Below are 72089 nucleotides of genomic sequence, written 5' to 3' on the forward strand. Positions count from 1 at the left end.
GCGGCTACCCCGCTCGGCCCGGCAATAAAAACAACCGACGCTCAAATAATATGCAGAAGCCGAGCCGAGCCGCTACCCCTCTCGGCCAAACAACAGAGTCTAATGTGCAGAATTCAACTTCGGCCGAGTGGCTACCCCGCTCGGCTCGTTATCAGCTTCGGCAATAACAAAGTAGACCTTCGCCCGAGCAGACATACACAGAGGGCAAGCGAGGTCCTGGATGACCGGACGGGGCACCAAAGTGGCGAGATCTAGGACGAGCGGCCAATCTGCTTGGCCAAGCAGTACAGTACGTTGATATCCATTGACATCCTTTTGGGAGTTGGTGTCGCCGACACCAGGCATGAGCAGCTAGAAGATTGTACGGCGGAAGCTTCCACTGTCACTTAAGAGATATGTTCGGTCCGTTAAAGTACTGTGTTAAAGACACTTTACTGATACGTCTTTTCAGGGGAAGTTTTGAGAAGCGTGCTTGCATCGAGGAAGCGTGCACATGCGTTACCGAAGCTCTATATAAAGGGAGATCCAAGCATCAACAGAGGTAGGCGATACATGCGATATTCACTATATTCACTGTTTGTGCTACAATAGTCTTCTTGTTACTCCGTTTTATTCTCCATCGCGGGTGACTGACTTGAGTGTCGGAGGATCAACGCGGGGACCCCTTCCCTGGCTTGGCACTGACGTAGTCTGTGTTGTAGGCCCACGTGGAATTCATAAGAGGTCAGCGTGAGCGCCATATTTCCAACTTTCCGTCTCTTCAACTTTCGGACCGGATAAAAATTATTTTAAAATAAAAATTATATCAACCTACTGTTCTATTAATATTTTTTTAAAAAATGTCTTGAAGGCTTGAAGCGCCGAATATATAAAACTAAGATGTACAAAAACTTTGCTGTTTTAAAATTTTAGCAGGTAAAGTGAAAATTTGACATTCTCAAGGTGCAAAATGAAATGTTACTACGCCAAATATTTAAAAAAGGTCCCTCAAAGAAAACTAATTTGCCCTACTTGCTCTTGACATAAAAAGAGGAAAAATAAAAAGGGCGGAAAAGGCGGTCTCCCCTCTCTCTCTCTCTCTCTGAGCTCGCCTTCCCCGTTTCCTCCCTCTCTAAACCCTTCTGCTCGCCCTCCATCCTCCTCCTCCTCCTCCTCCTCCTCCTCCTCTTCTTCCTCCCTTCGATCCGAACGAAGATGAGTGGCGGAGGCGCTAGGGTTTCGATCCCCGCCGGCGTGCGGCGCACGATCCAGAACATCAAGGAGATCGCCGGCAACCACAGCGACGAGGAGATTTACGCAATGCTCAAGGAGTGCTCCATGGATCCAAACGAGACCACCCAGAAGCTCCTCCTCCAAGGTCTCGCTCTCCTCCTTGCCCTTTCCCCTCCTCCGCTCTCTTCCATCTCTGACTCCCCTTTTTCTGCCCGGATGGGAGTTCTGGAAATGGTGTCATCGTACGAGTTGAGTATTAGCATTCGAGAGATCGATCTCCTTTCCCCTCTGGTGCTCTCGATGCTGCTGATTGGTTCTATCGTGTGGAGATTTGGGTTTTTGACTGTGATTTTTTTTCCCTCTGGACTTGGCCCAGACATTGATCTGTACGGGTTTGGAAGAAATATATGTTTTGGGGTATTGACGGTACTGTTCAGTCATCAAGGAGGCTTTGATTGACATCTTTGATTATGCTATGCTTTTTTGGCCGTCTTAATTAGACAATGATCCAATTGACGTGAATCATTGCTTAAGTCGATTACTTTACCTTTCTACTTTATTGAAAATGCTTCCTCTGTTGAGATGTATGCATTCCAGTAGACTTGTTATGCATAATACCGGAATCACCAATTTTCTGTTGGTCAAAGTTCTTTTGTGCTGTTCTTCGTTGCCTAAAAGGGTCATGATCACACATTTTTACATACTTTGCTGCTATATTTTACTGTAACATTTGTGCATGTCTCTCGCTTTATGGAAGCTACCGTGCTATAGTCGTACTATGAAAGCTATACAGTGAGTATGTTTCGCTTAAAATGCCTAGTGTTGATACGTGGCTGGTATTTTCCCTCTTTGCAGGCAATTATAATACTATTCATATGGCATTCCATTATGTCGCATATCATCTGTTATTGTCCAATATCATAACCTAAGCTAGGGTGTATTGCTGTGAAAGAAAGGGCGGTTATATAACTTTTATTATCGTCTTTTTAGTGCTATTTTTTTTTTTGTCTTTTTACAAATACTGGCATGATTGCGACAGTTGAGTATTTTGTACTGATTCTATTGTCAATGCATGGTTATGCACCTAATTTCATGTGGTTTCTATTCAAGTGTCCTCGCGTCTTCCTTTCTATTAGGTCATAACAACTTTTTTTTGGCGTTTCAGACACTTTCCATGAGGTGAAAAGGAAGCGTGACAAGAGAAAGGAGGTAAATATTGGTTGTTTTGTTTGCCATTCTTGGCTTAATTTCATCATTTCCTTCCTCGATATTTTCAAATCCTTTGACATTTAGTTAACATAACGATTTCATATAAACATGTCATCTTATTGTCGTCTATATCACAAGGGAAAATATGGATCCCTGAATTACATGAACTAGGCAGATGTATTAGGTTTTTTTACTTGTTCTTATTGTCTTTAATTATAAATTCTAACGATAACAGTACAACCAATTACAATAAAAGGGAAGCCCGGTGCACAAAACTCCTGCCAATGTGGGTCCAGGGATGGATTTATTGTATGCAGTCTTACTATGCTTGGCGAGGAATTGATTCCGAGATTTGAACCCGTGATCTCCAGTTCACATGGCAGCAACTTTGCCGTTATACCAAGGCTCCCGTTCAACAACCAATTACAATATGAAAGTTAAATTTTACTCAGGCCCATATGAAGCCAAATTTCATGAATCTTAACAGCAACTGACTCTGGTTGATTTCTTGATGTTCTTCAGAACAAACTATATTATGACCATGGTTTGGGTCATTCTTTGATATTCTTCAAAGTACACTTATGTAGTTGCTTTATGACCCTTATAAATTTCCTTATAGGATTTGTTGAATGCATAATCCGTATACTCTTCTTGTCTGAATTCATGATTGGTATGTTTTGCTATTCTCACCAGAATGTCAGAGAACCTGCTGAGCCTAGGTGGAGGCCCGGTATGCAGGGACGAGGAGGTAGGGGAGGTCGGGGAAACTACTCCTCCCGCTCACTGCCTAACGGTATGTACTTCTTTGTAATGCTGTACTGCTTGTGTGATGCAACCATATTGCTGTCAGTGTTAGTTTTCTCAATACACCTTTCATTTTCACATGAAGACCCTTGCTACATGTAGTTTACAAACTATCATTTCCCTTCCCATCTGCAAATTCCACTTCCCTTTTCCCATCTTGTGCATATAAACTCCGTACTGTTATTTGCTGCCTTTTGCTGATGACTTTCACTCCATTACAGAACACATTTTGTTGTGATCTCTAAGGTGTACTTCAAAACGACATATTGGTTACTTTTGAATCTTCTGTTTCTAGTTACTGGATATTAACTAGAAAATTGTCATTCTCTTTCAGATACTACTGCTGGAAGAAATGCAACATCAGGAAAGGAGAGTGGGCTAAATCAAGGGATAGATAAAGCTCAGACGTCTATATCCACAACTCCTGACACAGAGAATAAGCCTGCATTATCGAGGTATGTAGTTTTGTGCAAAGGTTGTCTCTCAATTACTTGCTGAGTCTCAAGGTAGGATAATGTATTACTTTGATGATTCTTTGATGGCTGGGATGTCTAATTGAATGAGATCAGTCATTAAATGTCAATCCAATTATTTGTGTAAATATCAGGTTTTCTTTTTCATTTCTTCATCATTTAAAGTTTTTTATGTTGTGCGATAGGAGCTTAATGTGATTTATCATTTGATTTATTTGTAATTTTTAAAAGATATATTTGAGATCGTCTTTCCATTTTGAGATTGTCCCTAGGAACAATGAGGAACATGAGATTTCATTATTGGATCATGAGATTCTAATCCAATTTAGACCCCAACTGATGTCTGGATTGTTTATGCCTATTCAGTATTCTAAGGTCTGGACTCTGGATTGCAACCTTGACAACCACACTTGAAATCATTATGACTGGCCGGCTCTTATCGACAGTTCTACATGTTCAGTGTGTCATGCAGGATGCTATTTGGGCATAAATTTTGTTTGATTGGTCATCTTTCAGGCTTATAATATTTCTTCTTTGATGAGTTGGAGTTGTTCGACTTATTGTGCTGTCATTTTTCATGCTGAATCAGCATGTTAACTGGAGATACCAGTGTCACACTACCTACTTCCACTTGTGTTCTGTAATCCAGTTTTCTCTTTCTTTCATTAGTCAGAAATTGGGTTGGATATGTTGCAAAAAAATATTATTTTTTTCTGGAGGAAATTCTGGTACCTGATAGACAATATAAGGTAGTCTTGCTTGTATTATGTATTTAATTCTTATAGTGCAAAATATAAGTTAGACCAGATTCAGTGGGCGAGTTTGCTCCTTACTATCATCCTAAAATATATGCCCTGAATATTGAGTGTTTTGCTGATTATAAATCCTCATAGCCTACTGGAATAAGGCAAGTTGCATGTACAATCTTTTCATCTGTGGTGACTTTGTGCACTGGTTGCTCCTCTTGTGCCACTTCATTAGTACCTCAAGAATAATTTAGATGCAATATAAGAGTTATAGGGAAAAATGTTTAAAATTAACCTTTTGGTAATTGGAAAGTCAGTTAAATTTTTTTATTGCTAGTACATTCTAAACAAGTGAAAAGAATGATGTATCAGAACTTGTGTATCATCAATTGCTCTCTACTCTTTTGCAAGATGTAAATATATCTCTAAAAAAATGATGTATCAGAACTAGCTAGCAATATATATATATATATATATATATATATATAATGTATGTATGTATGTATCTTTTCTTTTTAATACTTGAATCTTGACTATACTTCCTAATAATTCTTACTCTTCAGCTCTGTATCTGGTATTGTCAATGGTCCCAGCAACATAGAACATCCTGTGTCTTCTCAGGGGTCTAATGTATCTGGTGTTGACGGCGCACCATCGGAAGCAAATTCTGATGCAGTAACTACTAAGACTACGAATCCCAGATTACCTTCTAAAGATGCAAAAGGTGGTTCTGCACCTGGTCAATTGCAACGAGATATGGATCAATTCTCTTCAAACAAGCTGGTGATGGTTCCATCTACTGATACACACACCCCTTCTGAGCTGGGGACCACGAAACAGGTAAATGGATCCAGTGGTCTGAATTTGCAGCAACCACTAGTTAGGTTGCACTTGACATCAGATGTCAGGGAAAAAGGATGTTCTGACATGAACTTTGCCACAGATAAAACCACATGGATCAGTAACAGATGAACCTGTAGAAAAATCCCAAGTTGCATCATCTTCTTCTGGTCCTCTGGGCAGTAGGCCATCTTCAACCTACAACAATCGCTTTCAGCATCCAAGTGGTATGCAGAAAGGTAGAACTTACCTTATTTTCTTTAACCTCTTATATGTGTAGTCTTTTTGGTGTTCCAACTTCCAATAAAATAGAAACTTTTGTGGAATTTATTTATGTTATGATCCTTTATTTGATACCAAAAATAGAATTTTACTCAATTAACTAAAACACAGTGCTTCAGTTCATAGGAGAAAGCGTACCTGCATCTTGTTTCTCTTCATTTGAAGCCTTTGTTGGAAGCAGGCTCATGAGGGTTCAAAAGCAAGTTTGTCAAAAACTTGTAGACTAAATTTCCTGATAGCAAATTAGCTTATTGAATATGATTGCCAACTTCCTTGGTCAGTGTACTTTATATGTTGGATGTTGCAATTCGTAATTGATAGATTCCATGTGCAAATGGGAGTTGATCGGATGGTAACAATCCCCCTTCTATTTATAGGATTTCTTTTCTCTGCTTAAATGTGCAAGTAGTATAGTTTTACAAAATAAGTCCTTTCTTGAATATATTATCTTTAGGGTATTTTCTTGTATATATTATTGATTTCCAGCAACTGAAGATTTATATTGGATCTTGTTATTTAGCCATATTTTGCTTTCATAATGGAATTGAAAAGCTAATACGTCATCTTAATATGAATTGGTAATATTGCAGATGCTTACTTCTGCACTTCAATTTGCTGGAAGAATTTTTGAAACCATTATTTCTCATTTTAATGCTAATTCCTATATAAGCAACTGTTATATACTACAGCATGGACTTCTTTTAGCAACTTTGTTTTCTTCTCTGTGATTTTAAGTAAATTACATAATAAGAGATAAGATAAAAAAATTCTAATTAGCTATTTGCCATATATTTGAAACAATATGGAGGCATAATATGATGGATTCATATTTCTTTTCCTGGGGAAATGCCAAATTAGACAAATTGCAAGGTTTTTTTTTTCAGAGATCTATTATTTGCATTCCTGTTGAAGTTTTTTTGCAAGGGAAATTACCAATACAGAATTATTTTTCAGATTCTGGAACTTGCTCCTTTTTGCTTATCCTTCAAATGCAATGCACACTCCAAGTCCTTGCCTCCATTGTCTGAGCTAACGGCTCCAATATTTTAATTCTTTGGAATTTTTATTGTAATTCACATTTGTACTTCTGATAAGGCTTATACTTTTGTTACATATATGGTGGTGCAATGCTTGATTCATTTAACTTGGTATCATACCATGAAATTTTTTGCGACGATTGTTAAATCTTTGCTCTAAGCTTCTAATCTGATTTCTAATTATCTAGTTTCTAACGTTGAAGTAGACTGAGTGCTCTTCTTTCTGTTCAGCACCTCTTGCTAATAAAGAGTGGAAACCAAAATCAGTACTTGCAAACCCTGCTCAGGCATCCGAGACAAATGACACATCTGAAGTACCGGTGGTTATTGAAGCTGTTTCCCAACCATTGCTAACCTTATCTTTGACCACTCCAAAAGGAGTTTCTGTTAATCTAGCAAAGAAGGTAGAGGAACTGAAGCTATCAGACCGACAGCATGTGATTATTCCAAACCATCTCCAGGTCCCAGAGTCTGAACGACATGGACTAAGTTTTGGAAGCTTTGATGCTAATTTTGAGTTTAATACGGTTCTTACCAAAGACACTATGAGAGACAATATTGAGACCCCACCTTATGAGTCATCTCAAGAGACTGACGAAACTATTGAGAAGCACTCTTTAAGGTTTCTATACATTAATTGCATTTTTTGCTAGTTTCATCTGCATATGCGCTGACATCTTTTTTTTCTTCTTCTTGTGGTAAATCATGGGATTCTGCAAAGTTGAGATTTTTTTGGACGTGACAATCCAAAACATTAGAGAATTTATTCATCTTTCATTTTATACACCATAAGTTTACACCCATAATAGCATGTTAATGCCAAAGATCTTAATACAACAACCAACAACAACCATTGGTTAATGTCAAAGATTTTAATATGAAAAAAATAATAAATTTGCAAGATTTCATATATATACACTATATAATGTAGAATCTTGTGGCATCAGAAGCCATTTTGGGCTGAATCAATAAAGGAAACTGCACCTCAACAATTCGTCTATTGTAATTTAATTTTTGGCAATGCATTTGCATAATAGTTTTGCTACTATGTTTTTCCTCTTCTAACAATATTGTTTTATTTGCTTCCTTCTGTAATTTCAGCAACAATGCAACATCCTCAGCTGCTGAAGAAGACGACTTTTCTGAACATCCTCAATTATCTGAACAGGTCACAGAAAGTTATTCAGTGAAGGAAATTGTTGCTTCCAATATCACGTCGCCTGAAAAAGAATATAACGAGGCCAACCAAGAAGATAATTTAGCACCAGAAAGTTCTCAGAATGTGGTTCTTCAGTCTATGCCATCCTATCCACCAGTTGGATTGGTGCCGCAGCTTGGTAGCCATATTGCTTCTTTTGAAGGCTCAGATTCTCATGCTCGTGATATGTCTCGTCTTCCAAGTTTTTTGGTAAAATTCATGCCCTATCTTAATATGCATTGCTTATGATGTATGTGTTGGGGTTGCAAGGTTGCAAACATAGTCCCACATTAAAAACACATGAGAAAGATCATGAGTTTATAAGAGAAAGATATCTCCATTGGTATGAGGCCTTTTGGGTAGAGCCCAAGAGCAAAACCATGAGGGTTTAGGTCCAAAGTGGACAATATCATGCCATTGTGGAGATATCTAAATTCTTTTCGATCCTACAATTGGTATCAGAGCCCGGATTGGCAGAATGTGGAGATATTTAAATTCTTTTTGATCTTACAGTATGTTTCAGTACAAGTTGGTATTTTATGGGCAACCTTATTCTTCTTCGACAATCTTATGATTATGATCTCTATGGATGACATTGGAGATAGTCTTGTAGTGGCTAATAGCTGCCATGGTTTTTTACCAACTGAATCTTTGTTAAACTATGTCATTTTTATAACATAGTGCTTTTGTGATTTATTATCATCCCAATTACACTATCAATTCAATAAGTTATTTTATGGAGCTGTTAAAAAATAAATAAATCAATAAAGGCAGCCCGTTGCACGAAGCTCCTGCCATGCGGGGTCTTGGGGAAGAATCCATTGTACGCAGCCTTACTCTGTTTTTTGCAAGAGGTTGTTTTTAGGATTCGAACCCGTGACCTTTTGGTCATATGACAACAACTTTACCGTTGCGCCAAGGCTCTTCTTCTATTTTATGGAGCTGTTGTAATAAGAAAAATCTAGTGCTTTCTATGTCTAATTTTCTAAACCTGATACTCTATTTTGTCACTTTTGTGAGCCACCCAGACATTTTTGCAGTGGTATCATGGTTCAGAATTTTGTGCACTTCCCAAGAAATGGGCAAGATGAACCATTCAGTGCACTTGTTGAGGTGGAACTGCAACAGAAACTGCATCTTGAGACTGTGGCATATACGGCTCAAATCTCAGCTAACTGCAAGTTCCTCTTTTAGCAATGGGAGGAATAATAAACTCAATATATCATAAGAGTATAATCGATAGAATTTGAGAGAAACCGCTTTATTCAGTTCCAACAGTCTAGTTAGGTTTTAGATAGAGGACTAATGCAAATAAGAGATATTTGATCCTCTATGTGGATTTCGGCAATTGCTATTTTCAATATAAAGATGATGACTTAATAAAACTATTCTCTTGACTCTTGAGGAAGCTTCTACTTCCTCTCATTCTCTCACTAAGCTTGCTTCTGTTTATGATTCGAATTGGTTGATATTTGATTTCTGAGGAAGAAAACTTCATGTGCTATCTTATTGACTGATTCTGATCCGACAATTATTTCAAATATTATCATCAATTTTGGGTTAAAACGGGAAGGAGACTGATTTGAAATGGGCATCCTGATTTCTGATGCATGAAGCTGGAAATTGACAATTTGCTTTAGTTTTTCTTATTTTATATACCTGTGCTTAATTGGTTAGGTGTTGATTTTTTAATGCAGGTCCAGCAACCATATGATCCATCCACTAGTTATTTCAATCCATTCTATCGTCCATCTCCTGATGCTGATGGTCGGATATCTCCTTTTTTTGCATCGGGTGCCTCCACTAGATACAATGGGAACATTGCCCTTCTACCTGCTCAGGCTGGTCAGGCTTCCCAAGAGGTTTGTATTTAACCTTTCCGATATCTTCTTCTATTTCCTTGCTAGAAAAAGTTAATTCCTGATTATACATATCTCCATGCTTAACACTTCCATCTCACCATGATGGGCAAGCCAACCTTCTATTAGTTGTAGCCAAACCTCTTGCTGGACTTTGTCTTGTTTTTTGATTATGGCCGTGTATCAAAATTTTTCTTGTTCACATTCTCAATGATTTACATCCTGCTAAGTAACTTGATACTCTCTTTTTTCCCCCTCTAATCCAGAATACGAACCCCATAGTACTACCTACAGTTGGCTCAACTCCTTTGGGAACTCAAGCTTCTGGCACAATGCAGGGTTCTCTTGCTATTCCCCAGCAGTCAGTCCCTGTCTTCCGTCAACCTGCTGGGTTACATATATCTCACTACTCTCCCAACTACATTCCCTACAGTCAATATTTCTCACCATTCTATCCCCCTCCTCCTGCGGTGCATCATTTCTTGAGCAGTGCTGCATTCCCTCAGCAACCTCTTACAGGTGGCATGTACCCATCCCCTGGAGCTGCAACTCCTGCTGCTGCTGCTGCTGTCAAGTATTCTCTTCCCCAGTACAAACCTGGTTCTAACACTGGCAATTCAACTATTGTTGGATTACCAAATGTTTATGGTTCATATAACTCCACCCAGGCTGGCTATACCTCTGTTCCTGCTGTAAGCACTGGAAACTCAACCACCAATGAAGAACTGGGGTCGTCACAGTTCAAGGAGAATAATGTTTATATCTCTGGACAACAGGTATTTTCTCTGCTTTTCTACAATTGTGATATTTGGTTTAAGCTTAGCTACAATGTTTGAATAATGCTCCATAATTCTCCTAATACTGCACATTCACAAAATTACAATTCAGGGTTAATGAAAGCTGCTCAAAATTTTCTGTACTACATGCTTCTTTTATAACCTCACATAGCGAATCTTTCCCTTTTGCCACTGTTGTGCTCTTAAACTCAGTGATCAGTCTTTGCTGCTTCACTTTATGACTCAAAGATCTGTTTTAGCAGTTATAGAGATTATGACAATGTAAACAATCTGGTAATGTGGAATCTGATATTAGTTTAAGCTTGGAATGATACATCCATATAAGCTAGTGCTCAGAAGATACTAAAGTTGCAAGTGCTGAGATAAGCATATTTAGAAAATGGAAACTGTTTTACTTGATTTCTAGGTGGCTCTTCTTAACTGTTAGCTGTGCAAATAGATGTCTTTTATTTCCTAATCTTTGTCCATTAGGCAATATCTAACTTTTCAAGCCTTTGCATCTTAACTTATTGAAGTATACAATTATAGGTTCTTGATCATGGAAAAGTTAAATAAGAATTAGTTCTATATATGTTGTGTGAAGCATCATCAGAACAGGGAGACAGACAATGCACTCCATAACAGATTCTGCAACTGGTATTGCATACTTCTTCTTGTGAAATGCATTGATGAAGTTAAAGATTTGACTTTATGTTAGTTAATTAGAACCCCTTAAAGATATTGAAGTTTTGTAAAGGAAAAGATGAATGTCTAACAACATATCTAATTAAGTTCCTGTAATAAGAAGCATAATTGGAATAAAGAGAAAATTAATAATCAGAGCAGCAATAGTTCTGAAAAAAAACGAATGCTAGTCTGTAAAATTTAATAAAAGATGGTACAACTCTTCCTCATATTAATTCAAATTCCAACCTTCAAATTTTGTATGCCAAACTTTTATTGACTACCTGGTCAAGAATTTAGCAATAGAAGTTTCTGCTATAAGTATGATTGCCTCAGATTTTTAACAATACCCTTTACCAGTAACCAATGCCAGTGAAAGCTGTGAAGGTTAAATATTATCTCTCTGTATGCTTTGCTTTTGATTTCATCCTGTCTGGTATTTCTTTGGTTATTCTTGAATCCATATCCACAGACGTTATGGTGATTTATTCCAACCTTTTATTGTTTTCTTTTTTATTCTAAATCTCCTAAGCATTGCATAGGAAAATCTTTTATGCTGAACTACCTATTTTTAATTTCTCAAACAATTTAGTTGTTGGTATGGATGTGCCCTGAAGCTGCTATTTCCTTTTTGGGATTGCATCACTGTACCTGTACTGATTTTAGCTTGTTAAAATATTTTAACTGGTGTTTTCTCATCGCAAAGTGAATTAGTCTTGAGAGCTATGGTTGATATGTTTACATCCAGTTTTCCTGTTTGGCTGCAAGAATATCTGATAATGTTCATTAATTTGATCTGAATATCTGATCATGAACCAGGGACACCTTTTGGTTCCTTCAGATCTAGTTTTAACTGGACCACATCTTCCATCAAATACAATGATGGAATTTAGCTTCTGACCCCCAAACTTCCTGAGTAACTGAACTTTTGTTTCTCTTATAAAAACATTTAGGTTTTTCTGTGGATCTGCCACGATTGTGAAAGGATTACTATTAATTGATTCATCAACACAACATGGAATCTGGCTCAATTACTGAGTATATCAAGCCTCCATGTTTCTATTTTAATTGAATCATTCATGTGCTGGCTGATTTGCATATCAATATCATTTATCTCCTATATTCTTGAATAAGATCTCTACAACTCTTTTGTAGCTTAATGTTTTCTAATAATTCTAAGGAAAGATTTTCATTCTCTTTTTACGAATTCTGAAAGTATTACACTGTTTCCCCCTTTTCTGTTTGTGTATTATTGATGTGTATTTCTACAATTGTTGCCTGTGTAGAGCGAAGGCCCACCAGTCTGGATTCCTGCCCCTGGACGTGACATGTCCTCACTTCAAGCTAGCTCTTTCTACAACATTCCTCAGGGTCAGCACATGACTTTTACACCAACACAAGCTGGACATGGCGCCTTCAGTGGCATCTATCCCCCGACACCTGCTGTCCCCAATTCTGTTCACCCTTTGCTGCAGCAGTCACAAACTGTAGCTGGGGCCGTCGAAATGCTGGCCCCTCCTACTGGTGTTTATCAACAGACACAACGCGCACAGATAAATTGGACCAATAATTATTGAAGCCACTCAAACCTAAGTTATATTAGCCACAGCTCGGACATCGATCTTCACTCGGTCAGTTTAGAGGACATTTGGAACGCGGCATAGGAGCAAGCCTGATTGGGAAAACAAAAAGAATGGATATATATTTATATCTAAAGCATGGCCTTCCTGCATGGGAAGGCCTTCAGGGTTTGGAGTTGCTAGACATTCATAGTTTGGGCTATACTTGTGAACTGATACTGACCTCTCTCTTTTATGTTTACTTGTGCGGTTCCCTCGGGTTCTTCTGTTATTTTGCTGCCCATTCTTTGTCATCTGCTTTTTCTTTATTTTACTCTTTTGAGCCATTAAAATACTCGCTAATTATATTTTCTATCATCACTTTCAGATGAAGCCATAAAAGCAGCATTAGATATGCTATGAATCTAGAGCTACTGGATCGATTTTTCTTCTTCCCATTACATTTGCTGTAAATTTATGTCCAAGGAAAAAAAAAAAGTAGACTTGATGTTTGTTGAGTTTTGCTTAATCACATGAATCATTATTAACATAACCCCATCTTGCATACTGCTGAATGCATGTGTTTTTTGATCTACTGCATCGGTTGAGCTTAAGCCGGTATCCATATTTAAAATTATGTTATGATTATCTTGAATACTTGTTTTTTTTTCTGACTTAATATATCTGGACTATGTTTAAGCTAGTCAATCAATATGTACGTGTTAAAATGGTCCCATTCTGATCCAGTGTTGTATTCAGATGCTCTCTCATTGTTTTATCTTTCGATGCCAATCGAGCACTTATGTATGGTTCTGCACACCTGATGGAAGGAGCGAATGAAAAGGATTGATCAGCAACCACAGATCGCCGGCATGGATTGGCTGTGGGATCGCCTGACGTGAGGAAGAAGACGAAGATCATCGCTGAGGACAGTTGGCCATGCCGGCCCAAGAAACTGAGGTTGTTAGTGAGAAACGAACCAATTAATCAGATAGTAAGTAGTATCTCACAGGGCAGCATGATTTTCAATTTGATTTCACAGCCATTAGATTGGGCTAATGGGTTGCAGATCCGGTTAGCCGGACTACAATCTGTTAAGGCCGTCCCTGAATAGTTCGCAAACCGCTTGAGTTTGGTTCGAAAATGACTCTTAACTTTTAAACTAGTTTGAACATGATTCAAAAGTATATTGTTTAAAAGTTAAATGAGCTACTTAATAAATATGTCACGAGCCTCTTAACGAATATATTCGTGAACGTATGAATCAAATATTGTTACATTCAAGCTCGGCTCATTAATATTTTTGAATTTGAAATTAAGTTTGAGCTTGACTCGTTAACTTAATCGAACGTACTTGTACTTGAATATGTATTTTTTATTACACCCTTATCCCTTTGTAGAGCTATAGTATGGGAGACATCCCCTTATGGATGCAGATGTATGGGTTGCGAGTTGGTTGCTTGATTGCTAGACAATATCATTCCTGAGTAAATCGGTATCTATCCAGGTTAGGTAACCCACTCTACACAGTCGAGTCACACAACAGAAGGAACGAATCAGCTATGCTCATGTATTGTGTTCTAGTAGAGGTGGTGGTTATATACCACCAAAGTATCGCCAACAACTGTTCCAGTCACACTTCCAAACCCGGTTGCAGGCACATTCAGCAACTTGGCAGTGTGAGCAGCAACATGAAGCAGACAATGGCAGCACAAGATATCGCTAGGGTCAGAACTGATCAAGTCAAGCAAGCTGAAACTGCGAATGGCCTTAGCAATCAAAGGAACCGGTCAGATAATTCATGGAGGAATATATAAAAGTGAAACAAGTAAAGGAAATCGAGTCACCTGTTCGATCCAAACCTCAAGCGCTGTGTTAGCAGCAGTATCAGTCGAAGTCCTGCATCACTTCGAACTCGGCAGCGATCCGATCCACACGAGCGTGAATCTGGTCTGGAGTTGTGTGCTGCAGCAGTAGCTGAGAGCATCTGCTCCGCGCTTGGTCGGCTGTGATTTTCCCGAGCTTGATGATCGGGAAGGAGATGAACGTCGGCTCCATAGCATGCACTTACTGCCCTGTTTTGCCGTCTTTCAATGGCTGTGAAGCAGCTGCATGCTACGTTTTCTTATAATCAAGAGCTGCTGCATCGAAGGGAAGGAAAGGAAAGGAATTGGAGAATGATCAACTAAAGGACTTCTTCCTCTCCGAGCCAATGTCCAGTAAAGCAGCTACAAAGAGAGTGGCCGCAAGCTCACAGCTCGCCCTCGCGGCCTCATCGTCACTTCTAATTTAAAATCTCACAAATTTAAAGCAATACCTCCTCCTCAGCTCAATGTTTTCTTCCGCACTCTCTCTCACTCTCACTCTCTTACAAGCCGGGCATGACACTTGTATCCCCCAACACCTGCCGTCCCCAATTATGCAAGTTCACCCTTTGGCCTTTGCTGCAGCAGTCGCAAATCGAAATGCTGCTGGCCCCTCCTACCGGTGTTTTTCTAGCTTTTCATACACAAGGTAGATGGATTATGCTACTCCTCATCTACATTCTTAATTTCACGCTTCACTAACTTGGACCATAATGACTACACATGTATCCCTGAGGATGGATCACCAGAGTTGAGGCTAGATATTAGCACTTGGTCAGACAGCAATTTGCTTCGTCGAAATTACTCTGTTCGCGTCCTGTTCCTAATGTTCAAACAGAGGAGTTCACCTGAAGGAGACTAAGCAAAGCTGGTCACTGCACAAGAGCTCTTATATAATTTGATTCTACTTGAAATATGAGTCAGACGAATGTCGGATGAGTTATTACTGGTATTAACGAAAAGGTAACTAAGATACCCTTATCGTATGTGCCTAAGAGAACGGATCCCCATGTGGCGCTGACAAACAGCGGTAACTAACTCGGCGGTACTTAAGTTCTGCGCACACTCAGAAAATCACATGGAACGTTAGAGGCTAAAAATTAGGGAAAAAGTCTCCGGAACAGGTCCTCCGACGCTCAAATCAGGTACATTTTACCTAGAAGAAAGGTGTATGAAGGAAAAAGAACTGTAGAGGACAAGTGCAAATATGCGCGTACCTGCTCAAGGGAGAGGACCTCCCTTTTTATATGACCATGCGTACCTCTGGAACCTGACAATGTCAAAGACTGTCGGGTGATGGAGGATGCGTGCCACTCTCCCATGGACTGGAAGAAGGTTCCATTTGTAGATGACCGTAGACCATTGGAATATTTCATGACATACAACAATTATTCTCTAACAGACGGTTATGATTCCCCGACCTTGTTCTCACTTAGTGTCTTCTGTTCTGCCCGGGTTTGGCTAGGGGCAGCTCGAGATGATCTTTCGGGTATAACACCTAGCTCGAGTCTTGATGAGAAGGACGAGCTGTGACGAGAGCCCCATCTTCCCGTTTGGATTGCTAAAGAGCCGACTGGGAGTTGACCTATTGAGAGCACCAGGCCTAGATATGTAGACCGAACTGAGAAAACCCGACCAGTCAGAGCAGGTCAGGCATTACCTCGGTTGCACATCATGTCTAAGATCTGGGATCCTAATCTGTAAGCACCCGGCTGGGAATCATGCGGTTGATGACGTCAGACGATCTCACTTCTTCTTTCCCTAACTGTTGACTGTCACACCTCCTTGACTTTTGACTGTCTGGCCTTATCGGACCTTACCATTATGAACCGTATCACAAGCCTCCACTACAAGTCTAGTCGAAGGAGGCTCTGGTCCAACTGATTAGACCCAAACCCTGGTCTCCTTTAATTCGCCGCTACAGCTTTAAATGTTGTTCCTTTTCCCAAACTATCGGTAGTGTAACTGGTTTAATTGCTTAATCATCCTCTATGCCCTTACGGAGGTAATGATGAGATTGTGAGGGACGACCCCTGTATTTTATCAAGTGAATGTAGATCTGATTCATGTCTCTTTGCTCTTTTATTACTGGAACTTTTCTGCTTCATACCACATTGTCATCGAAGGTTGTTAATGAAAGCCATACTAGTTTAGAACATGCAAGGGGACGATAGCATGAAGGAAAGTTGGTTGTTAGGCCGTTGAGCGTGAGACCACACTTATTCATAACCCGCGTTGAGGCGAGAGTCTGGAGCTTGACCGAGAGATCATTGGTCGTGAGAGCATGCTCATTTATAACTCGCGCTGGGGTGAGAGTCTGGAGTCTGACCAAGAGATCGTTGGTCGTGAGAGCATGCTCACTTATAACTTACGCTGGGACAACAGTCTGGAGCCGGACCGAGAAGTCGTTGGTCGTGAGAGCATGTTGACTTATAACTCGTGCTGGAAGGAGAGTTTGGAGCCAGACCGAGAGGTCGTTGGTCGTGAGAGCATGGCCACTTATAACTCGCGCTGGGGCGAGAGTCTAGAGCCCGACCGAGAGGTCATTGGTCGTGAGAGCATGCTCACTTATAACTCACGTTGGGGTGAGAGTCTAGAGCCCGACCGAGATGTCGTTTGTTGTGAAAACATACTCACTTATAACTCGTGCTGGGGCGAGGTCTGGATCCCGACCGAGAGGTCATTTTTTATTCCTACTGGGAATTAACCTGGAAGCCCGACCGGGAATTGGTCTAGAAGTGCAGCATTTGTGGCTTGAAGGAGCTATGCTCGTGGACTTAGCCTAATCCACCTACGATCATAAAGCGCATTATATAAGGCCTTAATTAAATTTGAATCTTACTCTGATTCTGAGGATGGGTTAAGGAGCCAAATTTTGATCAACACTTCTCGTCCTCTTCTACTTCATTTCCCGAGGCAGCCGCATGGAATTTTTGATTTTCAAGGCATGGTCTTCGTGAGGCAGGGTGCCACTGTTTGCATATCACCTCCATCATTTTCCTGTCATTTCCATCATAAATGCCCTTTCATAGGGAGCTGACACGTGCCTCATGAACTTTCCTTGTTATGATGTCTGACGCATACTTTCTGCACGCGACCCCAGGGCGCCTTTATCTCTTGATCTGATGGTTATCATGTGCTCCGCCATTTCGATTGTCCGGTTCGAATCTCGATACTCTTTAAGGGTTTTAGTTTAAAACCCTAAAGACCTATAACAGTTGCTTATCAGTGCTTCATCTTCCTCAAACCTTCCTTCCTTTGCTTATTTCTTCTCTCTCATCTTCCCTTTCGCGTAAGTACTTCTCCTTCTTCATCCTTTGCACCTTCGTTTGTTGATTAGATAATGGCCGGAGAGATGGTGGTATCCTGGTACACATACTTTCACTCAGATTTGGATAGGAACGACCTTAAGTCCATACGATCCAGCTTGCGACTTTCAGAAGCATATCAGCTACGTCTCCCCGAACCTGATGACCATCCGTATCCTCCTCCCAATGGATTCGTGACCTTTTTCAAAGACCAGCTTCTTGGTGGTCTTCGATTTCCTATTCCTTCCTTTTTCTCCTTCCTAAGTCAGTATTTTCGTATTCCTTTGTCCCAATTTGTTCCTAATGCCTTCTGTGCTATGTGTGGAATGGTAATCTTGTGCCATTTATATGAGATCCCTTTGACTCCTCAACTCTTTCACCATTTTTATTTTCTTAAGCGCTCAGAACCAGACGTCTTCATGGTATAATCTAGGACTGAGTATAGATTTTTTGAGGGCATGCCTTCTTCGAATAAAGGCTGGAAGTCCTACTTTTTCCATTTCCAATTGCCCAAGTCCATGACCTGACTTGTTGAATGACGTCTCAATCTTCCCTCTCCCTTCAAGTTGAGAGATCATTACCACCAACCCGCTTATTTGACTGGCTCTGAAAAATTAGAAGGAGTGCAACTGCGGCTCCCTTCTTTGCTATGGGAGAGCGTGTTGTATACTTTTGAGCCAAGCCCCATCTAGACACCTTTGAACGCCCTTTTTGGTAAGATTACTTGACTCTCCTTGTACATCTCCGCTAACCGAGGTATTCTTTTTTGCCTACAGAAGTCATCATGTTTTGAGCCTTCGCTCTCGACTCTTCCGCGATGCCCAGCGCCATTCTGCAGAAGCGAGGCAGAGAAATCATGGCAGGCCAAGAGGTTCCTCAAGCCAGCACCTCAGTAGAGGCTTATTCTCAACAGTCTGGGGACCTTGAGGCCCTTGGAGTTGAATCCCTCCCCATCAAAGCAGATGATGGCGAGAGGGCTCCCTATCCAGCTCTCGAGCAACGCTTATGCCTTCAATGCAAAAGGCGGTGCGTTACCCCATCAGTCAAATATGTTGGTGCGGGAAGCATCCGACGATCGAACTCGTGTTTTGATAATGGAAAAGAATTCAAAGTTAAGATGTTTTGTAGTCTAACAAGTCTACTTGAGGATTTCAGGAAAGTCCTAGCTGCGGTTAGGCAAAGGGAAAAAACCCTAGGAGGTGGTAACCCTAGGTCATAGGGGGTGGTAACCCTATACGGAAAGTCTTGGTAGGTCGATGTCTTCAGGCAAAAGTCCTAGGGGGTGGTAACCCTAGGTGGAAAGTCCTGGTGTCGTGAACCAGGTGAAAGACTGGACTAGCCGGGGAAGCGGATGTCCAGCAGAAAGTCCGGAAGCATCGAGTGCTGAGCAAAAGTCTAGTCGATCTGGAGGATCGCACTGGCAACAGGTAAATCTCCTGAGTGGAGTAGGTGAGGGCGCGTTCCCCGTAGAGGGAACAGTAGGCGTCGGGTCGACCTAGGGTTTTCGGTTGGAAACCCGAAGTCAGACTCGGACAGTCCGGAGACTGTCTATACTTCATTTATCATGTTTATTGTGCTAACTTTGTGTTGCAGGATAGTGTTTGGGACTAACGTATCTTGCAGGTGCAAAGGAGCAACCTAAAGCCTCGGATGAACAGTGTCCGAGGCGCCTCCATGGAGCTTGGAGGCGCCTCGGGTGCAAAAGCTGAGCTGGCTGCGAAGCACCATTGGAGGCGCCTTGAAGAAGGCAGAAGGCGCCTTGAGTGAGGTTTAAGGCGCCTTGAATGGATGAAATTCGACCAGGTCAGATTTGATCCACGCGGAAGACCAGGCAGCATGGAGGCGCCTTGAACACCCTTTATAAGGGGGTTTCGACCAGCACTTCTACACAACGAATATCAAGTGATCTCTCATCAACGTGCTGCTCCAAAAGACACTCCGAAGTGCTGCTACAAGTGCCCGACGACCCGAAGCTTCAGATTTAGCATTTCTTGTTGTCGGTATAATACTTATAGCTTTTAATTGTACTCATAATTGTAATCTTTTAACGAGCTTATAGTTGTTGCCCACCGGAAGCGATCAAGGATCGCGGGCCTTCGAGTAGGAGTCGTCATAGGCTCTGAACGAAGTAAATCTCTGTGTCCTTCTATTTGTGTTTGTTTGTTTTTAATTCCGCTGCTTTAATTACTCTAACACTGTTTTCGATTCCGATACGTACAAAATAGCCACGAGCGCTATTAACCCCCCCTTAAGCGCGTCTCGATTCAACAATTGGTATCAGAGCGGGGTCATCTTGAATCAGTGCAACCACTATTCAAGACAATTTTTTCGTGGTTTTGTTCGGAGTCGATTAGAATTTAGCCTCATAGCTATATTCTTATTTTTTTTGTTTTTTTTTCGAATCAACTTTCTGCTCAAAGTTTGGTCAATACCACTTGAGCTTGTCATTTTTTCTACTTCTTCCCGCACTACTAATCCAAGACTCAGTCTTGGAATAGATCTTGTTGTTTCTGTTTTTTTAGATCTAAATGGCCCAACAAGAAGGATATAGCACCGTTCGTCCCCCACTATTTTCCAGAGAAGACTTCGGATATTGGAAGGGGCGAATGGAAATATATCTGAAGATCCAGTTCGACACCTGGATGATAGTCAAAACAGGACTGCAACTACCAACTGGGACAGACGGTAAGCCTACATCCTGTGAGAACTGGGAGCCAGCGTTTATCAAAAAGGTGGAAGCCGACGCCAAAGCCACCTGCACCATCCAGTGCGGTCTTACCAAAGAAGAGCTCAACAGAGTCGGTCCATTCTCCTCCGCGAAGGAGCTTTGGGAGAAACTCATCGAACTTCACGAGGGCACCTCGGAAACCAAGGTAAGTAAGCGTGATTTGTTACTGAATAAACTATACAATTTAAAAATGCAGGAAGGCGAGATGGCAAGCTCGTTACACCCTCGAATTCAAGATATTCTGAATTCCCTTCATGGAATCGGGCATAAGGTAGAAAACAGAGACATAATAAGGTATGCTCTTAACTCATTTCCAAGGAGTACATTGTGGGCATCAATGGTAGATGCCTACAAGGTCTCCAAAGACTTATCTTCTTTAAAATTAGACGAATTATTTTCTGAATTTGAACTTCATGAACAAACTAATGCACAACCATCCGAGAAAGGTATTGCCTTGGTTGCAGGTACGAGTCGAACACGGGAATCTAGAGTACGACGAAAAATTGAAACAGAATCAGAAGACGAATCCGACTCAGAAGAGTCAGAGGATGAACTAACCAGCGAACTTGTAAACCTTGTGAAGAAGCTCTACAAGAAGAAGAAGGGCTTCGACAAGAAAGATCTGAAGAAGGCAGTTCAGTCTAGGGAGGCCCAACCGAACTCAAAGGTAAAGTTCGAAGTCACTTGTTACGGATGCAACCAGAAGGGGCATATCAAAGCCAACTGTCCCAATCAAAAGGAGGCCAAAAAGCTAAGAAAAAAGAAGGCCCTGAAAGCAACCTGGGATGAATCTTCTTTAGAGGACGACGACGATGAAGTTGATCAAACAAGTCTACTCGCACTGATGGCCCGGGACTAGATCATCGAGAGCGAGTCAGAAGCCGAGTCCGAGCAAAGCCACGGATCCGCATCCGTTTCAGAAGGGCCAGACTCCACTGTAAGCATTCCAAGGCTTAATAATTTAGTTAATTACTTACTTCGCAAACTAGCTAAATCAAACCTTAGGATTAAATCACTTCTAAAGGAAGTAGCCGTCCTTAAAGAAGTAACAAACACTAATTCTTTACCTAGTCAAGCTCAAACTGGAAATTCTACTCAAGTTCAAAAACTTGAGGAAGAAAACTTTAGTTTGAGAAATCAGGTAAAAGATTTAAAAAATACTTTAGAACGATTTTCTCTGGGATCCAAGAATTTGGACATAATTCTTGGAACACAAAGAGCCGTCTACAACAAAACTGGGCTGGGATACAAAAGTAAAAAGAAATATAAATCTTATTTATCCCTAATAAACAAACAGAGTAGTAAAACAGTCCAAGCATGGGTCCCCAAGTCCAAATTGATCAATCAAGTTGGAATTGGCAAATACTGGGTTCCAAAGGATCAAATACACTACCTCGATAGACCATATCGAGGCTGTGATCCAGGAAGATCTAAAAGAAAAACGATCTTAAATTAAAAATTCAAAAGTAAATTAAAAATTCAAAATTCAAATTAAATTAAAAATTCAAAATTAAATTAAAATTCAAAATTAATTTCAAAATTCAAAATTAAATTAAAAATTCAAAATTCAATTCAAATTAAATTAAAATTTCAAAATTAAATTAAAATTCAAAATTAAATTAAAAATTAAATTAAAAATTAAAAAATAGATGGAGGTTCCAAACTAGCTGGCACCTCCAACTGAACTACCCGATAGGGTAACTGAACCTAATTTATCCGAAATGGGTAAAACAAGAATAAATTACCCGGCAGGGTAATTAAGGTTAGATTAAAACGGGATAAGTTTAACTTGAACCACAGTACTGGTGAAGTTTTTGGATGATAGTACGTTAGGGAAACTTGGGCATCGCATGTCTAGGAAGATATGACTTCGACCTGGTGCATTTGGCCAAGCGGAACTGACCGAAGCTACCTTTAAATGGATCCTAACTAGTTAGACCAAGGATTAGTATTAAGTTCAATGGGTAGGACTATTTGGAAAACCTCGAAGGCATGGTTACTTTAATGAGCTCCTTGTGACTCACCATAGCCCAGAAGTTTATCCAAAGAATGCCTACTTGTTGAACCCAAAGCTAAACCTGAATCTAACACAAAAGTTAAATCATACCCTAAAATTCAACCATAATTCATCTCACAAAAATTATAGGATTCCCTGATTGAAAATTTAGATCGGGTGAGATGACTAAGTAATTAAAATCAAACTGATAATTATTTCAATTTTATTTTAAAAACCTTAAATTTCAAAATTATTTGAAAACTTAAATTTCAAAATTATTTGAAAAACTTAAATTTTAAAATTATTTTAAAAATTATCTTATTTCAAAATTATATCATAGGCTTAAGCACTTGCTGAATTACTTAGAAAATCTAAGGAGTCTACTTCAATTAAGCTATCTTTAAATCCATTAAGAACCAATTCAAACTACTTCATGTGTAGGAATTGGAACAATGGATGTTGGATAGTGGATGCTCTAGACATATGACTGGAGATAGGTTGAAGTTTACTAAACTCAAGTACAAGAAGTTAGGATCAGTTGCATTCTGCAACGACGGTAAACTTAAAGTAATCGGAAAAGGTAATATTGAACTTAGCTCCGATTTCATTATTCGAAATGTCTTATTGATCGAAAATTTTAATTTTAATTTACTAAGTATAAGTCAATTATGTGACAGTGGATATCTAGTCAATTTTGACAAATCTGGATGTTTAGTTAAAAACATCGAAAACCCTGAAATTAGGCTTAAAGGACTTAGGAAGAATAACATCTACACAATTGACCTATCATTATCCTCAATAAAGTGTCTATTGACACAACAAGAGGAAACTCAACTGTGGCACAGAAGGCTGGGTCACACTCACACCAGACTCATTTCAAAAATGAGTCACAATGGTCTAGTTAGAGGTTTGCCCAAATTAAAATTCATTGAAAACTCAATCTGTGATGCGTGTCAAAAAGGAAAACAAACCAAGTCAATCCACAAATCAACCAATCTAAAAAGAACCAATACCATACTCAAGCTCCTTCATATTGACCTATTTGACTCACATGGAGCCAAGTCACTAAGCAAGAACCAATATTGCTTAGTAATAATTGATGACTACTCTAGGTACACATGGGTAAAATTCCTAAAAACAAAAGATGAAACCTATGAAATATTTAGTAACTTTTGCAAATTAACTGAAAATGAAAAAGATACTAAAATTAAAAGAATAAGAAGTGATCACGGGGGAGAATTTGAAAATCATAGGTTTACCGAATTTTGTAAAATAAATGGATACCAACATGAATTTTCATGTCCTAGAACCCCCCAACAAAATGGACTAGTAGAACGTAAAAATAGAACACTACAAGAAGCCGCTAGGACAATGTTAAACGAATATAAGTTAAGTCATCAATTTTGGGCCGAAGCAATAAATACGGTAAATTATATTCAAAACAGAATTTTAATAAACAAATCTCACAATAAAACACCGTATGGACTCTACTATCATAAAATTCCTAACCTAAACTATTTAAAAGTATTTGGTTGTAAAGTTCACATTTTAAATACTAAAGATTACTTAGGAAAATTTACACCCAAGTCTAACCAAGGAATATTTTTAGGATACTCCTCAACTAGTAGAGCCTTTAGAGTTTATAATCAACACACCTTGAAAGTTGAAGAAACAACTAATGTAATATTGATGAAGAAAACAATTTACCTAATATAACTGACAATGTTGACATTCATCCAAGAGCTGTAGAAGATGATGAAATCCAACCTAACCTTAATGAGGCAGAAGAACCAGTACCTGAACCACAACCAAGACCAACTAGAGTAAGTACCTCTCACCCACCTGACCAAATTCTGGGTGACCCAAACCTAGGAGTTAGAACTAGATCATCCCATAGAAACCTTAGTCAGATTGCCCTCATTTCTAAAATTGAACCTAAAACTATAGATGAAGCTCTTCCTGACCCAGACTGGACCATTGCAATGCAAGAAGAATTAGCACAATTTGAGAGAAACCAAGTATGGGATCTTGTACCTAAACCTATAGATAAATCAATAATAGACACCAAATGGGTTTTTAGGAACAAGTTGGATGATCATGGTGAAATAATAAGAAACAAAGCTAGGCTAGTAGCCAAAGGGTTTAGTCAAGTCGAAGGCTTAGACTATGATGAAACCTATGCTCCGGTAGCTAGACTCGAGTCCATTAGGATGTTATTAGCCTATGCAGCAAATAAAGGGTTCAAATTGTACCAAATGGACGTCAAGTCAGCCTTCTTAAATGACTTTATCAAGGAAGAAGTCTACGTAAGCCAACCTCCAGGGTTTGAAGACATAGACTATCCTAACCATGTATTTAAATTAAAAAAGGCATTATATGGACTAAAACAAGCCCCTAGAGCATGGTATGAAAGATTATCTAATTACTTAATATCCAAAGACTTTAACCAAGGACAAATCGATCAGACCTTGTTCGTAAAAACTATAGAAAAAGACATCTTCATAGCCCAAATCTATGGAATTTGTTAAATTAATGGAAAGTGAATTTGAAATGAGCATGGTTGGGGAACTCAACTTTTTCTTAGGCTTACAAATAAAACAAACCAAAGATGGAATCTACATTTATCAAACTAAATATGCTAAGGAATTAATCAAAAAATTCAGCATGGAAAATTCAAAAATTATAAATACTCCAATGGAAACCAACATAAACATTGACTCTGACCCTGAAGGAAAATCTGTAGACCCAAAATACTATAGGAGTGCCATAGGTAGTTTACTTTATCTAACTGCAAGTCGACTTGACATACTGTTTGCAGTAGGTATGTGTGCAAGATACCAATCCTGTGCAAAAGAGTCGCACCTAACATATGTTAAAAGAATACTTAGGTATATTAAATGAACTCTAAATGTAGGACTTTGGTATCCAAGAACTTGCACCTTTGACCTTTATGGCTATTCTGATTCAGACTATGCTGGGTGCAAGCTAGATAAGAAAAGTACAAGTGGTAGCTGCCAAATTCTAGGTCAGTGCCTAGTAAGTTGGTCAAGCAGAAAGCAACATTGTGTTGCTTTATCCACTACAGAAGCTGAATACATAGCTCTAGGAGAATGTGCATCTCAATTGTTATGGATGATGCATACACTAAAAGACTATCAACTAGACTATAAAAATACTAAAATCTTTATTGATAATATCAGCTCGATTAATCTAACCAAAAATCCTATTCACCATTCTAGGACCAAACACATAGAGGTAAAACACCACTTTGTAAGGGATCATGTAGCTAAAGGTGAAATTGCACTCAACCATGTTGAGTCCAAATCAAACATAGCTGACATCTTTACAAAACCCTTACCTGAACTTGAGTTCAGTGGACTTAGAAGGTAAATAGGAATGTGTTGGGTAGAGTAGACATCTTATCATTATTTCTTTTATTGTCTTTCAAATTCTAGGAAAAACAGTTTTCAAAATTCCTAAGTTCCTAGATTTTTTTTTGGAATTAGCCTAGGCTTTCCCCCTAGAAATCATGTTCCCCTAGAATTAAGCCAGAGCATCTCACAAACACCTAGGTTTACCTTGATTGTGATTGAAAAACATAGAACGGCGTGAGATGCATAGGGTATAGCCTGGACTCAAGAATGCTTATATCTGTGCATCAATATAAGTCTGGGCGTTAAATACGCAATACACATTAATCAAGTTAAGTCCTCCAGCTCTAGCCAAGTCTATCTGGACCAAAATAACTTAACTTGACTAACCAAGTGAAAGCTATTGTCCTATAGACAATCGGCAAATAACTAAAGGTTAGACAGTTGGTAAAGGATACTCAATGTTCTAGTTAAGAATGTTTTGATCTTTATGGCTCTGATACCTAGTAAATCAATCTAGTAAACATGACCTGTGCTTGGACTTAAGGACCTTGGTCTAAAACTTAAAATATTTTTTTTAAGCTAAGTTCCAATAGACCTTAACTTTCAAACCCTGTTGAACTTAGCTAACCTGTTAACCTTAGTAAAATCCTGTACAAATTTTTTCAAAACTTAACTCGAAGAGATACACTCCCCAACAGTTAAAATCTAGTCAATCAAATTATTACCCATTTTTGATATATGGCAAAGGGGGAGAGTAGACAAACTACAAAGTGTAAAATTCAAATTAATAGCTAAGAGGGAGCAAAAGTTAAGGGGGAGCAAATAGAGCAAATTTGCTTTAGTTACTGTGTTCATCTATAATTAGCAAATTTGCCCGTGTTAAAAATGTCTATCTATTCGTTCGTTTACTTAACTTTGAATTTGAGTTGCCATAATCAAAAAGGGGGAGATTGTTGGTGCGGGAAGCATCCGACGATCGAACTCGTGTTTTGATAATGACAAAGAATTCAAAGTTAAGATGTTTTGTAGTCTAACAAGTCTACTTGAGGATTTCAGGAAAGTCCTAGCTGCGGTTAGGCAAAGGGAAAAAACCCTAGGAGGTGGTAACCCTAGGTCATAGGGGGTGGTAACCCTATGCGGAAAGTCTTGGTAGGTCAATGTCTTCAGGCAAAAGTCCTAGGGGGTGGTAACCCTAGGTGGAAAGTTCTGGTGTCACGAACCAGGTGAAAGACTGGACTAGCCGGGGAAGCGGATGTCCAGCAGAAAGTCCGGAAGCATCGAGTGCTGAGCAAAAGTCTAGTCGATCTGGAGGATCGCACTGGCAACAGGTAAATCTCCTGAGTGGAGTAGGTGAGGGCGCGTTCCCCGTAGAGGGAACAGTAGGCGTCGGGTCGACCTAGGGTTTTCGGTTGGAAACCCGAAGTCAGACTCGGACAGTCCGGAGACTGTCTATACTTCATTTATCATGTTTATTGTGCTAACTTTGTGTTGCAGGATAGTGTTTGGGACTAACGTATCTTGCAGGTGCAAAGGAGCAACCTAAAGCCTCGGATGAACAGTGTCCGAGGCGCCTCCATGGAGCTTGGAGGCGCCTCGGGGTGCAAAGGATGAGCTGGCTGCGAAGCACCATTGGAGGCGCCTTGGAAGGCGCCTTGAGTGAGGTTTAAGGCGCCTTGAATGGATGAAATTCGACCAGGTCAGATTTGATCCACGCGGAAGACCAGGTAGCATGGAGGCGCCTTGAACAGCCTTCAAGGCGCCTTGAACACCCTTTATAAGGGGGTTTCGACCAGCACTTCTACACAACGAATATCAAGTGATCTCTCATCAACGTGCTGCTCCAAAAGACACTCCGAAGTGCTGCTACAAGTGCCCGACGACCCGAAACTTCAGATTTAGCATTTCTTGTTGTCGGTATAATACTTATAGCTTTTAATTGTACTCACAATTGTAATCTTTTAACGAGCTTATAGTTGTTGCCCACCGGAAGCGATCAAGGATCGCGGGCCTTCGAGTAGGAGTCGTCACAGGCTCCGAACGAAGTAAATCTCTGTGTCCTTCTGTTTGTGTTTGTTTGTTTTTAATTCCGCTGCTTTAATTACTCTAACGTTGTTTTCGATTCCGATATGTACAAAATAGCCACGAGTGCTATTCACCCCCCTCTAGCACGTCTCGATCCAAAACAATCTTCACCTCAAAGGCTGCCAGTGTCCCAGGCGTCCTCCAAAGTCAAAACTCTTGCCCAGGTGAACACTCCCCTTACCTCAGAGGCTGCGGCGTCTTCTCCTGTTCAAGTCTCCGTCTCAGAGCAGACCCTCTCCCGAGCGGAAGGCCAACCTGAGGCTTCTACGCCTTCCGCTCTATCGTTCCCGAGCCAATTGGCCACTTCGACACCTACCCCTTCTTCTCGTCCTAAGGAGCGCCTCAAGAGTCGATATGCCTTCACTTCCTCCTTCCAACTACCATCCCTACAAGTGTTGGGCTCCATTCCTTCTACCAGCACATCTCCCAATTGTGGTCGGGTGCAACTCCATGGGGCTCTAGTCGACTCGTGGAAAAGCACTGCCGACCATGTTTTGGAAAGCCCCCAACTAGACTTGGCCGACCTGTTCTCTCAACGACTAGTGTCGGTGAGTTTTATCTATCTCTTTTCCGTATCCTTGAAATACTGCTAATCCTTTCCCTGCTCTCGACAGACCTGTGCTATGGGACTGAGCCTCTCCTAGTATGTGGCTAGTCTGCATATGGAGAACGAGTCCTTGAGGGCTCGTATTAAGGAGATGACGTCTCCTACGACCGCTAGCCGCTCTTTTGACCTGATAACCACTAAGAGCCTGATCCAGTCCCATCTGCAGACGGTGGAGGAGCAGACCCAAACCGCCAGGAGCATGGCTCATGCAAAGTCAGAGAAAGTACAGTCCCTACAGACCGCCCTGAGAACTAGCGAGTCCAAACTTAAGTCTGAGGGCTTAAGGCGTGCCCAGATCCTAGTTGATTTAGAGGAGAGGGAAACATAGGTGATCACCCTCTCTTTGCAACTGCCGGAGCTCCAAGAGGCGCGCACCTCTCTGGAGACAGACTTGATGGCTAAAACGACAGATCTGTCTACTGGCGCTGATCGGGAGGCTACCCTTCAGAAGCAGTGGGAGGTGACTTAGGCTGTTCTCAAGTCTTTATGAGATGAACTTTCAACGGCTAAGGTGGAGATCGCGGCCACACGCCAAAAGTTAACTGAGGCACAGGCTGAAGAACACAAAGTTGGGAAAGAGATGAAGGATTATCAGGAGGGCGAGAGCTCTTGTCTAGCAGCTTACAAGACCTCCTACCTAACCTCCAAAGAGTTTGGGTTGAAGATAGGTAACCTCATCGACCAAATGCTTTGCTATGGTGGCGTAGGGGCCTTGCTGCAACTGCAGGAGAAAGGCTTGCTCCGGTTAATTCCCCCTGAGAACTTCCTAGACCGGACCCGTCTCTTGAACGAGCTTTCTGACGAAGCCTTCCCTTCCTTTAAATAGTTTATGTTCCCCTTGTAACTTTCTTCTAACAAGGATGTAAGGCCTTCCCCCTTTCTGTAGCCTTGAAGTTGGAAATTATGGAAGATATATGAATGGGCAGACTACCCGTGGGCAATGCCATGCTTACTTGTTTATTACGCTTGTCTAGGGCCTTTACGCCTTTCACCTTATATGTTTGAATGGTTTGATAAGTGTTTATCCCTTTCGTGGGTGCCTGGTCGACTTAAGGCTCGATTAGGCATCAGCGGCCGACCAGCTTAATACCCGAGCAGGCTTTAGCCAGGGGCCTTTGCCTGGTCAGCTTAATACCTATGCAGGTATCAGGAAAGGTCACTTTACCTGATCGGGCATCTATCCTGACTGGCCGCTTCAATACCCTGAACGAGCTTCATGATCTACCTACTCAATTAGCCGCGAGCCACAATACTCCAGGGTCCCCTTATTGGTCCGAGGGGGAATTACTGTAGCATCGCTTATCTCCGAAGCCACGAAAATTCCTTATTCCTTTTTACCACGTGTCCCTCACCCTAGATTTTTCTGACACAACCTTCTTGCATGATTTTCTGAGGCAATCCTACAGCCAGCGTTGCTTCTAAGCCTATGGCTGATACCAGCTACCTTGTCTATGGAATGCATAATTGGCGCTGATGTCGAGGTATTTTCCCAAGCATTCCCCTTACCTATTATAAATAGTCTGCTTCTCTCATTTAAACTTCTCGCCAATAGTTGAAGTCCCCTTCTCTTCTCTTCTTCTGTTTGCTCCTTTACTCTTCGGTTTTCTATCCGTGGCCTTGGACTTTCTATGGATTCTCCCACACCTAGGTATGCTCCTGGAGTCTCCACTTTTAACGGTGTAGACCTGGACGATCTCCGCTTCATGTATGAAGTGTCCACCGCCATGCATATCATCATACCATCTGAGGTCCATCAACTCTTCCGACCACCTTAGGGCTATGTGACCTTTTTCAAAGAACAAGTTGTGGTTGGCTTTTGTTTTCCTATCCACCCATTCTTTTCCAATGTGAGTCACTACTTTCATATTATGCTTTGTCAACTCACCCCCAACTCTATTCGGATCTTGTGTGGATTTGTTCTCATCTGTGATTTACGCGATATTCATTGGACTCCTCACCTATTTCATTGCTTCTTCACCCCCCCCTCGGCATCGCAGTGAAAGCCTTTTACGCTTCCAGGCTCATACTCAGACCAACCTTTTTGCACCCTTACCTCATTCAAGGATGGAGTAGAAAGATAAATACTTCTTCCTTCGCTTCCCTTCTGCCGTGGAATGACCTACTGAACAGCGTTTCTCTGTCCCTTCGATGCCTCCTTTCGGAGACTATAGCTCGGACCCTATTTTTGTGGAGGCGTCATCGCAGCTAGAGGGATGGTGCTTCAATCTAAGCGTCTTGCTAACTGAAGATGTGTTATATTTATTTAGGCTGAATTCCATTCCTTCGGAATTGCGCACTACCTTGGTGAGTATTATCCTCATCCTAACTTACTCTTGCTTATCGTACTAACCTTTGATTTGCTGCAGCTGACACTCTTGCCCGATCGACGCTGACCAGGCCCCTCCCCCTAAGTGCTTTGGAAATAAATCACCGAGGGCATATAATCTTGGGTAGCTGACAGTGTCTTTCGCATTCTACTTCCACCGCTCCCGAGGTGGCTACCAATACTCTTTATCGACCTGGCGCTTCTAGGGCGTTGCCTCCTGCACACTCTGCTCCAGAGCTTGTTGGGCGGGCTCATCCTGCTCTTTCCACTCATCGCCTCCGAATTCTGGAGGAGGAGTCTAACTCAGACGAACAACCACTTTCGCGTAGACCAAGGCGTAAACCCATTGGACCTGGCCCGGTATCCGAGGCCCATGCTACAACTCCATCGTCCCAGCCAGCTCCAGCTCTCATTCCTATTCACAACTCCCGAGCGACCTTATTATTCCTCCAGAAGTCCAGACAGGAGCTGATCGAGGGAAGGTCCCGGTCGTTAAAGAAGATATCGATCCGAAGCGGCAATCTACACCCACCGCCCCAATCGAGCCTTCTCCCCCTTGACCTACTACTTCCTCTCAACTTGGCCCTTCCACTCAACTTAGGTCTACCTCATCTCAACCTGCCCCTCTACTCAATCTGGGCTTACATCCTCTCAACCTGGCCCTAGCGGGACCACTCCCGGCTCATCCCGATCTCGCTATTCCCATTTCCGTGCTACTCTACCTTCAAAGTGGGGATTGCATCGCTACCCTGCTGCCCCTACTTGCGCTATCCTACTGTGGGGCCAACTAGAGACTTAGTGGGAGTAGACTGTGAAGACGATGGATATCCTCTTACTACCTGCCCAGATGGACCTGTCCTCTGAAACTGTCACCATGGTAAGCCTCCGCTTTCTCTTACGGTTCCCCTCCTCCTATTCTGACTACCTGTTCTTATGAATACTTTTTTGCCCAATTGCTGCGCTTGAGTCAAACATTCTCACTTATACATCTGTTGAATAAGATCTTAAAGGATCGTATTGCCGACCTAGGGTCTCAACTCTTTGACCCTTCTTCGGTCGTGTTCCAACTAAAAGAAGAGGTGGAGACCTTAAGAAAGGTGAATGCCTCCTAGGAACAGAACCTAGGCGAAGCCCTGTTGGAGACTAACCAGTTATGGGATGATAAAAAGAGACTTGAAGTTCTCCAACAGTCATCTGAGGCTAAGTACCAAGAGGAACTAACCCTCAAGGAGAAGGCACAGTTAGAGTTGGCTCAACAAACTACAGTCCTCGAGGACTTCTAGCTCTTGCATAAACAAGAGATGAGCCACCTGACAAAGAAACTTAACTCTAAGGACATGCTTCTTATAGACCATAGAAGTGATTTGGAATCTCAGACTACAGAGCTGAACTAATTACGAGTAGAGCTGTCTCAAGCCCGATCAGTGTTGTCTCAGTCAGCCCAAGCCTTGGAAACTTATAGGGCGGGAGAGAACGATAGTCATTTAACAGATCGGGCAGAATACTTGCACTCTCCAGAGTTTGGCTCTCAACTGGAAGATCATTTTGTCCGATCACTGGCCTGTGAAGTGATAGGAGCGATCCAACAACTTCAAGAGGGAGGGTACTTGTCATCTGATCCTCATGTCGGATGATGTTTTTTCTGAATTTCAATGACTTCCTTGTCTAGCACATGTATTGTCTTCTTTCCTGTTTATGAAAGCTTGTTTTATGGCACCTTAGTACTTTTCCTAGGGGTTTTCCTATTTTCCTTGGGTTAGATTCACGTGTATAAGTGAGGTATAGTGCGTTAGGTCACTAACCCCAGAACTTTATGTAATAGATCTTTTTGGATCTTTGCTCGCCCCGACTAAAATGACCAGCTAGGGCTAAAGAGCTTGGTCTGAGGCTTGTAATAGGATCTATCTAAGTCCTACGTTCGCAACTTGAGAGCTTCCAACGAGGAGTTCTGAAGCGCCTGACCAAAAGCTTAACTTGGGTCGGGTTTAACCGGCCAGGGTTTTGCTCATATGCCCGTAGCTCTCATCTCTAGGCATGAGATCTTTCTATCAAACAACCACTGTTACAAAGAATCATACTCTCAGGCACGATAGGACTGGAGGTAATTAGCACCCCAGGGGCACTCCAAACTTCTACCTTGAGCGTCCTCTATATAATAAGCACCGGACACAAGCTTCTTAATGACCTTATAAGGGGCGTCCCACTGAGGTACTAACTTAGTTACCTGTCCCACCGGTCTGATCCTTTTCTATACTAAATCCCCTTCTCCAAAAAAGCGGGGAATCACCTTCTTATCATAGGTTTGCCTCATCCTCTATCGATACGCGGTTAACCGGGCAGCCGTCCTTTCTCGGGGTTCACTGATTAAATCTTGTTCTAGAAGTCGTCGCTCAGCATTCTCAGGGTCATACAGTAACCGCCGATCAGACAAAACACCTACCTCGATCGGTATGACTGCTTCATTGTCGTAGATGAAATGGAAAGGGGTAAGTCCCGTGCTCTCTCGTGGAGTCTCCTACATGATCCAGCTTGACCTTTAGCCCGAGAACTATCTCTCTATTGGTAACCTCAGTCTATCCATTGCTTTGCAGGTAGGCTACATAAATGAAAGCTTGAGTGATGCCAAATCCTCAGCACCATTTTGAATCTTGCGCCCTTGGAATTGTCGACCATTGCTTGAGACTAACTTGTGAGGGATTCTAAATCGACACAAAATATTCTTCCATAAGAACTGAATGAAGGCTCCTTCAGTTATCCTAGATAGGGCCTCTGCCTCCACCCATTTGGAGAAGTAATCCATCGACACAAGCAGAAATCGCTTCTGTCCGGGAGCCATAGGGAAATGTCCCACTATGTCTATGCCCCATTGGTCGAAGGGGCAAGAGACTGTTGAGGTTCTTAAAATCTCGGTCAGACTATGGGTCAAGTTTTGATGTTTTTGGCAAGAGAGGCAGGTGACTACTAGTTGCTGAGCATCTCTTTGCAAGGTGGGCCAAAAATACCCAGCTAGGATTATCTTGTGAGCCAACATCTTTCCTCCTGCGTGGTTACCGCAGTATCCTCAATGAACCTCTTGCAAGGCATATTCTACTTCATCCGGACTCAAGCATTTAAGAAGTGGCCGAGAGAATGTCCTCTTGTACAATTGGTCCCCTATCAGTGTATACACATGCGCTTTTTGTCTAATGGATTTGGCTTCTTCCGCCTCAGCAGGTAAGACACCTCATTAAAGATAGATGATCATTGGCGCTTTCCAGTCAATTGACTCATCCATATTGTTCTGTAAGTTAATCTAAGCTATCAAGAAGCTTTGAGATATTGACCTATCTAATATCTAAGTGGTCAAAGAGCTGGCTATTTTAGTTAGTTTATCAGTCCTTTGGTTATCTGCCCAGGGAATCTTAGTCACTATAACTTCCTTGAAACCCTCCTTCATTCTCTCATATGCTTCTCTGTATAACTATAGCTTCTCACTGTTAACCTCAAAGTTGCCCGCTACTTGCTGAGCTACCAGCTGAGAATCCGAATAAATAACCACCCGGGTGGCTTCGACGTGCCGAGCTGCCTGGAATCCTACCAATAGCGCCTTATACTCTGTCTCATTATTGGCGGCTCTAAAATTTAGCTTAACGGCCAGTTGCATGATATCTTCCTGAGGGGATATCAGAAGTATCCCTACTCCGCTTCCCTGCTGAGTGGACGACCCATCTACATAGACCTTCCAGGTTTCTTCAGAGTCAGACTGATAGACCTCCGTCAGAAAATCTACCAGGGCTTGTGCCCTAATCGCAGTTCGGGGCTGATATCGTATATCATATTCTCCCAACTTGTTGCCCATTTGATGAGATGACCAGCTATCTCCATGTTAGTAAGAGTCTTCCCCATGATGTTATTGGTTAGAACAATGATTGGGTGTGCCAAGAAGTAAGGTCTTAAGTGACGAGCCATGAGGAAAAATCTATAAACCAACTTTTTCAAGATCGTGTATCGGGACTCGGCTCCTTTCAATAAGCGGTTGAAGAAGTAAACTGGCCGTTGTACATCATCTTGCTCCTTTACCAACATTGCCCCCATAGCCTCAGGGGTAGCTGACAGATATACCCCGAGCGACTCTCCAGCAATAGGCTTAAACAGCGAGGGCAAGACTTCTAAATGTTGCTTCAGTTCCTCAAAAGCTTTGCCACACTCTTCATCCCACTAAAACTTGGCAGCCCTCTTGAGCATCTTGAAGAAAGGGAGCGCTCGGTCTAAAGATTGGGATATGAACCGAGAGAGCGAGAGAGCACCGTAATCCTGCTTACCAGCTTCTGTGCTTCTTTTATATTCCTGGACACCTGCATGTCATGGAGAGCCTGAACCTTTTCCGAGTTGACTTCGATTCCTCGCTCAGTAATGAGATACCCTAGAAATCCCCTCCCTGGCGGGCCCCAAACATGCACTTCAGTGGGTTTAACTTTAAGCCATATTGCCGTAGGGTATCACAGGTTTCTTCCACATCAGCTATAAGGCTAGTGGCTGTGGTGGACTTGATGAGGATGTCATCTACGTAAACTTCCATGTTCCGCCCGATTTATTTCCGAAATATCTTGTCCATCATTCGCTAATATGTAGCTCCTGCGTTGCGTAGACTGAATGACATAACCGTATAGTAGCAAGTGCCATCGACTGTGATGAAGCTAACTTTCTCTTGATCTTCTAGAGCGAGAGGGATCTGATGGTATCCTTAATAAGCATCGAACATGCAGATCCTCTCACAACCCGAAGTAGAATCCGCCATTTGGTCAATTCTTAGTAATGGGTAGCAGTCTTTGGAGCTGCCTCGGTTGAGGCCTCAGAAATCGATGCAGACCCTCCACTTATTATTAGGTTTAGACACAGGACCATATTAGAGAGTCAATATGGGAGCTGTACCTATTTAATGTGTTCTACTTTCAAGAGCTGGTCCACTTCAGCTCGGATGATCTTATTTTGTTTAGCCGAGAAGTTCCGCTTCTTCTGCCTGACCGGCCGGGCATCAAGCAGAAGATGTAGCTTGTGCTCAGCTACCTCGGGCTTGACTCTCGGCAGCTCCTCGGGGGACTAAGCGAAGACGTCCCTATTGCACGTCAGACATTTGACTAGATCTGTCTTGATCTCGATCGGCAGATCGCCTGATATACGGGTAATGCTCTCCGGTCACTCTGGGTAGAGCTGGACTTCTTCCTAAGGGATGGGTTCCTCTGCTATAGGTAGGGGCTCCTCTTGGATGACGTGGATTTCGCCATCTTTGGGCCTTGCGGGCTTCCACTTTTACCATGTCAATGTAACACCTACAAGAGACCAGTTGCTCACCTTTGACTTCCCTGACTTGGTCTCCTACAGGGAATTTAATCTTCTGATGGAAAGTAGAGACCATCGCCCGGAACTCGTATAGTGCTAGTCTTCCCAAGATAATGTTGTACGAGGATGGTGAATCCACCACTATGAAAGTGCTTCTCCGCGTCCTCACTAAGGGCTTGCTACCCAGAGATATGACTTACTTAATTTGGCCCATTGATCTTACCTCATTGTCGGTGAACTCGTACAATGAAGTGGCTACTGGCTGGAGCTCACAGAGTTGATTTGCATGCTGTCGAACACATTCTTGAATAACACATTGACAGAGCTTCCGGTATCAATGAAAACTCTGGCCACGTGACTGTTGGCTATGACTGCTTTGATTATTAGGGCATCATCGTGCGAGAGCTCCAACCCTTCTAGGTCTTGCTGTCCAAAATTGATTATGGGCCCGACAGCTTGCTCTCGACTGCATCCTACAGCGTGTATCTCTCGACGCTCATGAGATTTCCGAGCCCAGCGAAATCTCCATCTATGAGCCCTCCAGAGATCATGCCGATCTCTCGGATGACCACATTTTCTCTGTTCTCCTCCTCTGGAGATTCCCTTGGCTCCTTGCCCCGACCTAGCTGTTGGCTTCCCTGACCTATATTTTCAGGCAGGGATTTACCTGGTTGACCTACTATAGTAGGCTGGCTAGCCAGCATCCTCTGAACCTTGGGCGCGATCTCAAGTGGAGGCAAGCCTAGTTCAACTGCGCGTCGAGAGTCCCGGGCGAACTGGACGCAATCCCAGGTGGCATGGGAGTGAGACCTGTGGTAAGTGCAATAGCGGGGTCCCCATTGACCGGGTCTTGGAGCTTGAACAACCTCTACCCGCTGAGCCGTCCTAGAGTCTTGACCTGGCGAGAATCCCGGTCAGCCATCTTTGGAGCGGGGAAAAGGCCGAGCTGGGGGTTGGGTCGGCCTTTTCTCTAGCTTGTTGGCAGGAACTGTTGCCTTGTCTACTTTCCATCGAGCCTTTTGTGTAGGTGCAGCGGAGCCCGACAAGAGGGGGGTGAATTGCTGAAAACAAAAATAAAACTACCCTCCTCATTCTTTCAACTCAATTAGTGCAATAGTAAATAAAATAAAGGCAAAAATAAAAGAAAAAACCGAATTTAACCTGGTTATAACCAAGAGCGTTGTTAATCCAGGGCAGTAAAAAAGCACACTAAGACAATTCTCCTTTGCTGAAGGCGGAGAAGCCTTTTACACTCTAATGGCTCAGAACTACTGCTAGGAAATGCTTACAGAGTTGAATGTAGAAGTTGTTTTTTATTTCCTAGCTCCAGGAGCCCTTATATAGGTCCTGGAAATCCTATCCCGAGGGTCCAAGGCGCCTTCAACAAGGTTTAAGGCGCCTCCATCTTGGTCAGCGGATAAAATTTTATCTGCTGCGCAAACGGTCTGTTTGACCAGGCTTAAGGCGCCTTCATCAGCCTTGAAGGCGCCTTCAAGCTGAAGGCGCCTTCAAGGCAGCTGAAGGCGCCTTGAGCTGTTTTATCCAGCTCAGCTTCTTTTGCGTTGGCTTTCTTCAGCTTCCGACGCTTCATTTTTTTGGGTGATTTCGGCCAACCGAAATAGGGCTCACCCGAACCCAATTTCCGGCCTTTTCCTCGAGCAGCCTTCCGTCCCGTCTTAACGTCCCTTGAACGCCGCGCACGCTCTTCACGCCCACCGGAGTACTCTTCCGCAGCTCTCTTATCCTTCAGACGCACCGAGCCCGTCGACTCCCTTCCCGTGTCGTCCTTCTCGCTAGCTACGTCTTCCGCTCAACTTCCTGTGCTCCTAAGTTCCTGTACACTCAGACACAGGGATCAAACACAAAGCAGGACCTAACCAACTTGGTTGATCACAACAAAACACCACGGGGTCCAACAATCTCCCCCTTTTTGATGTGCATCAACCCAAGTTCAAGTTAGGGAAAAAATAGACATAAAAAATAATTTTAAGGAAAAATTACTAAACTAACCAGTTAAGCATAACTTTTGCAATAAATAAAATTGCAACACATTTTCAAAAAAGTAGGTAAAATTATAATTTTCCTAACTCCCCCTAAACTTATACCTTTCTCTCCCCCTTTGATCACAGTAAAAATGGCGTCCTAATTAGAGGGAACTTTTTAAAAATATTCTAAGTAAATGAATTTTCAAACAGACCTTTCCAGAAAATGATTTTTTAAAAAAAAAAAATTCTAAGTTAAAAGACTTTTTGAATTTAAAAAAAATTCCAAGTAAATGAACTTTTAGAATTTCCAGAAGAATATTTTGGAAAAAAAATTCTAAGGATTTTCCAAAAAAAATTTCAAGTCAAAAAGCAAATTAAGTCTTTAGAATTTTTTCAGGAAAAAATATTTCTAAAAATGAATTTATAATCAAAATTTTCAAAAATATTTGATTAAACTTTCAAGGCATTATTTAATTCTAATTTTTAAATGTTTTTTTCATAAAGTTAATTAAACCTTTCATTTCAATATTTCAGCTTCCAGGTCGTGGCGAGGCACTAGACCTTCTTGGTTATTGGAACAACAACCACTTCCTTGACAAAGCTTTATAAAGAAATTTACTGTTTAATTTTCTTCTCTGAAAGTGCTAAGTCTAATATTTCAACTAAGATCAAATATTATGATTTTTAAATTTCCATTTTAACTTCTCATAAATTCTTAATTCATAGTTTTTTAGAATTATGGCAAAAAATATTGAGCATGCAAAAAATTGTACATTTTCTATTGTTAGTTTGTCAAAATCTTTTAATTGACAAATTGTGTCTTTTAACTCAATATTCTTTAATAGTTTTTCAGTTTTTAATTTAAAATACTCTTTCGACGAAATAATTTGTAATTCACAAAAACCTTTCGGCAATATTTCAATTGAAACAATTAATTTGCCAAGAGGTGGAGACCATACCTGACTTACCTTGTCGGCGGTTGATTCTCCCCCTGTTGAGTTGTTTTCATCTTTTGATGTTTCTCCCCCTTCATCGATGCTCATTTGTGATGAGCATTCTAGGTCTTCAAGTTGGAGTTCGGTTACTGGTTCTGTCTCGGCACTTACCTCGGTTTCGGACTCTTCTGACGTCGGATCAGTGTCCATCGAGGAGTCGGATTCAACTTCAATTTGTTCTTCGTGGAGTTTTAAGAACTTTTCCCAAAGTTCTTTTGCGCTATTGTACTCTCCGACTTTGACGAGATCTTCATTTGGTATTGTGGTTAGAAGATGAAATTCAACCCGTGCATTTGTCATAAACTTGTCACGTTGCTTCTCGTTCCAGAGGTATTTCTCGAGCTCTTCTCTGTTTGCTTTTTTTGGTGCTTCATAACCAGATTTCATTATTAAATAAATAGAAAAATCAGAGTTAAGGTATACCTCCATCTTTTGCTTCCATGAAGCAAACTCCCCCTCGAATGCAGGTGGGTAGTCACTATCTCCGGCCATCGTTTTGATCATTGTGTGTCAGTCGGCGATTAGTCCTTCTGAGCGGTCTGGCTCTGATACCAATTGTAGGTGCAGGGGAGGCCGGCAAGAGGGGGGTGAATTGCTGAAAACAAAAATAAAACTACCCTCCTCGTTCTTTCAACTCAATTAGTGCAATAGTAAATAAAATAAAGGCAGAAATAAAAGCAGAAACCGAATTTAACCTGGTTACAACCAAGAGGGTTGTTAATCCAGGGCAGTAAGAAAACACACTAAGAAAATTCTCCTTTGCCGAAGGCGGAGAAGCCTTTTACACTCTAATGGCTCAGAACTACTGCTAGGAAATGCTTACAGAGTTGAATGTAGAAGTTGTTGTTTATTTCCTAGCTCCAGGAGCTTTTATATAGGTCCTGGAAATCCTATCCCGAGGGTCCAAGACGCCTTCAACATGGTTTAAGGCGCCTCCAGCTTGGTCAGCGGATAAAATTTTATCCGCTGCGCAAACGGTCTGTTTGACCAGGCTTAAGGCGCCTTCATCAGCCTTGAAGGCGCCTTCAAGGCAGCTGAAGGCGCATTCATCAGCCTTGAAGGCGCCTTCAAGGCAGCTGAAGGCGCCTTGAGCTGTTTTATCCAGCTCAGCTTCTTTTGCGTTGGCTTTCTTCAGCTTCCGACGCTCCATTTTTTTGGGTGATTTCGGCCAACCGAAATAGGGCTCATCCGAACCCAATTTCCGGCCTTCTCCTCGAGCAGCCTTCCGTCCCGGCTTAACGTCCCTCGAACGCCGCGCATGCTCTTCACGCCCACCGGAGTACTCTTCCGCAGCTCTCTCGTCCTTCGGACGCACCGAGCCCGTCGGCTCCCTTCCCGTGCCATCCTTCTCGCTAGCTGCATCTTTCACTCGACTTCCTGTGCTCCTAAGCTCCTGCACACTCAGACACAGGGATCAAACACAAAGCAGGACCTAACCAACTTGGTTGATCACATCAAAACACCACGTGGTCCAACAGCTTGAGCTTCTTCTACGTTGATGTAGCTGGTTGCCCTCCCCAGCATCTCATCAAAGTTCCATACTGGCTCCCGGATGAGAGCGCAGAAGAACTCCCCCTCCACCAGAACGTGAGAGAAGGCGCTCATCAATATATCTGAGGTAGCGGGTGGGACATCTTGGGCTACTTGGTTGAAGCGTTTGGCATAGCTTCTCAAGAGCTCGACAGACCCTTGCTTAAGGGCGAAGAGACAATGGTCTGTCTTATGGTACTTCCTACTACTAGAGAAATGACATAGGAAAATGGTCTTGAAGTCTTGGAAGCAGATGATGGACTCGTTCGGTAGTCCATCGAACCATTTTTGTGTCGAGCCAGACGGAGTGTTTAAGAACACCCGGCACTTGATGGCGTCACTGTATTGGTGTAGCAACACAACGTTCTGAAACTTTCGGAGGTGATCCTCTGGGTCCTTGCTGCTATCATATTCTCCAATAGTTGGGGGCTTGTACCCCTTCGGTAGGTTTTCCTCGAGTACCCATAGGGAGAAAGACACTTGCTCTTCAAGTACCTCCCTCCTCCTGGAGGAGTATGGCTTTCTCCTTCTTTGAATATCTAGGCGGGGAGCTTTCGGCTATGGAGGCTTGTGGCTGCTCTTTCTTGTTATAACAGTCCGGACCCTTGTTGTAATAGTCTGGGTAGGGCTCCCGATAGAAGGCTTGAGGGAAATCCTCGGGCTGTTTTCTTCTAGATCCCCTATCCGAGACACGAGTCGGGTCCTTGGAAATTACGGGCATCTTGCGTGGGTGTGAAGCGGTGGTTTATTTTTTGGAAGCCTCTCGCCTCTTGGCCTCCTTGAATAGTTCATATTCTCCTGTTGTCATGGTGACGTTGATTCTTTCGATATCTGTTGAACCCCATGGTTATTTTGATGTGATCAACCAAGTTAGGTTGGGTCTTGTTTGGTTTTGATCCCTGTGTCTAAGTGTACAGGAGCTTAGGAGCACAGAAAGTTGAGTGAAAGACACAGCCAAAGAGAAGGATGACACAGAAAGGGAGCCAACGGGCTCGGTGCATCCGAGGGACGAAAGGACTGCGGAAGAGTACACCGGTGGACGAGAAGAACGTACGTGACGTTCGAGGAACGAGAAGCCGGAACGGAAGCCTGCTCGAGGAGAAGGTCAGAAATTTGGTTCGGGTGAGCCCTATTTCGGTTGTCTACAATCATCCAAGCGAACGGAGCAGCGGAAGATCCAAAGGAAGGCTGGAGCTATTTATACGCTGCAGGTGGAGGGCACCCTCCATGATGTATAGGAGGCGCCCTCCATAAGGTATGGGAGGCACCCTCCATGCTTATTGAGGGCGTATGGAGGGCGCCCTCGACCCAATCTTTGTAGCCGTTTGGCAGTGGATAAAGTTTTATCCATTGTCTCGCTGGAGGTGCCCTCCAAGCCCCTTGGAGGCGCCCTCAAGCTGTAGATAAGATTTTTCAGGGGTTATAAATGGACCCCTGAACCTAGGAAAAATATAACAACTCTTGTATTAACTTCCTAGCAACTGTTTGAGCTTTCATTGTGTGTAAAAGGCTTATCCGCCTTCAGAGAAGGAGATTCTTAGTGAGCTTTGTAACCGCCTTGGATTAGCAACCACGTAGGTTGTAACCAAGTCAATTCTGAGTCACTTCCTTATTCTTGTTACTTTTATTTTATTATTACTGTTACATTAAGTAAGAGTTGAAAGCACGAGGAGAGTATTATTTCTCTATTTCAGGCAATTCACCCCTCCCCTCTTGCCGACCCCACTGAGCCAACAGTATCCTCCATCTTCATATTCCAAAACAGGCGAAGGAAGTTTCCACATAAGGCACCAAATTGATCATGTCTGGAATCTGAGTCAGACGAAAGCCGGATGATCTGTTATTGGTGTTGACGGAGAGGCAACTAGGACACTCTTATCATATGTGCCCACGTGGCGTTGACAGACGATGGTAACTAAGCAGGCGATACTTAAGCTCTGCACACACTCAATCAAGCACACAAAACGTTAGAGGTCAGAAACCAAGAAAAAAATCCCAGGAGCAGGCCCGTCGATGCTCAAGTTAGGTACTTTTTCCCCAAAAGAAGGATGTACGAAGGAAAAAGAACTGTAGAGGACAAGTGCAAATGTACGCGGACCTGCTCAAGGGAGAGGACCTCCCTTTTTATATGACCGTGCGTACCTCTGGAGCCTGACCGATGTCAGAGAATGTCGGGTGTCAGGATCTGTCGAGTGATGGAGGACGCGTGGCACCCTCCCATGGATTGGAAGAAGGTTCAATTTACAGATGACCGCAGACGATTGGAATATTCCTTGACATATAGCAGCTATTCTCTGACAGGCGGTTATAATTCCCCAACCTTGTTCTCTCCTAGTGCCTTCTGTCTCGCCTGGGTTTGGCTAGGGGTAGCTCGGGATGATGTTTTGGGTATAACACCTTGCTCGAGTCTTGATAGGAACAATTTTCATGGCAATAATCTATACTAAGCTATATGATAGGATTCTACTTTTGTTGCGTGCCCTTCGTAATCCCGACAACAACCTTTTCTTTGGATCCAGATCTCAGCGTGTTCAAGCGTCCGTGCCTCTACGGTATCCATACGAACATATCCTTCATTTGTCACATGAATGAAGCCTTCGAAGAAGAACCATCTTCTTGTGCTAGCAAGACGCATGGTTCAGCCAATCTTGAAGAATCGGCCATGGAGGAAGGAGGAGGAGGAAGAGGGAGATCAAGAGTCACCTTTTCTTCATCTAATGAAAATAAATGACAAAAAACCTATTTATATTCATCTAATGAATACCAAGGGTTTTTTTTATCTCTTTGTATTCCTCTTAATGAGTTGGATTTATTATATTGGATTAACCATTGATTCAATAACCCAACAAGTCTAACCCATTGAGTTTAACCCATTAATCCAATGTGTCTACTTTAGATTGAACTCAATCCAATGAGTGAGTTTATTTGAGTCTAACTCAATTAGTAACCAAAAGTCCTAATCATCTCATGATTGGCTCTCAGGGATAATTACTAACAATAGGATATAATCATGGACCCTAAGGAAGAGTGACATAAAGTCAGTCATTGTATGTAGTCTCTTCCCCCAAAAGAAAACATATAAATAGTATCTAATGTAATATGGGAGTATAGCTCGCCAAATGGTAGATCCTTACCAGGGTAGAACAAAAATATGCATGCAGATTTCCTAAGTCCTAAACTATCATATAATAAGGTGAGGAAAAAGTGAAAATCCTTTCCACCAACTCTGGTGGAGTAGGTCAGATCATCTATCTTTTCTAGGTTGTTATAGAACTGAGCACATAAATCGAGATTTACTGCATGACTACAATAAACTAGTTTATCTAATTGGTAGTACTCAATAATCTGTGTGATAGGGGCTCATTATTGAGAAAAAAAGGTTCTACATAAGTATCTAGATTTCAGGGGCAACATATGTATGCTGTAAGAAGGACAACCTAAGCTAATCAGCAGGGAATCTAGCATCAGTAGATGGAGTATTGCTAGGCCTAGGGGTAACATATCATCTTTTCCTAATTTTATACACATATAAGCATAAATAGACAAGAAAAATGCATATAAACTAAGTATTTAAAATACATATTGAGTTAAAGTATACCTAGGACGTATTTTTGAGATTTTGAGGATGAAAGTGTTGAGAAATTCGGGTTGGAAGGCACCTTGTCACGGTTGAAATCACGAACAGATAGCGTCTTTGTTCGCTAGAAAAATACTGCTTGAAGGCACCTTCAAGCTTCAAGGAAGACACCTTCCATCGGTTATGGAGGGCACCTTCCGCCGCTTAGGCTGGATTTCTCCCGCCTCTTCTGAGGGCACCCTCCACAGGTGTCAAAAGTGACCTCGTGCGCGCGCGCCGAGGGGGGGGGGCTCTGTCGAGATGCGTCTTCTGAAGATTTTTTTTTCAAATTAAATTTTCAGTTAAATTTTTAAGTTAGAATTTTTTTTTTTTTAAAGTTTAATTTAAATTTTTATTTTTAAATTGTAAGTTAAATTTTTAATTTTTTAAAGTTTAAGTTAATTTTTTAAAAAATTTTAAGTTAAATTTTTAAAAAAATTTGGGTTTAAGTTAAATTTTTATTTTTAAATTTTAAGTTATTTTTTTTTTAAATTTAAGCTATTTTTTTTTATTTTAATTTTTATTTTTATTTTTAAATTAAATTTTAAAATTTTCATTTTAAGTTAAATTCTTATTTTTTAATTTTAAGTTAACTTTTTTTTAAGTTTAAGTTAAATTTTTATTTTTAAGTTAAATTTTTAATTTTTTTCAGTTTAAGTTAAATTTTTATTTTAAAATTTTAAGTTAAAATTTTAATTTCATAAAAAAAATTAAGTTAAATTTTTAGTTTTTTAAAAAAAAATTAAGCAAAATTTTTATTTTTAAATTTTAAGTTAAATTTTTAAGTAAACCTTTTAATTTAATTTTTTATTTTTAAATTTTAAGTTAATTTAAATTTTTATTTTTAAATTTTTAGTTAAATTTTTAAGTAAACTTTTTAATTTTAATTTTTAAATTAAAATTTTATTTTTATTTTTAAATTAAAATTTTATTTTTAATTTTAAGTTAAATTTTTATTTTTAAATTTAAAGTTAAATTTTTAATTTTTTATGTTTAAGTTAAATTTTTAACTTACATTTCTAATTTTTTAAGTTTATTTTAAATTTTTATTTTTAAATTTTAAGTTAAAGTTAAATTTTTATTTTTAAATTTTAAGTTAAGTTTTTAATTTTTTAAGTTTAAGTTAAATTTTTATTTTTAAATTTTAAGTTAAATATTTAAGTTAAATTTAAAATTTTTTTAGTTTAATTTAAAATTTTATTTTAAAATTTTAAGTTAAATTTTTATTTTTAAATTTTAAGTTAAAATTTTAAATTTAAGTTAAATTTTTTTTAAAAAATTTTAAGTTTAATTTAAATGTTTATTTTTAAATTTTAAGTTAAATTTTTTATTTTTTAGGTTTAAGTTAAATTTTTATTTTTTAAGTTTTATATTTAATTTTAATTTTAAGTTTAAGTTTAAGTTTAATTTAAATTTTGAATTTTAAATTTTAATTTTAATTCCTTAGTCATCTCACCCGATCTACGTTTTTAATCAGAGAATCCTATAATTTTATGAGATGAGTTAAGTTTAATTTCAGGGTTTGGTTTAACTTTGTGTTCGATTCAGATTTAACTTTGGGTTTAACAAACATGTATTCTTTTAATAAACTTCTGGACTATGGTGAATCACCTGGACATCATTAGAGTAACATGCTGTCGAAGTTTTTCAAATAGTCCTGTCCACTGAACTTAGTACAAATCTTTCTCTAACTAGTTAGGATTCGTAAGGGGTGACTTCAGTTAGTTCCACTAAGTCAAATGCACCAGGTCGAAGTCATATCTTCCTAGACATGCATAGACAGAGTTTTCCTAACTTACTATCATCCAAAACTTCACCAGTACTTTTGTCAAGTTAAACTGTTGTCCCTATTTTAGCTAGTCCTAATTACCCTGTTGGGTAAATTATTATTTTGGAGGTGCCAACTGATTTGGAGCCTCCCCTGAAATATTAAACATTTTGAGTTTAAGTTTTATGTCGATTACTTTTATAGTTAGTTTACTTGATGGTAATTTGATTTATTGTTATGAATTTATTTCATATGTTTTATTTTATTTTATATTTTAAATTTAGCTTTGATTTGTTTTTATTTTTAAGTTTAGACTTTGATTTTAAGAATTCATTTTGGTTTGAATTTAAGAGTTTAGTTGGATTTGTTTTTAGGTAATGGATTTCATTTGTATATACATAATATTAATTAATTCTTACTTGCATGGTCATACACTCTTTTGGAACACAAGCTTTAGCTTGATTCTTATTTTGGTTAACTAATGATATAAAGGATTTATTGGTTGAGCTAGACTTGTATCCGAGTCCGAACTTGTTGTACACAGCTCTTTGTGATCCAAGTATCATATCGAGGTACTTGGATCTAGTTGTGAATTTTTTTAGTAACTCTTTTAGTTTAATTATTTCACTTTTTTAATCTAGAATTATCTATTAATAAATAATTATTATTAGTAAATACTTATTTGTTTGCTAGTTATTAGAGAATAATTATTATTAGAAAATACAGATTTATTTCCTAATTATTAGAGAATAATTATTATTAGGAAATACTTATTTATTTTATAGTATTTTATATGTTTTCCTATTTTATGTATTTTCCTATTTTTCACTTTGTAATAGTATTTATATACCACATATTATCATTAATAAAATGTGAATTATATCATCAACATGGTATCAGAGCGTTAAGTTTAACAACAATCTTTTTTTCTTTTCTCCATAATATCCACTAGCCACCTTCTACAATGGTTGTCGCCGACGACATCACTCGTCGGTTATCTCTCACAAGTATTCCTGATTCACCTTCCGCCCTTGTGGTTCTCAACGTCAATGCTCAAGCATCGTTGAAACTCACCACCTCCAATTACTCTGCCTGGCACTTGCAGTTCACGTCTCTTCTATTTGGATATGACTTACTGGGTTTTTTTGATAGCTCATGTCCTTGCCCCCCTGTGCAGATAACACCTACAGATGTCACGCTCCCTCAGGCGAATCCTAATCATATTCTCTGGCTCTGTCAGGATCAACTTCTTCTCAACGCTATTATAGGTTCGATGTTTCCTACTCTTGTGCAGTTTATTTCTTCATCAACTTCATCTAGAGACACATGGCAGACGTTGGAGAGAACCTATGCTACTCCCTCATGTGACAGGATTATGACTCATCATCAAAATCTTGCCAGCTCTCAATAGGGTATCAGATCTATCACTAATTATATGCAGGACATCAAAAAAATATTGACACTCTTGCGCTTATAAATGTCAAAGTTGATTTTGATGAGCTCTCCATTTGTATCCTGAATGGTCTTAGCCAAGATTATTGCAATATCTCACATGCTCTGCAAGTTCGTGACGTCCTTATTACCTTTAATGAGCTATTCGAGCAGCTCCTCAGCTATGAAGCCCAATTAAAAGTCTTGACACCATCTCTATCTTTGATGCCAATGACTGCTCTTGTGGCTCTAGCAGGGAATTCTTGTAATCGGTATTTAAACTATCGTGGTGGTCGCCAGCAGGTTCCGTCGATGTCCCATCAGTTGCGCCTATCTACTTTTGGGTTGTCTGTGCGTCCTCCTACACATCCAGTTATATCCAGTCCCAATCATTATCTTGGGCGCTGTCAGATTTATGGTGTTCAAGGTCACTCTGCTCGCCAGTGTGGTCATATGATGACCTTAATGCTTGCTCTACTTTTGCCGACTCCTCCGCGTGCTTCACATCCAGCGTATAGTGCACCGTTTGCGCATATTACTGTTTATTTTACACCTCCATCTGATTCTCGGGAATGGGTAATCAACTCTGGCACCTCTCATCATGTCACCACTGATCTCACCACTCTCTCTTTGCATGAGCCTTACTCTGGGAATGATAGCGCTGTCATTGGTGATGGTTCTAGACTACCCATTACACACACTGGTTCTTTCTTTTTCTCCACTCCATCTGTCCCTTTAGTTTTCTCTAATATTTTATTTGTGCCATCTATGTCAAAAAAATTGATTTTTGTTGCTGTACTTTGTGCTACTAATCCTATTACATTTCTTTTCTTTGATTCCTATTTTCAGGTGTAGAATCGTCATATGGGAGCGACACTGGTCAATGGGATCCATAGAGATGGTGTCTGTTACCGGCCAAACTTTGTGTCTCTGCTATCATCCCCTTCCGCTTTTTCTGTGTCTGTCTCGTCATCTATTTCCTTATGGCATAGTCGTTTAGTTATCCATCATTAGATGTTTTGCAATGTCTTTTGTTATCCTTGGGTCTTTGGTTTCCTGCGGATAATTTGTCTAATTTTTTCATGCACTTCATGCAATATTAATAAGTCATAAATTGTCCTTTCATAAATCTAATATTTCATCTCGTGCTCCTTTGGATATTATCTTTTCTGATGTTTGGACATCTCCTATATCATCATTTGATGGACTCAAGTATTATGTCAAATGTGCTGCAACATCAGCATCAGGCCATGCCCACTGCCTATGATATGATGCACAATCTCAAGGAACTCTTCGGACACTAGAATCGGGCTGCTAGACAAGAGGCTATGAGAAATTTAATGACAACCACCATGTCAGAGGGGACACCCGTAAGGGATCATATCCTCAAAATGATGGCTTACTTGAACGAGATACAAATCCTTAGAGCTGAAATCGATGGGGAAACCCAGGTCGATATTATTCTCCAAACCCAAGTCCCTTTAGTCCAGCGTAAGCTTCGATTTCTGATTCTGATGATGTTTCATCCCATGTTATTTTTAGGTTCTTGTGCCTTTTCTGGGTTGGTCTTTTGTCCTTACTCTTGTCATCCTTGTCGTTGCTCTTCAATTTTGGGCAGTTGTCTTTCACGTGTCCCTCTTCATTGCAGTGGTAGCGTTTTACCTTTCTTTTTCTTTTTTTATCCTGCACTTGATTAAAATTATTAGTTTTAAATAACTTTTTAAATTTCTTTATCATGAACGTCGTTTCATCATCAACGAGAGAGGTTTCGGATTTTGGTTCATCCATTTTTACCTTTAGGGCAATATTCTGCTTCGTCTTTGTTTTTAGATTTGCATTTCTAAATTCGTGAATTTCAAATGTCAAAAATAACTCCTCTAAATCACTTACCTTTAAGTTCCTAGAGATAAAATAAACATCTACTAGGGTTGACTATTCAGAAGTCCTAGACAATGCATTAAGTGCGTACCTTAGTGAATCTCGGTTGATTATCTTTCCTCCGAGATTCGTTAGTCCTGTGATGAGTTCCTTGATCCTCGAGTGGAGGTGTGTGACAGTTTCACCTTCTTTCAATCGAAGGTTACAGATATGGTTCAGGAGCAGGTCCCGTCGCTTGTGAGTTCGACTTTGGACGTACCTTCATGTAGCTTCAGGAACTTCTCTCAAAGTTCCTTTGTTGATTCTATTGGTTAGTCCTAGGAAGATCGTACCGGTTTCACTGTACAAAAATTTTGTACAAGTGTCGAACCTATCCTAATAACCTATTGTGTTCTTTAGAAATTAAATTCGGAATCGCAAACAGAACTTAACATTATTGATTTCAAATTTAACTTATCTGTTCTTAATGGTTTAGACTTGGATCACAAACGATGCTTAACATTATTGATTCAAATCCACCTATATTATAAATTTAATTAAATATTAATTTCAGAAATCGACTTCTAGGTTAAACATGGCGAGGCACTAGGCCTTCTTGGATATGGGAGCAACCACCACTTTCTAGACAAAGCCTTTTAATGAAATCTAATATTTAATTTCCTTATATAACCCTAGGTTTAACCAAAAGGAACAATCGAATCACAAATTCGAAAAATAAAAAAAATACAAACTCGAATCACAAATTCGAAACCTAGAATTATATGCCTCTTGTGTTTGGAATTCATACAAAGAAAAACTAGTATGATGCGGAAAATAATTACTAGTTATACCTTTCTTTGTAAGCAACAACCTCTTGATCTTCTACTGTATTCCTCTTCTTATCTCGGACGTTGTGTGGGCAACGATATATCGAAATGAGAACCACCCAAACCCTTCTTCTTCCTCCTTGCAAGTTTTGGCCAAGCACTCCTCCAAGAGATGAAGAGTTTCGGCCACCACCACCAAGCTCCAAGGGATACTAGAAACAAAGCCTCCTTTCTCTCCTTCTTCTCCAACCTAGAACCGGCCACCAACAAGAGCTCCAAGAGAGGGATGAAACCAGCCACTAAAGAAGAAGAGAAGAGGAGAAGAGCAAGGTCTAGGGTCGGCCACCACCAAGGAAGAGAGGGAGGAAAATAGAATAGAGTTGTGTCTCATGAAGGCACCCCTACCCCCTCTTTTATAATCCTTGGTCTTGGCAATTAAGGAAAATTTAAATAAAACCTTCCTTATTTTCTTTGCCATGAAAAGGAAAATTTAATTGATTAAAACCAATTTCCTTTTCTTAAATAACATGGTCGACCACCTCATTGCTCCAAGCAAGGAAAGTTTTAACACAAAATTAAAACTTCCTAATTTGTTTCCGAAAATTTTAAAATAAAAATTTCTCTAATAATTTTTTCCTTCATGGTTGGTTATAAAAGGAATTTTATAAATTAAAATCTCTCTATTAAAACATGTGGATAATTTCCAAAAAGGAAAGTTATCTTTTAAAATTAAAATCTTCCTCTCAATCTATAAATAAGCAAAGATATCAAATCTTTTCTTAATCTTCTGTAGAAAATTATAAAAGGAAAAATTTATAATTTTAAAACTCTCTTTTAAATCATAAACATGGTTACAAAAAAGCAAAGTTTTCTCAAAATTAAAATCTTCCTTTCAATCTACAAATAAGGAAAGATATCAAATCTTTTCTTAATCTTTTGTAGAAAGCTATAAAAGGAAAGATTTATAATTTTTAAACTCTATTTTAAAACCATGGAATCCACATAAGAAAAATTTTAAAAAAATTAAAATCCTTTTAATTTGATGTGGCCGGCCACACCAAGCTTGGGTTCAAGTTAGGGCCGACCACACAACTTGGCTCATCCTATTTGCTTGGTCGGCCCAAGCTTGGGTTCCAAGCTTGTTTGGCCGGCCACCTTAGGATGGGTATAAAGGTGGGTATAGGTGGGTATAATATTTTGTAAATAAGATGATGGATCGAAAGCGCTAGAGGGGGGGGGGGGTGAATAGCGCTCGTGGCTATTTCGTTTTTCGAAATCGTAAAAGCTTGTTCAGAAATAACGCAGCGGAAAAGTAAATAAAGTGGACACGAAGGATTTACTTCGTTCGGAGCCTGTGACGACTCCTACTCGAAGGCCCGCGATCCTTGATCGCTTCCGGTGGGCAACAACTATAATTCGTAAAAGCTATTACACGCTAAGTACAATTTAAGCAGAAAAGAATATTGTACCGACAATAAAAAGAATAAAGCTGAAGCTCCGAATTGTCGTTGCAGCACTTCTGAGTCGAGACGTTAGCAGCTTGTCGCACGGAGAATGCTTAGAAGATCGTTGTGTTTGAAGCTGCACCTCAACTCTCCTTTTATATGAGGTTCCGGGCGCCTAGGACCTTTCCGGGCGCCTGGAGAGTGACGTGGCCAACCAACTAGGTTGCTCCACGTGGTGAAGTCGCGCAGGGGATAAAAGTTGGTCCCGGGCGCCCGGATCCATCCCGGGCGCCCGAACCTCCTTTTTCCAGGAACCACTTCTCCTGCAAAACAAGGTTAGTCCGAGCAATTACATACCCTGCAAGACAATGTTAGAATCTGATAATTCATAAGTGAAAAACAGCTGACAGTCTTTGGACTGTCCGAGTCTGACTTCGGATTTCCAACCGAAAACCCTAGGTCGACCCGACGCCTACTGTTCCCTCTACGAGGAACGCGTCCTCACCTACTCCACTCAGGAGATTTACCTGATGTCAGTCCGGTCCTCCAGACCGACTGGAGTTTTCGCCTAGGGTTACCACCCCCTAGGACCTAGGGTTACCGCCCCCTAGGGGTTTTCTCCACCTAGGGTTACCACCCCCTAGGACCTAAGGTTACCGCCCCTTAGGGTTTTCCTCCACCTAGGGTTATCGCCCCCTAGGACCTAAGGTTACCACCCCTTAGGGTTTTTCACCTGCCTAACCGCAGCTAGGACTTTCCTGAAACACTCATTCAAACATGTTAGATCACACACTAACTTAACTTTGAATCCTTTGCCATTATCAAAACCAAGGTTCGATCATCGGATGCTTCCCGCACCAACATAAGAGACTACGATAGGGACCGAGAGAAAAAATTGGTTTTGGTCTCCCGATGAAATTAAGCTTCCCGTGTTGGCCCCGAACACCCAATTTATTTTCATCAATAATAATTCATACCACTAAAGAATTATTATTGAACTACTTCACCAATCCTAAATTACATTTTGGGCTCCTTATCATGAGTGTGTTAGTCTCCCTGTGTTTAAGATGTCGAATGTCCACTAATTAAATGAGTTACTGACAACTCTCTTTAATTAATATCTTAGTCCAAGAGTAGTACCACTCAACCTTATCGTCATGTCGGACTAAGTCCACCTGCAGGGTTTAATATGACAATCTTTATGAGCTCCTCTTGGGGACATTATCAACCTAGATTATTAGGACACATTTTCCTTCTATAATCAACAACACACACTATAAGTAATATCATTTCCCAACTTATCGGGCTTATTGATTTATCGAGCTAAATCTCACCCTTTGATAAGTTAAAGAAATGAATACTAAATATATATGTTTGTTATTATATTAGGATTAAGAGCACACGCTTCCATAATAACTAAGGTCTTGTTCTTTTATTAAGTCAGCACAAAAAGAACTTACCTTAAATGGTCCTGCTCAATACACTCAGAGTGTACTAGTGTAATTTTATAGTTAAGATAAACTAATACCAAATTACACTACAACTATTCCAATGGTTTGTTACTATCCATCTTAGTCGTGAGCTACTGTTTATAATTTATAAAGAACCGATAACATGATTTTCTGTGTGTGACATCACACACCATATTATCTACAATATAAATTAATTGAACAACTACACTTAACATATAATTGTAGACATTTTTGACCAATGTGATTCTTTATTTCAAAATAAATGTTTACAAAAGTTAGGCTTTTAGTATACACTCTAACAGATTCGTAGGCGCCTATTCTATTTACTTCTTGTGGAGGTAGCACGCTCAGTAGTTGAAATTCGGCCAGTCCATTTACTACGAAGTCTGCTTGCTCTTTCTTGGTCCATTGATATTCTTCTTTGACCTTTGGTGCTATAAAATCATATTTCAATATTAGTAATAAATCAAAGTCCATTTTGAAGAATATCTCCATCTTTCTTTTCCAAATCATGAACTCTCCCTCGAACTTAGGTTGGTAGATGCTTGGTCCAACTATCTCTTGTGTTTCGATCGACGGTTAGTCCTTCTAAAACGACCTCGCTCTGATACCACTTGTTGGTCTCTTATGGCCGGCAAGAGGGAAGTGAATTGTCTTGCACAAATAAACTCAAATCTTTCTCGATCTTTATAGCTTGATTAAAATAACACTTGTACAAAAGGAACTAATTAAAAGAGAAAGAAGAGGCACAGAGAGGTTTAATTGGTTTACAATCAGGGGATTGCTAATTCAAGACGTTGAAGGCTCACTATCCAATCTCCTTAGGACGAAGAAGTCTCTTACAATAGTTAAAGCACTTAGTTACAAAACTAAATAGAAAGAGAATTGTTTACAAGTGTTATATTTAGCTACTGGGATTAAGACTATATTTATAGCTCTGATCGGGGCGCCTGGAAGAGTTTTAGGCGCTTGGACGTGGATAGAATTTTATCCACATACCGAATTGCAACAGGTGCCTTTGTAATAAAATTTCCGGTCCAGGCGTCTGGAAGGGTTCCAGGCGCCCAGACGGTGTCGATACGACACCCTAGGGCGAGGCACCCTGGGGCACCCATGGGATCCGAGCGCCCGGACCGTCTGGGTGCCTGGACATGGTCCAGGCACCCTGGGCAGTCAACCTTGTGTTAGCTGTTCGATTTCTCCTCAATCCGGCTCCGTTCGCTTGGGTGATTTCGGACATCCGGAATAGGGCTCACCCGAACTCATTTTCTGGCCTTTGCGAGCAACCTTCGTCTCTAGCTTCTCGTCCCTCGGAACCGCCGCGCGTTTCCTTCTCGTCCGCCAGCGTACGTTTCTACTGCACCTTGTCTCTGGAACGCACCGAGCCCGTCGACTCTCTCCCGTGTCGTCCTTCTCATTAGCTACATCTTTCGCTCGACCTCCTTTGCTCCTAAGTTCCTGCACACTTAGACACAGGGTATCAAAACATAATAGGACCTAACCCTGACTTGGCTGATCACATCAAAACTATCATGGAGTACTTACATGCTCTTCTTAAAACTTATGACTTTGATTAACATAAACACTTTAATAAAAGAAACTAAAATGCATAAAATAAGTATGAGACAAATGATTTACTTGTTTGCAACCGGGGAGGTTGCTAATCCAAGACAAATGTAGTTCAACTAGAAAACTTCTTCTTCAACACAAGTCGGAGGCAGAGAAGACTTGTACAAGACGTTAACAGTGTAGAGCAAAGAAAATAGGAAGAGAACTTCGAGTACAAAAAGTGTTGTCTAAATGAAGAAGACCAGAACTTTATTTATAGCTCATTGGTTGAAACTAGCCATTTGTTGAGGCGGCGTGGTTCGAGCACCCCCAGCGAGGCAAACTCTATCTCCATGCAACGGCTACACAGCGGCAAACGGATAAGATTTTATCCACTCCCAAGTGCCCGAACCTCTGCTAACATGACCTCAGCGAGCGCCTCTTAAGCACCAAAACTAGTTTGGTCGCCCGGACGTTCCGGGCGGTAGGACCAACTGTCATGGCGTCCGGATTGGTCAGTCTCGTGCTGACCATCTGGCGCCTTCTCTGATCGTTGACTTTGTCTCCAGTCGCTCGAGTGATGCTTCAACCTTCCAGAGTTAAGCTCACCCGAACTCAACTCCGGCCGTCTTTTCAAACAGGCTTCCGCTCTAACTTCTTGTCCCTCGGAAGAGCCGTGCATGTCCTTCTCACTCCATCAGCATACACTTCCGTAGCTTCTCGTCCCTCGGATGCACCGACTCAAACTCAGATAATTTAAAATGCGAATCAAATAAGCTCGCGCCAACTTAATTCGTTTGAAGCCCTATTAAACCCCATTAACTTATATTTCACAATTAGTAGTTTTTCCTAATTAACAAGATTCCCATTAATTGTTAATTTAATCAATCTCAGCCATTCACGAGCAAAATGCTCGGATTAGATGGCAAGCCTTCATGCGCTTAGGTGTATTTCGCCCACAGTTAGAATGGAGGAGGAAAACCCCACGATCTTTTAGCAATTACAAGAATATCAAAAGTATAGTTTTTGACAGGCCAAAATTAAATCACTTTATTTGGAGAATCCAAACTGTCACACTGCCTTATAAATTCTTCTCTCCCCAGAGTCTTCTCCATTCAATCAACCTTCAACTTCAATCTCCTTAGAATATATGGCTGCTTCAGTTTCTGATAATAATATTCCTCAGAAATCGAATGGTATCTGTGTTCTTCAATCGAATTCCTCTCTTAATTTGATCTTCTTCTTCGTCGTCGTCGTTGATATGGTAATTTGATTCTTGTTTGAGCTCAGATGAAGTGGATATCAAGGACGACAGCCCGATCGAGCAGGTGCGGCTGACGGTGCCGACGACCGACGATCCGTCGCTGCCGTGCCTGACGATCCGGACGTGGATCCTGGGCGTTTTCAGCTGCGTCCTCCTCTCCTTCGTCAACCAGTTCTTCAGCTACCGCACCAACCAGCTCTCCATCTCCAGCGTCTGCGTCCAGATCCTGGCGCTGCCCATCGGCCGCTGGATGGCCCGCGTCCTCCCGCCGACGATCATCAGGATCCCTCTACTCAACTGGTCCTTCTCTCTCAACCCCGGCCCCTTCAACATGAAGGAGCACGTCCTCCTCACCATCATCGCCAGCGCCGGCGCCGGCGGCGATTATGCCGTCGGCATCGTCACCATCGTCAAGGCCTTCTACCACCGCGGCATCAACGTCATGGCCGCCATCCTCCTCACACAAACCACTCAAGTAATCATCTCTACGTACACCCAAATCTATAAATTTAAAACGAATTATTTTCGATTAAATTTTGTATTGTTTTTTTTGTTCAGTTGTTAGGATTCGGCTGGGCTGGATTGTTCAGAAAATTCTTGGTGGATTCTCCTTACATGTGGTGGCCTGCCAATCTCATTCAGGTCTCTCTATTCAGGTGTGTATATGAATTTATGTCAAGAGTGATCGATCAAATCGAATTAACTAGTTCGATTTTGATTTGATTGATTCATATTTAAACTAATTGCTCATCCCTATTTATACAATCTGAAATAAATAATGCAGAGCGCTGAACGAAGAAGAACGACGGCCAAAGGGCGGCGTGACGCGGCTGCAGTTCTTCCTCATTTGCATGGCCTGCAGCTTCTGCTACTACATCGTCCCCAACTTCTTCTTCCCGACCATCACCTGCATCTCGATCCTCTGCTTCATTTGGAAGGACTCCATCACCATCCACCAGATCGGCTCCGGCATGAGCGGCCTCGGCGTCGGCGCCATCGCCTTCGACTGGGCCACCGCCGCCATGATCGGCAGCCCCATAGCGGCGCCCATCTTCGTCCTCTTCAACGTCCTCGCCGGCTACGTCATCCTAGTCTACATCATCATGCCCCTCTGCTACTGGAACAACCTCTACGACGGTCGCCGCTTCACCTTGCTCAGCTCGCACCTCTTCGAGAGCTCCGGCAAGCCCTACGACCTCAGCCGCGTCCTCGACACCAAGACCTTCACTCTCAACGTCGAGGAGTACGAGAACTACAGCCGCATCTACATCAGCACCTTCTTCGCCATGGCCTACGGCATCGGCTTCGCCACCCTCACCGCCACCCTCTCCCACGTCTTCCTCTTCGACGGCCAGTACATGCTCAAGCTGTGGCGGCAGGCGACGTCCAAGGCGAAGGTGAACTTCCTGGACGTGCACGGCCGGATCATGAAGGCCAACTACGACGCAGTGCCGCAGTGGTGGTTCCACCTCCTCCTCGTCGTCGTCACCGCGCTCTCCATCTACACCTGCGAGGGCTTCGGCCGCGCCCTGCAGCTGCCTTACTGGGGCCTCTTCCTCGCCATGGCCATGGCCTTCGTCTTCACCCTTCCCGTCGGGATCATCACCGCCACCACCAATACGGTATTTAATTAATCAAAAGCATTATTATATATATTATTAATTGGAATATTAATTCCGATATTGATGATGAATTGATCGATCAATGGTTGATGAATTGATCGATCAATGGTTAATGAATTATATATTTTGCATGTGGGTGATATATATATGCAGACGCCTGGACTGAACATAATAACAGAGATGGTGATCGGTTACATAATGCCGGGAAAGCCATTGGCCAATGTGGTGTTCAAAACCTACGGCTATATGAGTATGACGCAAGCCATCACCTTTCTCAGCGATTTCAAGCTCGGTTACTACATGAAGATTCCTCCTAGATCTATGTTCATCGCTCAGGTAATTAAATATAAGGTGACAAATGCTCAATTACATGGGTATTTTGATATGTTCTTTTTCTTTTATTTCTTTTATTTATTTTATTTTTTAATTAACCTTTATTTTTGTTTCAGTTGGCGGGTTCAGTGATCGCAAACGCGAGCTACTTCTGGACGGCGTGGTGGTTGCTCACCGACGTCCCCCACATTTGCGATACCAACCAGTTGCCGGACGACACCCCGTGGACGTGCCCCAGCGACTCCGTCTTCTTCAGCGCCTCCGTTATCTGGGGCGTCGTTGGCCCTGCCCGGATGTTCGGCCCCGGCTCCATCTACGCCGGCCTCAACTACTTCTTCCTCCTCGGCCTCCTCGCCCCCGCCGTGGTCTACCTCTTCCACCGCCTCTTCCCGGAGAAGAAGTGGATCCCGCTCATCAACTTCCCCGTCATCTTCGGCTCCTCCGGCAGCATGCCCCCTAACAAGGCCATCAACTACAACTGCTGGTTCATCGTCGGCTTTGTCGTCAACTACTGGGTGTTCAAGCACCACAAACAGTGGTGGGGGCGCTACGCTTATGTCATGTCTGCCGCCCTCGACGCCGGCACGAGCTTCATGGGCGTCGTCGCCTTCTTCGCCCTCGGGAACTATAACATCTACTCTGTCAACTGGTGGGGAGGTGTCACCGAGGACTATTGCCCCCTCGCTAAATGCCCCACCGAGCCCGGCGCCTACATCCCCAAGGGATGTCCTGAACTTCATTGAATGAATTATATAATACACGCCACTGAAGATAATTACTTTGTTATTGTGCTTTGATTAAGTTGATGAAAACATTTCTGTACAAAATTTAAGATTTTTAATAAAGTTCCATTTAAAAAACAAATGTTTGAATTATCTTCACTATTTTTTATTTTTTAGGATTATAAATAAATTAAATATTTATAAATAAATTTTGTGTTTAATTCAATAAAATCAGTTTATATTATTATTATTATTATTTGATAATTCAGTATTCATATTTGATCCTGTCTGTAAAGCGGTGAAGGCGGTGAGTTAAAAATGAGGCTCCGTACCGTTGACTCGACGAAGATTCCACGTTGTCTTGTAACACAAGGAGCGTTAGTATCAGACCAAGAAAAAGGTTCCCGACATTGGTTCTCCGACGCTCAAGTCACCACACGGTTTGAAGGAAGAAAATGGAGGAAGAACATTGTAACAATAAGTGTATCGAAATATAGAGCATCACATACTTCCGTTTGTAGATGCAAACCTCTTTTATAGTGTAAGTGTTGCGTTATGCACATATCTCAAAGTATTGACATGTTTTGCAAAGTATTCCTAAGAAAAGATAGTTCATAAAGTGTTTTGACGTATTTTTTTAAACAAGCAAGCAAATCTTTGTAATTTGATGGGTTGGAAGCTTCTAAAACAATTGTGGCAAAAGGCGAAACGCTCGCCCCCAGCGCCCCCACCGCACTCGACCCAAGGCCATCACGAGGGAGGTAAATCGCAGCATCCGAGTAGGCATGTGATAGCCAGGGTGTAATACGGGGATAGGAGATTTATTCCCCCGCTGCCCCGAGGCTCGACCCTGAGACCTCATTGTGGCAAGGAAGCTTCTAAAACAAGATTTGCTTGCAAGATGTTCTTTGTCATTTATAGTACAAACTTCTAAAAAAGAATGATATAACTGGTGCACGGGTTCAACTGTGGCCAATCGGTGGCCACACAGCCAGGGGATCGTCAAGTCAGCCTTATGATGGGTCGCCCTCGGCCCGGTGCTCACTCGGCTTATCCGTTGGCTGAGTGAAGGAGCATTGTGCCCGATCGGCCCTAGGCCCCGATCGACTGAGGCTGTGGGTTGGGGTATTTATGCTTAGCAATGAGGATGTTCTTTGTCCTTTATAGTACAAACTTCAAAAAAAAAATACAATATAGCAGGTGTACGGGTTCTGCTGTGGGCCAGTTGGTCGCCACATAGCCAGGGGATCGTCTGCTCGGCCATATGATGGGTCGCACTCGACATGACGCTCACTTGGCCTATATGTTGGCTGAGTGAAGGAGCATTGTGCCCGATCGGCCCTAGGCCCCGATCGGTTGAGGCTGTGGGTCGAGTACTTATGCTTAGCAATGAGGATGTTCTTTGTCCTTTATAGTACAAACTTCAAAAAAAAGTATGATATAACAGGTGTACGGGTTCTACTATGGGCCAATCGGTCACTACACAACCAGGGGATCGTTTGCTAGGCCTTATGATGCGTCGAACTCGGTCCGACGCTCACTTGGTCGAGTGAAGGACCATTGTGCCCGATCAGCTGAGGTTATGGGTTGGGGTACTTCTGCTTAGCAATGAGAATGGCCTATGGGTTCCAAGTTGAGACGCTAAATTCGACCAAATTGGAGGCTTGGTCAGACATTCACGTTCGACCGGCCATGTAATCAACTCGGGCCCGCCCCTACTATTGCTAGTGTCTTTGATCTCTTTTTAACTTTGACCATCATGTCAACCGATCTTTCCTACTTTAACCAACTTTTTAGAGATCCACATTTATCACTGTATCAATACCCTTATCCAATTAAACATAGAGATCATTTTGTTAGGATAAGAGTTGAAATTGTCAACTACAATAAAACCTATTAATTAGGATCTAGTTTGATCTTTACCCTACGCGGATTGCTTTCTAAAATGTTATCTCATTGTAAGGCTATAAAAAGCCAATGGTCTATTGATTTCAGGAGTTGAATAAAAGAGTTTTTTTTAATCTCTAACATCTGGTATCAGAGCAAAGTTCGTTGTTTCTTTTTTTTTCACCTCTTCCTTCGAAGTTCCTTTCTTTCTCACGAGCAGAGAAAGTATATCTTTGGGTTCGCTGTTCTTGATCCGAGTGGTGTTGCTACCTGGAGTTCGAGCAAAGGAGAGTTCACTAAAGGAAGCGTCGAACTCAACAGTCTCAAGGAGACAACAACATCTACGACAACCTCGAAACTGACCAGCGCAAAGTTTCTTGAAGGATGACTGATAATTTTGTTCAACCTGCAATTCCTAAGTTTGATGGATATTATGATCATTGGTCTATGCTTATGGAAAATTTCCTACGCTCAAAAGAATATTGGGATTTGGTGGAAACTAGAATTCCTGTCGCAGTAGAAGGAGTGGAGCTTACTGAAGCACAAGGAAAATTATTTGCAGACCAGAAGCTAAAAGATTTGAAGGTCAAGAATTATTTATTTCAAGCCATTGATCGAACTATTATGAAAACAATTCTCAACAAAGACACTGCCAAACACATTTGGGACTCTATGAAGCAGAAGTATTAAGGTTCCACAAGAGTCAAAAAGGCACAACTGCAAGCCCTTAGGAAGGAGTTTGAGATTCTACATATGCAACTATAGCAAACAAGATGAAGATTCATGGTGAAAACATACAGCAAGTGGTGATTATTGAAAAGATCTTACACTCAATGACCTCCAGGTTCGATTATGTTGTTTGTTCCATTGAAAAGTCTAATAACTTAGACATCTTAAGTCTTGATGAGTTGCAAAGTAGCTTATTGGTCCATGAGCAGAGGATGAACAGACATGGAAACGATGAGCAAGCATTAAAGATGACCTACGATAAGATTGGTGAAGATGCAGCGAGAGGGAGAGGTAGAGGCAGAGGCAGAGGGAGTGGTAGGCAAACATTCAATAAAGCAATGATTGAGTGTTATAAATGTCATCAATTAGAGCATTTCCAATATGAGTGTCCTAAATGGGAGAAAGAAGCGAATTATGCATAGCTAGAAGAGAAAGAAGAATTATTGTTGATGTCGTATGTCAAGCTTGATCAAGCAATGCAAGAAGTGCGAGAAGATGTTTGGTTCCTTGACTCGGGGTGTTCTAATCATATGTGTGCACACAAGGAGTGGTTCTCGGATCTTGATGAAGAATTTCGGACTTCTGTGAAGCTCGGGAATAATTCCACAATGACTGTAATGGGAAAGGGTAACATCATGCTGCAAATTGTTGGAGCTACTCAGGTAATTACCGACGTTTTCTACATACCTGAGTTGAAAAATAACTTGTTAAGTATTGGACAACTGCAAGAAAAGAGTGTATCTATTTTGATACAACACGGAGTATGCAAAATCTATCATCTAGAGAAAGTGCTTATTATGCAAACAGCAATGTCTACAAATAGGATGTTTATACTACCTGTAAAAATTCTACCGAAATTACCCATCTGTTTCCAAACAACTCTTGAAGACCATACTCACCTTTGGCACTGCAGATATGGGCATCTAAGTTTCAAGGGTTTAAGAACGTTGCAATACAAGCAAATGGTGAGAGGGTTGCCACAACTGAAGGAATCATTCAAAATTTGCACTGATTGCATGATAGGAAAGCAACATAGGAATGCAATTCCAAAGAAGAGTTTATGGAGAGCATCACAAAGATTACAGTTGGTACATGCTGACATCTGTGGACCCATCAATCCTGCTTCCAATGGCAAGAAAAGGTATTTCATAAGTTTTATTGATGATTTTAGTCGTAAAGCGTGGATATATTTTCTTGCTGAAAAATCTGAAGCTTTTACTATATTCAAGAATTATAAATCCCTTGTTGAGAAAGAGACAGGAGTTTTTATTCATTGTTTGCGCACAGATAGAGGTGTAGAGTTTACCTCTCATGAATTCAATTCTTTTCTCAAAACTAATGGTATCAACAGGCAACTCACAGCAGCCTACACTCCCCAACAAAATGGAGTAGCCGAATGCAAAAATAGGACAATCATGAATATGGTTAGAAGTATGTTATCGGAAAAGCAAGTTCCAAAGACTTTTTGGCCAGAAGCAGCAAATTGGGTGGTTCATATACTCAATAGAAGTCCTACATTGGCGGTAAAAAATATGACACCTGAAGAGGCTTGGAGTGGTGTCAAACCAAATGTTGAATATTTCCGGGTTTTTGGATGCATTGGTCATGTTCATATATCAGACAGTAAAAGAAAAAAACTAGATGATAAGAGTCTTCGGTGCGTGTTGCTAGGGATGAGTGAAGAATCTAAAGTATATAGACTATATGATCCAGCATCCAAGACAATAATTGTAAGCAGAGATATGATTTTTGAAGAAAATGAATGTTGGGAATGGAGACGAAATAATGAAGAAGCAGGACTTGATATACTTGTGCAGGAAGAAACTAATGTAGAAAGTGCACATGATCAAAGTGAAGAAGAATATGAAAATGTAGCAATTGAAGAAGAAGAAAGAGAGGTCAGTCTATCTTCAAGTGAGTCACCTGAAGAGAATCTTCCAGAAAGAAGGCAGAGAAGAAAATCATTTTGGATGGAAGATTATGTAAGTAGGGAAGAATTCTCTGAAGAAGGTGTTGAGCACAACAATTTGGTTTTGTTTACCTCCACCTCAGTCCAACAACTTTTGAAGAAGCTATTCAGAGTTCCAAGTGGAAAGTTGCAATGGATTTGGAGATAGAAGCAATCGAAAGAAATGAGACTTGGGAGTTGATAAACTTGCCCAAAGGAATGAAAAAGATCGGAGTAAAATGGGTTTACAAAATTAAACTCAACATAAATGGCGAGGTTGACAAATGCAAAGCCCGGCTGGTGGCAAAAGGGTATGCTCAACAACATGGCATAGATTATACTGAGGTATTTGCACTTGTGGCTAGATGGGATACGATTCGTATGATAATTGCTCTAGCGGCTCGAAATAATTGGAGTCTATACCAGCTTGATGTCAAAAGCGCCTTTTGCATGGAGAGCTAAATGAAGCAGTATTTATTGAGCAACCACACGGCTATGAGAAGAAAGGTGAAGAGTATAAGGTGTACAAGTTGAAAAAGGCATTGTATGACCTTAAACAAGCTCCTCGAGCATGGTACAGTAGGATTGAAGCATATTTTATCAAACAAGATTTGAAAGATGCAACTGTGAACATACATTATTCATCAAATTTGGTGGTGAAGGTAAAATTCTGATTGTTAGCGTATATGTTTATGATTTAATTTTCATTGGCAATGATGAAAGTATGTTTGTTAAGTTCAAGAATTCTATGAAACTTGAGTTTGATATGACTGATTTGGGAAGGATGAAATAATTTCTTGATGTGGAGGTGCTACAAAATCCTGAAGGCATCTATATTAGCCAAAGAAAGTATGCAAAGGATGTTTCAGAGAAGTTTGGTATGGAGAAGAGTAACAGTGTGAAAAATCCCATTGTTCCTGGTGCTAAACTTACAAAGGATGAAGAAGGATCCAAAGTGAATGCTACCATGTACAAACAATTAGTTGGAAGTCTTATGTATCTAACTGTTACAAGACCAGATTTGATGTATGTGGTGTCTCTCATTAGTAGATTTTTGGCAAGTCCAACGGAGTTACATTTGCAAGCTGCGAAAAGGGTACTAAGATACTTAAAAGGAACTGTGGATTGGGAGTCTTCTACCAAAATGAGGGTAATGGAGAGCTAATGGCATATAGAGACAGTGATTATGCAAGAGATACAAATGACAGGAAAACCACTTCTGGTTACGTGTTTTTTGCTTAGTGGAGGGATTGTGTCATGGTCTTCAAAAAAACAACCCGTAGTTGCTTTGTCCACTACTGAAGCAGAATTTGTAGCAGCTACCTCTTGTGCTTGTCAAGGGGTTTGGATGAGGAGGGTATTGGAGAAACTCGGTCATTTTCAAGGCAAGTGTATCACCGTATTATGTGACAACTGCTCTACCATTAAGCTCTCCAAAAATCTAGTCATGCATGGACGCAGCAAACATATTGACGTAAGGTTTCATTTCTTATGTGATTTGACTAGAGATGGAATTGTTGAGCTAAAGCATTGTATCGCACAAGATCAAGTTGTAGATATTATGACAAAACCACTCAAGCTGGATGTGTTCTTGAATCTACGTGAATTAATGGGTGTACGTGTGGTATCACAACTAAACTGAAAGCATTACTGCCATCAGTTTAGGGGAGGAATTGTTAGGATAAGAGTTGAAATTGTCAAGTACAATAAAACCTATTAATTAGGATCTAGTTTGATCTTTACCCTACGTGGATTGCTTTCTAAAATGTTATCTCATTGTAAGGCTATATAAAGCCAATGGTCTATTGATTTTAGGAGTTGAATAAAAGAGTTTTTTTTTATCTCTAACACGTTTTTTCGCTTGTTCGTACATCCGATAAATTTAAAAGTGTTCATTGTAATTCGTCTAGAAATTGACCTTCACAGTCGAAAATCTACTGTATAATTTTCACTTGCTCCAACTGAGTTTCCAACCATACTATGTAAATCTATCAAATGTATAGGTGGAGAGGGGAAGAAAGTTTATATTAGTTCAATATAAAACAATAAAGTGAAATGCTATGTAATCTATTCTTTAATATTCATGTTTTTCTTCAAGAAAAATTTATTTTTTATTTTTATTAAAGGTATAAAAAATATAATTTAAACATTTTAAATTATTTATAATATACTAAAATGATATAAAATGTATATATTACATAAATATTTAATTTAAACTATAAATAATAATTTTATATTAAATTCATTGAATTTGATAAAATTTGTTTATATTTATTCCATAATAAAAAAATATATAAAACAAATAAAATTTAACACTAATAAGCTAAGTTTCATAATGTTCATAATCTTTTATAATTTTTATTAATTTATATCAAATTTAATTATATTATATAAATTATATAATTTTACATTTTTTTCATATAATATATAAAAAATAACAATAATATGAATTTATATATATTAAATAAATATTTAATTTCTGATGTGCACTAGTTCACCCAGCGAACATAGATGAGGATTTGCTCCGCTGTCCAAATGCTACCGGCTACGCCGGTACACCAGTAAGCCCTTGATAAGTGTTCTCCCCTCTGCTGTAGGGCTGTCATATAGAGAAAATTGATGGCATTCCTGTTCTTTTTATACCTGGAAATGATGGAAGCTATAAGCAGGTAAGCCCCTGTCGTCACTCTTGCCAGTGTATAGAGTACAGTGCTCCACATTCTCTAATTTTGTTAGCTTTGAAAAGTCCTATTCTTTATGTGAAAAGATTGTACAATGTTCAAGGTATGGGGGATACATTTTCGGGCACGTCGAGTTTCGATCTCAAAATCTCATAGATTAGACTGGGTAGGTTAGACTTGTTGGTTCAGCCATTGTGCCTGATACAAAGACGACCTATGAATGTGAATAAGGAGCTAAGCTTTCTATATCACGGAAACCACCACCTCTATCACTCTATCACACTTGCCTTGCCACACCACCACCATCCTACCAGCAATTGCTTATTACTGTTCGATCTGAATGGGATATGATTCCTAGTACCATCGATGGTCACTCTTTAGCCTTGGGGAAGAACAAAAGACCTATGTTTCCTATTGGAGCTTCCAGTGCATTCCTCTTGGATGACTTATCGTTCGGTAAATGTCTTCCTTATGTGTTAGTCACTATTCCAAAGGCTAGTGGCCGCCCGTGATTCACCTCTTCCGTGTTGGCCCTAGGACGAATTGGCAAGGGCGCTGGGGGCGAGCATATTCACCTTTTGCCATCTTAGATGACTTATCGCTATCTCCCCCAACTCTCCCTATTTCAGCTTGAATATGAACAACATTCCTTGTTCAGTTCGGTCCTTTTCTCCTGCAAAAGCAAATCCTTAGCATTTGAAGATTTTCACAATCAATCAGCAGATTAGATCCAAACATCTTCGACAGATTATCCAACAGAGAGTAATAACTATGCAGCAAAAAATGATAACTTGTAACAACACTCATTGATCGCCCCCAAAGTCCAATACAAGAAATTTGTTTGTTAGTCCGTAGATAAGTGACCACGGTTTTGAGATCATCTTTCTGATATGCAAGTATGAAGCCACTAGTTGGTAATTATAGCAAGCGTTTGCCTTGAAAGTATTAACAGAAAGAAACAAAACAATTTCAGCAGTGAACTATTTGGTAGAGTAAATAAAGACCGGCAAGCAAAAGGAATCACACTAACCAACCTCGTGCCAACCAAGGCTGACATATTCACTATCGGAGAGTCCCGAACCTGCAAAGCCAAGAGTGAAGAGGGCAATATTTGAGGGAAGAAGGATTACTGAAGCTTCATTTGCATCTGCTCTGCACCCACTGCAATTTTCGTAGAAGAGTAATATTTATGATTTAATCCAACAATAGTTGAGTTGCCAGGGTTAGAACCAGGTTCGTACTGGGGAAGAGAGTACTTGACAGCAGCAGCAGCAGGAGTTGCAGCTCCAGGGGATGGGTGCATGCCACCTGTAAGTAAGAGGTTGCTGAGGGAATGCAGCACTGCTCAAGAAATGATGCACAGCAGGGGAGGGGGATAGAATGGTGAGAAATATTGACTGTAGGGAATGTAGTTGGGAGAGTAGTGAGCTATATGTAACCCAGCAGGTTGACTGGCTGCTGCGGAATAGCAAGAGAACCCTGCATTGTGCCAGAGCTTGCGTTCCCAAAGGAGTTGAACCAACTGTAGGTAGTACTATGGGGTCCAAGTTACTTAGCAGGATGTAAATCAGAATCATTAAGAATGTGAACAAGAAAAAAATTTGATACACGGCCATAATCAAAAAACAAGACAAAGACCAGCAAGAGGTTTGATTACAACTAACAGATGGTTAGCTGTAGGGACAAACATCAAAGATCAGTACTCTGAGTTGGCAAATGACTCCAAACGGTTCTTAATGTCAAAAGGAGCGTCAGTAACCGGGCTAGTAGGGGTTCCGGTGCAGACACTTTGACGCTCAAGTCAGTGATCGAGCCGAATGAACAGTAGAACGAACAATAGGATGAACAATAACTATGAGTGCATAAAATTGCGTAATATCGCTTAAAAGGTGGTAAAAGACGAATACGTTCGCCCTCAGCGCCTCCGCCAACCCGTCCCAGAGCCAATACAGAGGAGGTAAATAACGGACGGTTATTAGTCTTTGGAATAGTGATTAGCACATAAGGAAGATATTTACCTCGGCTTTGCACGAATTTAAAGATGGAGACCCTCTTTTTATAGTGTTTCTATTTGTTTATGCATGAATTTAAAAGCGTTTCTAAAAAGGACATATGATAAAGATGCTCTTAAACCTTTCCTAAAATAGACCTGCAATCTCTACATTAGGCAGGATGGAAACTTCTAGTGTACAGATTACATATGGAATATTCTCTTTTTCCTTCATGGCACAAAGCGCCAAAAAAGAATATAAGGTCGTTGGGTTGAGGGACACTTAATATGCTTAGCTGGCAAACCGATTGAGTCCCTTCTATAGTCTGATCGGTTGTTGCTTGTAAGAGTGGCCAGGTCGGGTTTAAGGAATGTTGTCGGGGACTTGACCTTCGTTCGGCCTCTCTGATTGGCCAAAGAATATGGTCGGAACAAGTGGCCAGCATTTCCGATCAGACCATAGGTCGGATCGGCTAAACCACTCAGCCGGAATAGTTGATCTTGTTATCCTCAAGTGATGAAGAAGACTTAGCTCTGGAAAATACTGATTCAACTCGGGGCTTCACCAGTACTGAGGGACTTGGGATTCGATCGGGCCAAGGGTCTGGTTGGATAACCGCTCAGCTGAAGGGATCGACTATGCTGACTCCTAGTATTGACTCTTCCTTAACTTTGACCGTCATGTCAGTCGATCTCTTGGACTTTGACCTAACTTCGGGTCCCAGCTTATTCGCCATATCAACCTCTAATATTAAAAACTCTCAAGAAGAAGGAAAAAAACATTGGTAGAAGGGAAATGCTCCCATAGAACCTAGTGGAGGCACCTGATGTGAAAGAAAAACAAAAAAAATCCTATGGTTGATGGACCTGCATTAAAAAATCAACACCCAAGCAATTAAGCACAAGTATATATAAAATAAGAAAAACTAAAGCAAATTATCAATTTGCAGCTTCATACATAAAAAATCAGGATGTCCATTTCAAACCAATCGCTTTCCCATTTTAACCCAAAATTGATTGATAATAATTGGAATAATTGCCGGATCAAAATCAGATGAAATTTTCTCCCTATCAAATCAAATATCAACCAAATAGATGGCAAGCTTGGTGAGAGAATGAGAGAAAGTAGAAGCTTCCTCAAGAGTCAAGAGAATATTCTTATCAAGTTATCATCTTTATATTGAAAATAGCAATTGCCTCAATCCACATACAAGATCAAATATCTCTTATATGAATTAGCCCTGTATCTAAAACCTAACTAGACTGTTGAAACTGAATAAAGTGGTTTATCTCTCAAATTCTATTGATCATTACTCTATGATGTATTGAGTTTATTATCTCTCTTGATCATGTCCAGAAGTTGAGTCAGACAAAGGTTGGTGTAGGTGGCGTGAGCGTTGATGGGGCAGTGACTTTGACATACCCTGTGTATGTGTGTTGGAAACTCGAACTCCCTCGTGGACCCAGAGGTCGGTGGTAACATAAACGATGGTACTGGAGTCCTGCACACACCCAGACAAGTACACGGAGCATTAAAGACCAAAAATCAGGAAAGAGGTCCCTGGCGCAGGCCCTCCGATGCTTAAGTCGGGTCCTTTTTTCGGTGAAGCAATGTACGAAGGAAGAAGAACTGTTGAAGATGTGTGTGGATGTACGTGTACCTAGCCAATGAAGAGGACCTCCTTTTTATAGGCTTTTGCTTGCCTTTTGAGCTTGCATACTGCCAGAGAATGTCAGGTGTCAGGACATATCGGGTGAAGGTGGATGTCCGACAACTTCCCATTGGTAGGAGAAAAGTTCCACTTTTAGTGTGTGACAAAATACTGGAATATTCCCTGACTTACTGCAGTAATTCTCTGACAGGAGGTTACGATTCTCTGACACTGTTGTCGCTTAATGTTATTCGTCGTGCCCAGGTGAGACTGCGGACAGCTCGAGATGATTACTCAAATGTCATGCTAGGATTGAGCCTTGATGCCCTGGCCCGTGTGTGGCCATCCAGCGGCTATCAAGGGATTATGCCGGATGAGCTTAAGAGAATGAGTTATGCAGAAATGACGACTGGGAATCATCTAAGATTATGACTGAGAACTATACCTGCATGACCAAATCGGGTAAGGACCGGTCGGGGATTGTCTGGCAGGGGTGCTCGGGATTGAGCTGCCTGAGCTTGGATAACCTGAGCAATGGGTAAAGGGTCGAGAACTAGTTAAAATGTTTGCCCAGGTCTCAACCCTAAGGACCCGACTTGTATGTGCTCAACTAGGAATCATATGGAGGGTAAAGCGGGGAAGCTAAATCACCACGCCCCCTTGATTGTTGACCATCACATCCTCTTGATTATTGACTTTTTGGTATTATTGGACCCCCATATACGCACTGTATCACCTCCCATTGCTAAAAGAGGAACTTGCAATGCACTGAATGGTTCATCTTGCCATAACCATGGTGGCTATTAGACACTAGAAGACTAACTCCAATTTCATCAATAGAGATCATGATCATAAGATTGTCGAAGGAGAAAAAGGTTGCCCATAAAATACCAACTTGTAAACATACATCATAAGCAATGGATATAAAGATAGGGCATGAATTTTACCAAAAAACTTGGAAGACGAGAAATATCTCGAGAGTGAGAGTATGAGCCTTCAAAAGAAGCAATCAGTCTACCAAGTTGCAGCACTAATCCGGCTGGTGGATAGTGTTGGAGAAACAATCTGCCGAAGATTTTGAGAATTAGCCGAATTTAAATACATCAAATTAAATTCACTTATCTATCAAGATGACCTGAGCTGATAATCTCAGGCTACCAGCGGGGTTGGTTTTCTGCTAAGTACTGAGCGCAAACCGCAGATTGGCAGATCAGCCGAGCGGGTCATGAGGCAGAGCCGACACGTGGCAGAGCTAGCAGATCGGCCGAGTGGGCCCAACGACCGAGTGGCTGAGAGGTCGAGTGGTGGAGATGGTTGAACGAGCGAAGCGGGCGACTGGACAGTGCGGTCGAGCGAGTAGAGCAACAAAATAGATGGGCCCAACATTAGGGTGGTAGAGAGGTCGAGTGGTGGAGACGGTTGAACGAGCGAAGCGGCCGACCAGATAGTGCGGTCGAGCAAGTAGAGTAACAAAATAGACCGATCAGGCTGAGTGGCGACCAGCAAAACAACCGATCGAATAATGCGGTCGAGCAGGTAGATCAGCCGAGCCGTAGAGAGGCCAACTGAGTGAGCGTCCAAGTGAGCGTGCAAGCAAGCGAATGAAGAGACCAAGCGAGTGAGTGGGTTGAGGTCTGCGATGGACGCAATTTCCTTGAAACATATTCGCTCCACCTCCGACTTTGCTTCGATGTTTTCTTGGATTGTCTGTTTCCCAGGATACAACGGTTAACCGTGATGCACACCAAGTACTGGTGGTCACAGTGAACTGAGAGGTACCCGACTGCTATCACGGGTGATTCATCGAGTAAGAGATGCACGACAGAGGAGGGGAATGGAGGTGGAGAGCTTGTGCTTGTGTGTATTTTGCCTATGATCGTAGCCTCATATAATTAGGCATGTAATTGAGTTGAGCTGAGCTCGAGCTCATGGCAGCTCGAACTTGTGAGTTTGAGCTTGAGATGAGCTCAAGTCAAGCTCAAGCTCGACTTGAAAAAATAAATTAAATTCATTTTCAAGTGGGATTCAAAGCATGTATCTAAAATACACCAAATGAAACGCTCTAGCCACAAACTCCTCCTTAACATATTCTTTATCTTAAAAGTAATAATAATTTTAATTATTAAAAATTAAATTAACTTGGCGCTTGTTAAAGGGGCTCGAGGTCAACTTCGAGCTTTGACTAAGTCGATCGGCTCATTTGCACCAATACTCATTATTCGCCGAGCAATGAAACACCTATGTTTCATTCAATTGGCTATATTCTACATTAATCATTCAATTGGTTATATTCTACATTTGCACCAATACATACTACTCGTGCTCACACATGAGTTAACTTGGTTTAGTGCAATCCGAGCCCTGAATTTGCACCCCTGCACACTCACATATAAGAGTCTCTCCCCATGTATTTGTTCACATTATTAATGCATGTGAATCAATATAAACCAACTAATATAACTTAAAACTCCCAATGTGGAACTAAAGTCTTATTCATAATAAA

General features: G+C 41.0%; 3 protein-coding genes across 5 annotated transcripts; all 3 read left to right on the top strand.

Annotated features, from left to right (window-relative positions):
* The first annotated feature begins 1026 nt into the window (after positions 1–1026).
* Positions 1027–12971, top strand: LOC122033630 (GBF-interacting protein 1-like). Of its 3 annotated transcripts, none has more exons than XM_042592696.1 (11): positions 1027–1357; positions 2378–2421; positions 3115–3214; positions 3560–3680; positions 5008–5284; positions 5388–5523; positions 6835–7225; positions 7705–8011; positions 9499–9663; positions 9999–10436; positions 12407–12971. In XM_042592696.1, exons 1-11 carry the CDS (start codon positions 1195–1197, stop codon positions 12695–12697), a joined length of 2433 nt encoding a protein of 810 aa, XP_042448630.1. In that variant the 5' UTR covers positions 1027–1194; the 3' UTR covers positions 12698–12971. The 3 variants fall into 3 exon arrangements, with proteins under 3 accessions (XP_042448630.1, XP_042448629.1, XP_042448628.1); XM_042592695.1 differs by having other exon boundaries at positions 5388–5511; positions 9927–10436; XM_042592694.1 differs by having other exon boundaries at positions 1028–1357; positions 9927–10436.
* A 42937-nt stretch (positions 12972–55908) lies between these two features.
* Positions 55909–58720, top strand: LOC122035308 (oligopeptide transporter 5-like). The gene is made up of 6 exons (XM_042594721.1): positions 55909–55954; positions 56049–56497; positions 56581–56678; positions 56807–57644; positions 57798–57980; positions 58094–58720. Exons 1-6 carry the CDS (start codon positions 55909–55911, stop codon positions 58718–58720), a joined length of 2241 nt encoding a protein of 746 aa, XP_042450655.1.
* A 2250-nt stretch (positions 58721–60970) lies between these two features.
* Positions 60971–63432, top strand: LOC122035309. The gene is made up of 6 exons (XM_042594722.1): positions 60971–61269; positions 61431–61606; positions 61790–61977; positions 62229–62280; positions 62339–62456; positions 62667–63432. Exons 1-6 carry the CDS (start codon positions 60971–60973, stop codon positions 63430–63432), a joined length of 1599 nt encoding a protein of 532 aa, XP_042450656.1.
* The last annotated feature ends 8657 nt before the right edge of the window (positions 63433–72089 follow it).

The sequence above is a fragment of the Zingiber officinale genome, chromosome 11B (assembly GCF_018446385.1).
Source record: "Zingiber officinale cultivar Zhangliang chromosome 11B, Zo_v1.1, whole genome shotgun sequence".
Lineage (NCBI taxonomy): Eukaryota > Viridiplantae > Streptophyta > Magnoliopsida > Zingiberales > Zingiberaceae > Zingiber > Zingiber officinale.

Coding starts and splice junctions, on each gene's coding strand:
- LOC122033630 (XM_042592694.1), top strand. CDS start 1,195: ATGAGTGGCGGAGGCGCTAGGGTTTCGATCCCCGCCGGCGTGCGGCGC. Junction 1,358..2,377: donor CCAGAAGCTCCTCCTCCAAG/GTCTCGCTCTCC, acceptor TTGGCGTTTCAG/ACACTTTCCATGAGGTGAAA. Junction 10,437..12,406: donor TTTATATCTCTGGACAACAG/GTATTTTCTCTG, acceptor TTGCCTGTGTAG/AGCGAAGGCCCACCAGTCTG.
- LOC122035308 (XM_042594721.1), top strand. CDS start 55,909: ATGGCTGCTTCAGTTTCTGATAATAATATTCCTCAGAAATCGAATG. Junction 56,679..56,806: donor ATTCAGGTCTCTCTATTCAG/GTGTGTATATGA, acceptor TAAATAATGCAG/AGCGCTGAACGAAGAAGAAC. Junction 57,645..57,797: donor TCACCGCCACCACCAATACG/GTATTTAATTAA, acceptor ATATATATGCAG/ACGCCTGGACTGAACATAAT.
- LOC122035309 (XM_042594722.1), top strand. CDS start 60,971: ATGACTGATAATTTTGTTCAACCTGCAATTCCTAAGTTTGATGGATAT. Junction 61,270..61,430: donor TGGGACTCTATGAAGCAGAA/GTATTAAGGTTC, acceptor AATGACCTCCAG/GTTCGATTATGTTGTTTGTT. Junction 61,607..61,789: donor AGATGCAGCGAGAGGGAGAG/GTAGAGGCAGAG, acceptor AGCTTGATCAAG/CAATGCAAGAAGTGCGAGAA.